The sequence below is a fragment of the Zea mays genome, chromosome 1 (genome assembly GCF_902167145.1).
Source record: "Zea mays cultivar B73 chromosome 1, Zm-B73-REFERENCE-NAM-5.0, whole genome shotgun sequence".
In the NCBI taxonomy this organism is placed as follows: Eukaryota; Viridiplantae; Streptophyta; class Magnoliopsida; order Poales; family Poaceae; genus Zea; species Zea mays.
This window is the reverse complement of record NC_050096.1, coordinates 150675821-150747909: the sequence shown is the minus strand read 5'-3', so window position 1 is coordinate 150747909 and position 72089 is coordinate 150675821. Positions and strand designations below refer to the sequence as shown.

The 72089-nt window shown below is 43.9% G+C and overlaps 3 protein-coding genes and 1 pseudogene across 25 annotated transcripts; 2 read left to right on the top strand and 2 right to left on the bottom strand.

Moving 5' to 3' along the window:
• Nucleotides 1-25683: 25683 nt before the first annotated feature.
• Nucleotides 25684-30326, bottom strand: LOC109939366 (uncharacterized). Of its 22 annotated transcripts, none has more exons than XR_004855333.1 (5): nt 28451-29918; nt 28133-28358; nt 27036-28052; nt 26724-26813; nt 26133-26638 (listed from the first exon to the last, which is right to left on the bottom strand). XR_004855333.1 is itself a non-coding variant. In XM_035964110.1 (4 exons), the coding sequence occupies exons 2-4, from the start codon at nt 27357-27359 to the stop codon at nt 25982-25984; spliced, it is 918 nt and encodes a 305-aa protein (XP_035820003.1). In that variant the 5' UTR covers nt 27360-27366; nt 29803-29890; the 3' UTR covers nt 25684-25981. The 22 variants fall into 22 exon arrangements, 5 of the variants coding, with proteins under 5 accessions (XP_035820003.1, XP_020402075.1, XP_020402076.2 ...); XR_004855336.1 differs by having other exon boundaries at nt 26135-26638; nt 26749-26813; XR_004855337.1 differs by having other exon boundaries at nt 26142-26660; nt 26749-26813.
• On the top strand, nt 30100-40801 carry LOC100273814 (uncharacterized). 2 transcript variants are annotated; one of them, XM_020546492.3, is made up of 2 exons: nt 30100-30464; nt 40369-40796. In XM_020546492.3, exons 1-2 carry the CDS (start codon nt 30124-30126, stop codon nt 40562-40564), a joined length of 537 nt encoding a protein of 178 aa, XP_020402081.2. In that variant the 5' UTR covers nt 30100-30123; the 3' UTR covers nt 40565-40796. The 2 variants fall into 2 exon arrangements, with proteins under 2 accessions (XP_020402081.2, XP_020402080.1); XM_020546491.3 differs by having other exon boundaries at nt 30219-30464; nt 40342-40801.
• LOC111590640 (uncharacterized) lies at nt 36249-36432 on the top strand (annotated as a pseudogene).
• A 15178-nt stretch (nt 40802-55979) lies between the features above and the next one.
• Nucleotides 55980-57534, bottom strand: OBF1 (Ocs element-binding factor 1). Its single transcript, NM_001111969.2, has one exon. It carries the CDS (start codon nt 56870-56872, stop codon nt 56417-56419), a length of 456 nt encoding a protein of 151 aa, NP_001105439.2. The 5' UTR covers nt 56873-57534; the 3' UTR covers nt 55980-56416.
• Nucleotides 57535-72089: the final 14555 nt, after the last annotated feature.

The window sequence follows — 72089 nt, the reverse complement described above, 5'->3', positions numbered from 1 at the left end:
CACCCGTCATGACTGGTATCTTTACAGTTTTGAGTTATCCTGCTATTATTCTTTTTGATTCTGGTGCATCTCATAGTTTTATCAGTACAAAATTTAGTGCCAAGTGTCAATTGCCTTTTCACCCCACCAATGGGGGTATTACGATTTCAACACCAGGAGGCAGGGTTGCCACCTACCAAATCAACAAGAATGTGTCTGTAAAGTTTGGTAGTCTGATAATCAAAACTAACCTCCTCATTTTGGGTTTGGATAGTGTGGATATCATATTGGGAACTGACTGGTTGACCAAACATCAGGCTGTGATGGATATTGCAGCTAGGGCCATTGAAGTGCACTCACCGACCTGTGGTGAAACCACATTGTATTTGCCCGACCAGGGATGCACCCGTTCTTGTGCCTTCGTTATGATAGAGTCCCCAGTGGAAAAGATCCCAGTGGTCTGTGACTACCCAGATGTTTTTCTGGATGAATTGCCGGGAATGCCACCAGACCGAGATATTGAGTTCGCCATTGAATTGCAACCCGGGACTGCTCCTATTTCCAAGAGACCCTATAGGATGCCTCCCGCAGAATTGGCAGAACTGGAAAAGCAACTGCAGGAGTTGTTGGACAAGGGGTTTATTCGCCCAAGTACTTCACCATGGGGATGTCCTGCCTTGTTCGTGAAGAAAAAGGATGAGAGTTTGAGAATGTGTGTTGATTACCGCCCTCTCAATGCGGTGACTATCAAGAACAAATACCCACTGCCCCGCATTGATGTTCTGTTTGATCAGTTAGTGGGAGCCAAAGTGTTCTCCAAGATAGATCTTCGCTCAGGCTACCACCAGACTAAGATCCGAACCAGTGATATTCCCAAGACGGCCTTCTCAACCAGATATGGGCTTTATGAGTTTTTGGTGATGTCTTTTGGGCTGACCAATGCCCCGGCTTATTTCATGTACCTGATGAACTCAGTATTTATGCCAGAGTTGGATAAATTCATGGTCGTTTTCATTGATGATATTCTGGTTTATTCCAAGAACGAAGCCGAGCATACCAAACATTTGCATAATGTACTTCAGAGACTCCGTGACCACCAGCTGTATGCCAAGTTGTCTAAATGTGAATTCTGGCTGAAGGAGATTAAATTCTTGGGTCACACAATTTCTCAGGATGGGATATCAGTTGATCCTGAGAAGGTACAAGAGGTAATGGATTGGAAACCCCCGACTACAGTGAGGCAGATTCGGAGTTTTCTGGGATTGGCAGGGTATTATCGACGATTTATTCTGGATTTCTCCAGAATTGCCAAACCAATGACTGAACTGTTAAAGAAGGGAGCCAAATATGATTGGAGCCAGAAGTGCGAAGATGCTTTTCATACACTAAGGCAGCACTTGACAACAGCCCCAGTGCTAGCTCAACCTGATAACACCAAGCCCTTTGAAGTTTATTGTGATGCTTCTGGTACTGGATTGGGATGTTGAAAGGGAAATGTGCCTTGGGCCATTTCTAAGTATTTTGGTGATTGAGTGCCAACGCAAGTGCTTTTGTGTTAATCTTTGCGATGTGGTGGACAAAGTGCAAATCATGTCAAAAGGTATGTTTCTAGACTTAGTACATTGTTTATGGACTAATGTATTGTGTCTAAGTGCTGGAAACAGGAAAGGTTGAATGGGAAATGAGATGGCTCTGTTCTGCCATAAGTCAGCTCGGTCTGGGTGCACCGGATTGTCCGGTGGTGCACCGGACAGTGTCCGGTGCGCCAGGCCAGCTCGGGCGAACTGGCCGCTCTCGGGAAATTGTCGGCAACGTACGGCTATAATTCACCGGACTGTCCGGTGTGCACCGGACTGTCCGGTGAGCCAACGGTCGGCCGGGCCAATGGTCGGCCGCGCGATCTGCGCGGGACACGTGGCCGAGCCAACGACTAGAAGGGGGCACCGGACTGTCCGGTGTGCACCGGACATGTCCGGTGCGCCAACGGCTCTCAGGCTGCCAACGGACGGCTTTGCCATTTAAGGAAAGAAATCCGCACCGGACAGTGTCCGGTGGTGCACCGGACTGTCCGGTGCGCCAGGCGACAGAAGGCAAGAATTGCCTTCCCATATTGCTCTCAATTGCTCCTAGCTGCCTTGGGGCTATAAAAGGGACCCCTAGGCGCATGGAGGAGAACACCAAGCATTCTCTAAGCATTCCTAAGCACTAAGACATCGATTCCGCGCCTTTGATTCTTTGCGATAGCAATTAGAGCTCTAGTTGAGTTGTGAACTCATTGAGTTGTGTTGTGAGCTCTTGTTGCAACTTGTGTGCGTGGTGTTGCTGTGATTTCTTGTCTTGAGTGTGTTGCTTACCCCTCCCTTACTCCGTGCTTCTTTGTGATCATCTAAGTGTAAGGGCGAGAGGCTCCAAAGTGTGGAGATTCCTCGCAAACGGGATATAGTAAAGCAAGCAAAACACCGTGGTATTCAAGTGGGTCTTTGGACCGCTTGAGAGGGGTTGATTGCAACCCTCGTCCGTTGGGACGCCACAACGTGGAGTAGGCAAGCGTTGGTCTTGGCCGAACCACGGGATAAACCAATGTGCCATCTCTGTGATTGATCTCTTGTGGTTATTGTGTTTTGTTGAGACTCCTCTCTAGCCACTTGGCATTATTGTGCTAACGCTTAACCAAGTTTTTGTGGCTTAAGTTTAAAGTTTTACAGGATCACCTATTCACCCCCCCCCCTCTAGGTGCTCTCAATTGGTATCGGAGCCGTTCTCTTCAAGTAGGGACTAATCGCCCGAAGAGATGGATCCTAAGGGAAAGGGGATGGTGGTCAACAACGAGAAGGAGTCTATCTTCAATGAGTCGAAAGATGACAAGCCTACGGACTCGGGCTCGAGCCACAAAAGAAGAGACGGGAAGAAGAAGAAGACAAGGCGCATCAAGGAGATCATCTACTACGACGACAGCGACGAATCCACTTCTTCCCAAAAGGACGATGACGACTACGAGAAAAAGAAAACGGTCAATTCAAACTTTTCTTTTGATTATTCTCGTATTCCGCAAAGCACAAATGCTCATTTACTCTCCATTCCACTTGGTAAACCTCCTCACTTTGATGGAGAGGACTACGGATTTTGGAGTCACAAAATGCGTAGTCATTTGTTCTCTCTCCATCCAAGCATATGGGAGATAGTCGAGAATGGAATGCATTTTGATAGTAGTGATAGTCCCATGTTTATCAATGAGCAAATTCACAAAAATGCACAAGCTACTACTGTTCTTCTAGCATCATTGTGCAGGGATGAATACCATAAAGTAAGCGGCTTGGATAACGCCAAGAAGATTTGGGACACCCTCAAGATCTCACATGAGGGGAACGACGTCACCATGCTCACCAAGATGGAGTTGGTGGAGGGCGAACTCGGGAGATTCGCTATGATAAGGGGGGAGGAGCCAACCCAAACATACAACCGGCTCAAGACCTTTGTCAACAAGATAAGGAGCTATGGAAGCACGAGATGGACGGATCACGACGTCGTCCGCCTAATGCTAAGGTCCTTTACTGTTCTTGATCCTCATCTTGTAAACAATATTCGTGAGAATCCTAGGTACACCAAGATGACGCCCGAGGAGATACTTGGAAAGTTCGTAAGCGGGCGGATGATGATCAAGGAGGCTAGATACGTGGATGATGCATTAAATGGCCCAATCCAAGAGCCTCAAACTATCGCTCTCAAAGCAACGAGAAGCAAGGTTGCGCAAATTGAGGCGGTCGGGCTTAATGATGAAAAAATGGCCCTCATCATCAAGCGCTTCAAGACGGCGCTAAGGGGTCGCAAGGAGCATCCCAACAAGACCAAGACGAAGGGGAAGCGCTCATGCTTCAAATGTGGTAAGATTGGTCACTTTATCGCTAATTGTCCCGATAATGATAGTGACCAGGAAAAGAAGAGTGGAAAATGGGAAAAGAAGAAGAATTACAAGAAGGCAAAGGGCGAGGCACATATTGGAAAGGAGTGGGATTCGGATTGCTCCACGTCCGACTCCGACAACGAAGGACTCGCCGCCACCGCCTTCAACAAGTCATCCCTTTTTCAAAACGAGCATCACACATGCCTCATGGCTAAGGAGAAGAAAGTAAGTACTCGAAACTCTACTTATGCTTCTTCTAGTGAGGATGAGTCTAGTGATGATGATGAAATAGACTATTCATGCTTATTCAAGGGATTAGATAGATCTAAAATAGATAAGATTAATGAGTTGATTGATGCTTTGAATGACAAGAATAGATTACTAGAAAAACAAGAGGATCTTTTATATGAGGAGCATGATAAATTTGTTAGTGCACAAAATTCTCTTGCTCTAGAAATTAAAAGGAATGAAATGCTCTCTTGTGAATTATCTACTTGTCATGAATCCATCTCTAATTTAAGAAGTGTTAATGATGATTTGAATGCTAAGTTAGAGATCGCTAGTAAATCTAACTCTTGTGTAGAAAATGTTGTAACTTGCACTAGGTGTAAAGATATTAACATTGATGCTTGTAGTGAACACCTAGCTCGCATTTCTAAATTAAATGACGAGGTGGCTAGTCTTAATGCCCAACTTAAGACTAGCAAGAGTGATTTTGATAAACTAAAATTTGCTAGGGATGCCTACATGGTTGGTAGACACCCCTCAATTAAGGATGGGCTTGGCTTCAAGAGGGAAGCCAAGAACTTGACAAGCCATAAGGTTTCCATCTCCGCCAAGGAGAAAGGGAAGGCCCCTATGGCTAGTAGTACTAAAAAGAACCATGCTTTTATGTACAATGATAGAAGACAGTCTTATAGGAGTTGTAATGCTTATGATGCTTTTGACTCTCATGACATGTTTGCTTCTAGTTCTTCCTATATGCATGGTAGAAATGTGTTTAGAAGAAATGATGTTCATCATATGCCTAGGAGAAATGTTGTCAATGTTCCTAGGAGAGTTAATGAACCTTCTACAATATATCATGCTTTAAATGCTTCCTTTGCTATTTGTAGAAAGGATAGAAAGATAGTTGCTAGAAAATTAGGGGCAAAATGCAAGGGAGATAAAACTTGCATTTGGGTCCCTAAGACAATTGTGACTAACCTTGTAGGACCCAACAAGAGTTGGGTACCTAAGACCCAAGCCTAAATTTGCCTTGCAGGTTTATGCATTCGGGGGTTCAAGCTGGATTATCGACAGCGGATGCACAAACCACATGACGGGGGAGAAGAAGATGTTTACCTCCTACGTCAAGAACAAGGATCCCCAAGATTCAATTATATTCGGTGATGGGAATCAAGGCAAGGTGAAAGGCTTAGGCAAAATTGCAATATCAAATGAGCACTCTATATCTAATGTGTTTTTAGTTGAGTCTCTTGGATATAATTTGTTATCTGTGAGTCAATTATGCAATATGGGATATAATTGTCTATTCACAAATGTAGATGTGTCAGTCTTTAGAAGAAGTGATGGTTCACTAGCTTTTAAGGGTGTATTAGATGGCAAACTTTACTTAGTTGATTTTGCAAAAGAGGAGGTCGATCTAGATGCATGCTTAATTGCTAAGACTAGCATGGGTTGGTTGTGGCATCGCCGCTTAGCACATGTGGGGATGAAGAACCTTCACAAGCTTCTAAAGGGAGAACACGTGATAGGTTTAACTAATGTGCAATTCGAAAAAGATAGACCTTGTGCATCTTGTCAAGCAGGTAAACAAGTGGGAGGAGCACATCACACCAAAAATGTGATGACCACATCAAGACCTTTGGAGCTGCTTCACATGGACCTCTTCGGACCCGTCGCCTATCTAAGTATAGGAGGAAGTAAGTATGGTCTTGTTATAGTTGATGATTTTTCCCGCTTCACTTGGGTATTCTTTTTGCAGGATAAATCTGAAACCCAAGGGACCCTCAAGCGCTTCCTAAGGAGAGCTCAAAACGAGTTTGAGCTCAAAGTGAAGAAGATAAGGAGCGACAATGGGTCCGAGTTCAAGAACCTTCAAGTGGAGGAGTATCTTGAGGAGGAAGGGATCAAGCATGAGTTCTCCGCTCCCTACACACCACAGCAAAATGGTGTGGTAGAGAGGAAGAACAGGACGCTTATAGACATGGCGAGGACGATGCTTGGAGAGTTCAAGACCCCTGAGCGATTTTGGTCGGAAGCCGTGAACACGGCTTGCCACGCCATCAACAGGGTCTACCTTCATCGCCTCCTCAAGAAGACGTCGTATGAGCTGCTAACCGGTAACAATCCCAATGTTTCGTATTTTTGAGTTTTTGGGAGTAAATGCTACATTCTAGTGAAGAAGGGTAGGAATTCCAAATTTGCTCCCAAAGCCGTAGAAGGGTTTTTGTTAGGTTATGACTCAAATACAAAGGCGTATAGAGTCTTCAACAAATCATCGGGTTTGGTTGAAGTCTCTAGCGACGTTGTATTTAATGAGACTAATGGCTCTCCAAGAGAGCAAGTTGTCGATTTTGATGATGTAGATGAAGAAGAAGTTCCAACGGCCGCAATACGCACCATGGTGATTGGAGATGTGCGGCCACAGGAACAAGATGAGCATGATCAACCTTCTTCCTCAACAATGGTGCATCCCCCAACTCAAGAAGATGCACAGGTTCATCAAAAGGAGGCGTATGATCAAGGGGGAGCACAAGATGATCAAGTAATGGAGGAAGAAGCGCAACCGGCACCTCCAACCCAAGTTCGAGCGATGATTCAAAGGGATCATCCCGTCGACCAAATATTGGGTGACATTAGCAAGGGAGTAACTACTCGATCTCGATTAGTTAATTTTTGTGAGCATTACTCCTTTGTCTCTTCTATTGAGCCTTTCAGGGTAGAAGAGGCCTTGCTAGATCCGGACTGGGTGTTGGCCATGCAGGAGGAGCTCAACAACTTCAAAAGAAATAAAGTTTGGTCACTGGTGCCTCGTCCCAAGCAAAATGTTGTGGGAACCAAGTGGGTGTTCCGCAACAAACAAGACGAGCACGGGGTGGTGACAAGGAACAAGGCACGACTTGTGGCAAAAGGTTATGCCCAAGTCGCAGGTTTGGACTTTGAGGAGACTTTTGCTCCTGTGGCTAGGCTAGAGTCCATTCGCATTTTGCTAGCATATGCCGCTCACCATTCTTTCAGGTTGTTCCAAATGGATGTGAAGAGCGCTTTCCTCAACGGGCCAATCAAGGAGGAGGTGTACGTGGAGCAACCCCATGGCTTCGAGGATGAACGGTACCCCGACCACGTGTGTAAGCTCTCTAAGGCGCTCTATGGACTTAAGCAAGCCCCAAGAGCATGGTATGAATGCCTTAGAGACTTTTTAATTGCTAATGCTTTCAAGGTTGGGAAAGCCGATCCAACTCTTTTTACTAAGACTTGTGATGGTGATCTTTTTGTGTGCCAAATTTATGTCGATGACATAATATTTGGTTCTACTAATCAAAAGTCTTGTGAAGAGTTTAGCAGGGTAATGACTCAGAAATTCGAGATGTCGATGATGGGCGAGTTAAGCTACTTCCTTGGGTTCCAAGTGAGGCAACTCAAGGATGGAACCTTCATCTCCCAAACGAAGTACACACAAGATTTGATTAAGAGGTTTGGGATGAAGGACGCCAAGCCCGCAAAGACTCCGATGGGAACCGACGGACACACCGACCTCAACAAAGGAGGTAAGTCCGTTGATCAAAAAGCATACCGGTCTATGATAGGGTCCTTACTTTATTTATGTGCAAGTAGACCGAACATTATGCTTAGTGTATGCATGTGTGCTAGATTTCAATCTGATCCAAGGGAGTGCCACTTAGTGGCTGTGAAGCGAATTCTTAGATATTTAGTCGCTACGCCTTGTTTCGGGATATGGTATCCAAAGGGGTCTACCTTTGACTTGATTGGATATTCAGATTCCGACTATGCTGGATGTAAGGTCGATAGGAAGAGTACATCGGGGACGTGCCAATTATTAGGAAGGTCCCTGGTGTCATGGAGTTCTAAGAAACAAACCTCCGTTGCCCTATCCACCGCTGAGGCCGAGTACGTTGCCGCAGGACAGTGTTGCGCGCAACTACTTTGGATGAGGCAAACCCTCAGGGACTTTGGCTACAATCTGAGTAAAGTCCCACTCCTATGTGATAATGAGAGTGCTATCCGCATGGCGGATAATCCTGTTGAACACAGCCGCACAAAGCACATAGACATCCGGCATCACTTTTTGAGAGACCACCAGCAAAAGGGAGATATCGAAGTGTTTCATGTTAGCTCCGAGAACCAGCTAGCCGATATCTTTACCAAGCCTTTAGATGAGCAGACCTTTTGCAAGTTGCGTAGTGAGCTAAATGTCTTAGATTCGCGGAACTTGGATTGATTTATAGCATACATGTGTTTATGCCTTTGATCTTGTTCCTTATGCATTTTGTTGCTTAATTATGGTGCTCAAGTTGTACAAGCACTCCCCGGACCTCACAAGTCCATTGCAAAGTGATGCACATATCTAGGGGGAGATGTGTTACAACTTGAACCTTTGAGACTAACTATGTGCTTGAGTTTGCTTGATTTAGTCTCGAAGGAGGATTGAAAGGGAAAAGGTGGACTTGGACCATGCAAGACTTCCACTGCACTCCGATGAACGAGTAACTTATTCCAAGTTCATCTTAGTACTCTTATTTCATTTTACTCTTAGTTGAAGATTTTGGTGAGGCAATGGGGTTAAAGGGCCAAAATTGATCCCGTTTTGGTGCTTGATGCCAAAGGGGGAGAAAATAAAGGCCAAAGCAATAAATGGATCAGCTACCACTTGAGAATTTTGAAAATAATAGAATAGAGCTTTTGTTTTGTCAAAATACTCTTATTGGCTCTTTTTGTCAAAAGTTGGCTTCTTGTGGGGAGAAGTGTTGATTATGGGAAAAAGGGGGAGTTTTTGAAATCTTGAATCAATTTCTCTTGGAACGACTCTCTTTATGTCTCTACAAGTGTGTTTGACTTAGACATAGGAAATTGAGTTTGATTTGCAAAAACAAACCAAGTGGTGGCAAAGAATGATCCATATATGCCAAATTTGATTCAAAACAAATTTGAGTTTTCATTTGCATTAATATTGCACTTGTTCTAGTTGCGTTATGTTGTGTTGGCATAAATCACCAAAAAGGGGAGATTGAAAGGGAAATGTGCCTTGGGCCATTTCTAAGTATTTTGGTGATTGAGTGCCAACGCAAGTGCTTTTGTGTTAATCTTTGCGATGTGGTGGACAAAGTGCAAATCATGTCAAAAGGTATGTTTCTAGACTTAGTATATTGTTTATGGACTAATGTATTGTGTCTAAGTGCTGGAAACAGGAAAGGTTGAATGGGAAATGAGATGGCTCTGTTCTGCCATAAGTCAGCTCGGTCTGGGTGCACCGGACTGTCCGGTGGTGCACCGGACAGTGTCCGGTGCGCCAGGCCGGCTCGGGCGAACTGGCCGCTCTCGGGAAATCGTCGGCGACGTACGGCTATAATTCACCAGACTGTCCGGTGTGCACCAGACTGTCCGGTGAGCCAACGGTCGGTCGGGCCAACGGTCGGCCGCGCGATCTGCGCGGGACACGTGGCCGAGCCAACGGCTAGAAGGGGGCACCGGACTGTCCGGTGTGCACCGGACATGTCCGGTGTGCCAACGGCTCTCAGGCTGCCAATGGTCGGCTTTGCCATTTAAGGAAAGAAATCTGCACCGAACAGTGTCCGGTGGTGCACCGGACTGTCCGGTGCGCCAGGCGACAGAAGGCAAGAATTGCCTTCCCATATTGCTCTCAACGGCTCCTAGCTGCCTTGGGGCTATAAAAGGGACCCCTAGGCGCATGGAGGAGAACACCAAGCATTCTCTAAGCATTCCTAAGCACTAAGACATCGATTCCACGCCTTTGATTCTTTGCGATAGCAATTAGAGCTCTAGTTGAGTTGTGAACTCATTGAGTTGTGTTGTGAGCTCTTGTTGCGACTTGTGTGCGTGGTGTTGCTGTGATTTCTTGTTTTAGTGTGTTGCTTACCCCTCCCTTACTCTGTGCTTCTTTGTGATCATCTAAGTGTAAGGGCGAGAGGCTCCAAAGTGTGGAGATTCCTCGCAAACGGGATATAGTAAAGCAAGCAAAACACTGTGGTATTCAAGTGGGTCTTTGGACCGCTTGAGAGGGGTTGATTGCAATCCTCGTCCGTTGGGACGCCACAACGTGGAGTAGGCAAGCGTTGGTCTTGGCCGAACCACGGGATAAACCATCGTGCCATCTCTGTGATTGATCTCTTGTGGTTATTGTGTTTTGTTGAGACTCCTCTCTAGCCACTTGGCATTATTGTGCTAACGCTTAACCAAGTTTTTGTGGCTTAAGTTTAAAGTTTTACAGGATCACCTATTCACCCCCCCCCCCTCTAGGTGCTATCAGATGTGTCTTAATGCAAGATAACAGAGTAATTGCTTATGCTTCCCGAGCACTCAGACCCCATGAGAAGAACTACCCTACACATGATTTGGAATTAGCAGTCGTAGTGCATGCTCTCAAGATATGGAGACACTACTTGATGGGAGCTCACTGTAACATCTACACTGATCACAAGAGTCTCAAATACATCTTCACTCAGGCAGATCTGAACATGAGGCAGAGGAGATGGTTGGAGTTAATCAAGGACTATGATTTGGAAGTGCATTACCATCCGGGCAAGGCCAATGTTGTGCAGATGCCTTGAGCAGAAAGGCCCAGTGCAATTGTATGAGCATGGATGCAAGGGTTACCACCCTGTGTGATGAGTTGTGCAAGCTGAACCTGGAAGTTGTTTCTTCAGGTGATTTAAACTATATCTCGGTAGAGCCCACATTACAAGAGCAAATAGTCAGGGCCCAGGTTGAAGACAAGGGTGTTCAGGTTATCAAAGAAATTATCAAGCGGAAGGCAGAGAAATACAAGTTCTTCCGTCAGGACATAGAAAAGAAATTGCACGTGCCGAATGCATCAAAAAGGGTAGACTACCCCTCCAAACAATTTGCGCTAAAATTGATTATTGCTGCTATCCAATTCGAACTATCTATGGAGTATTAGGTGTCAAAATTTGGATATTCGTAGAAGAAGAATAACTAACCATGTCTTCCCATTCCGCCCAGTGATAGAATAAAAAAGACAAGAACCTTGTTTTTCCAAAAATCCCTAAAAAAAGAAGAAAGTATCCCTCTTTCTATAAGATTTAATGAAAATTAAGAAATCTTTTAATATAATTGCTATGCTTAGTGTGTGACTCGTTAGTTTTTTCTTTAGGGTCAAAAATGGAAAAAAACTTAGTAATGATAGAAAATTAACTAATAACCAACCTATTGCTTCGTATTGTCGAGATCCTAACTAAGAAACAGTCACTATGTGAATAAATACATCTATCAAAAATGAGTATGGAGGTCGATTGGTTGTTCCCAAGGACCCTGAGCTCAGAAAGAAGATATTGGATGAAGCTCACCTTTCCAAATTCTCCATGCACCCTGGTAGCAACAAAATGTATCATGATCTCAGATCTTTATATTGGTGGACCAGAATGAAGAGGGAAATTGCCAAGTACATATCCGAGTGTGACACCTGCCAGAGGATTAAAGCTAGTCATTTGAAGGCAGCAGGCCCTTTGCAACCCCTTCACATACCATCTTGGAAATGGGAGGACATTTGCATGGACTTTATCGTAGGATTGCCCAATACCTCCAGGCACCATGATTCCATTTGGGTTATTGTGGACAGATTGACCAAGACTGCTCATTTCTTACCAATGCATACCACCCACAAGACAGAGAAGTATGCAGAAATTTATGTTGATCAAATAGTGCGATTGCATGGTATTCCAAAGACCATTGTATCTAACAGAGGAGCACTGTTTGTGGCACGCTTTTGGGAGCAGCTGCAAGAATCACTTGGGACCCAGGTAATGCGAAGCTCAGCATACCATCCCCAAACAGATGGCCAGACCGAAAGGGTAAACCAGATTTTGGAAGATATGTTAAGGGCATGTGTACTGCACTACGGAAAAGATTGGGACAAGTGTCTTTCCTTGGCAGAGTTTTCTTATAATAACAGTTATCAGTCCAGTCTAAAGATGGCACCTTTTGAAGCCTTACATGGGAGAAGGTGTAGGACCCCGCTGAATTGGTCTCAAGCAGGAGAAAGGGAAATATTTGGGCCAGATTTGGTACTTGAAGTAGAGGAAAAGGTCAGAGTCATTACAAAGAACTTAGAGGCTGCTCAAGCCAGGCAAAAGAGCTATCATGACAAGAGGCGGAAGCCTCTACAGTTCGAGGTGGGAGATCATGTTTATCTTAAGGTATCACCCACCAAGGGTGTCCAGAGATTCGGAATTAAAGGCAAGTTAGCTCCTCGCTACATTGGACCCTATGAGATCAAAGCAAGTTGTGGACCCATAGCCTATCAATTGGAATTACCACCTCACATGTCAGCAGTTCACAACGTATTTCATGTATCTCAGCTGTGGAAATGTGTCCGCCTACCTACCGAAGTGCTACCTGAACTAGACATTGAGATAGAACCAGACTTGTCCTATCAAGAGTACCCCGTCAAGGTATTGGATCAGAAAGAAAGATCAACACGGGCAAGGTCAATCCGAATGTATAAGGTTCAGTGGAGTCACCATTCAGCAGAAGAAGCTACATGGGAGACTGAGGATTTTCTACGCTCTGCTTCCCCGACTTTCTGCCCAAAGGAGTCAGTACGTAACCCCAAAACCCCACCCCCACCTGTCCTTTGAATATAATTATAAGAAGAACTTAGATAACAAGGGTAGTCTAAGTTGTGGATTTAACTTAAAAAGGACTTCCTTCTGAAGTTGCAAAGAGAATGACATTCGAAGAGCAGTTAACCAGAGAAACTTGAGTATAAGAAAGAGTAGCCCACCAACGTGCCTTCATAGCACCCCTCTAGAGGACTCTGCCTAAAATCTCGGGACGAGATTCCTTTAAGGGGGGAGGGCTGTAACACCTCAGGTGTTACCATGGCTAAGAGCACACCTTGGTACTAAGGACTGTGATCACATGTGGTAGAAACTTAAGGAGAACATAAGAACCTTGGAGACCATGTGTTAATCAAGATTGTTAATGACCTAAGAGCATCACTCAAGCTTTTGTGCACTTACTACCTTGGGCAAGAGGAGGGAAAACCCTAGACCTCTCTTGAACCCTATCTTCCAAAACTATGGTTGAGAGGGGGGAGAGAATAAGCAATTGTGCAAACCATGAGTTAATCTTTAACCAAACTTTAAGTAACTTTATAACCAGCAATTGTGGGAAGGAAATGTTGCAAAAAGACCCCTGGAGAAACCCCAAATCCATTCCTTAAGTGGAGAGAGAGCTAGAGCTCTCTAATTCTCTCTAAGTCAAAATCTACACCTACACTAAAGATCAACCGTGTTCACCTTGAAGATGGCACCAAAACCACCTATGTTCTATACCAAAAATGTGGCATACCACCTAGGGCACCCACTAGAAAAAGTTGAGCCCGAGACCATGACGTTTGACATGCCTTGGCATGGTTTTTGTTGCGAGGTGGGCAGAGAGACATACCTGATTTGGCGACCAAAGATCTCCCTACCTAGGCCATATCTGCCATGGCGACTCACGGATGAGAGACAGCCCTAGGTGCCAGGAAAAGACTCGCGCCGGATTTTTGCCAAGATTCGCACGTTTGCGACTTGGGCGAGCTGTGGAACACAGGCAGAAGAAAAGCTCCACGTGTTCGACGCGCTCCGTGCACGCCAGAGCACGCCGCGCGCGCCCCGCTTCGCGCCAAAGGCCAGCCGACGCCATGACCCGCGCCCGCGCCTATAAAGCCCACTCAGGCGTCGACCACACCCTTCCGCGCACGCTCAAACCTCACCGGAGCTCAACTCACCGTCGTTTGCCCGTGCACGGCGTGTCCGCGGCCACCGGAGCCCCTGCCGCCGTAGACCGGCCAGCCCAGCCTTTCCCAACCCCGTCCAACCCTCGGAGACGAGTGAGCACGCCTCGGTGAAGCTCCCCGAGCAAGGAATCGAAGTCTGCTTCGCCGGAGAGGCCAGTCCATGGTCGCCGGAGTTCACAACCCCGGCGGAGTGCGTGGACCGGGTAATCCACTGAACCATTTTCCGATTCCTTGTGCACACAGTCTCTACGTCACCCCGTGGAGCTCACTGTGCCCTTGGATTGAACCAGATCACCGTGATTTGGTCGACACACCCGCCGCCGACGAGGACACCCGCCTGCGCACATGGACCGAGCGATTCCGGCCATCCCCGTCGTCGAGCCGTACATCGCTGTGACCGCCAGAGCCTCCCCGAGCCAACCCTGCCCCTCGCCGGACCTCTCTCGCCGTCGGTAAGCCGTGCCACCCTTTTCTTTCTTGCGGGTACTGTTTAAACCTAGGGAAGGACCGCGGGGGAGAAGGAAAGAAGTCTGGGGGGTTTTGTGAAATGTCAGAGACTCAAATGAATAGTAGCACAGGGGTATAACTGAGAGAGTTAGTTTGGAAATAACCCAGGGTCCTCAGTGTAAACTGCTTTTCCAGAAAACCTTTATTAAATCTGATTTTTAAATTTGAACAGAACTTTAATAATTTATAACTTTTGTTTTATTCATCCAAATTTGGTCAAACCAATTTTGTCAGACTTTAAATAATGTAAACTGCTTAAGAAAAATATAAAACCCTTAAGTACTACAGAAAACTATAAGGTTCTGATTTAATTATTGTTTTGACCAAAAGCTAAATAATAGGGATAAAAATAGTTGCACCATTTGACTAGGGTTAGAAAAATTTGGAGAAGTTTATATCCACCTACTGACCTATTTAAAAATGCTAAACTTCTCTGTCCAACCCATTAAGTTAGTTTTTGCCATTTAATTTACAATATGCTTAAGGTTAAGAAAATAGAAATGGTGATTTAAATAATGAACCAGAGGGCACCCCTATTTTTGTTAGAGTACTTATTCAATATAGTTTACTAGAAAAATCCATTATACCCTAGTTTAGTATAAAATAAGTAGGATCCCTTTTATTTTAGGAAAATAAGGAAAACTTAGAAAAACCCTACAAAAATGACCCCAAGGTGAAAACACCCCAACCCTTGGGATAACTAATGTTTGGTTATTAAAAACTTAGGAAAAATCTGAAATCTGCTGTTTGACATTTTTCAAATAACAATGTAGTAGAAAGTGCCTTTTTGGCATTTAACTTTAGAAAATCATAAGTAAATGACCATCCCTTAGCTTTCTGTGATTTTTGGCACAGAAGCCTATTATTACTGTTAGATGCCAACAAAAATAACCCTTAGGACAGTACTCACCCCTAATTAAGAGATGTAGTGCAAAGTGGCCCATTTTACACAACTTTTGTTATTTTTGTCTGAAGCATAGCCTTTTTATTTTAAACCTCAAATTCCTAAGACAGGCTATAATGACCAATGGCAACCCACTGTAATTTTTACAGAATTTTTGGAAAATATTAAACCATTGTCGTAGTTCAAAATAGAGAAAGGGAAAAATGAATAATAGGAAATTAGTGTCATCCTAAAACCCTTTATAACTTGTCCACTGAAATATATAAAGGCAATACCAATTCCCTATGCCTATCCCTAGCAAAACCTAAACCTAGAAGTGATAAGCATAAACCATTAAAAGCCACGTATGACCCAGAAACCCAAAGATACTCATTAACTTAGTTTTTCTTCTCTTAGCATAATGTTGTTAAATCCTGCATAATCATGACATACATGTTCATTGCATTTCGATAGACTGTAACCTTGCTGACGGAGAGTACGTCCTCGTGCCGGAGCAAGGAGCTGCTCAGGAGGTAGCCCCAGATCCAGCACCCGAGTCTGCACCAGAGGATCTGCCTGCCACAGCCTTGGAAGGCAAGCCCCGGTTTTATGCATAACCGTTTATATATGCTATTTTACTACACTTAATGTTTGTAGGCTTGTACTGTGCACTTAAGTGTAGGAGTTGTTTGAAACCCTAGTTGCATGATCTCAGGAATCCTGTTGAGATGAATACTAGTATGCTAGGTCGAGTAGCTGCTTTATTAATTAGGATCTCGGTAGAAGTCGAGTGATTTTCCTAGCACTCGCGCGAGATCAGGAATTGGTTGTACCCATTTTCATATCCTCATGATACTAGTCTGTGGACAACAATCCATGGGGATTGGTTGTCTACGAGATGGGAAATTGGAATAAGGATTAACGTGCGGATACCTGTGTCAAGCGTTTGAATGTACTAAACATATGCCGAGAAATATGGTAAATCGGTAAGCCTAGTACCTGATTGAACCTGCCTGCAGACATATCCCCTCACACGACCTGAGACGTGGTCTCCCATTCCGGTTATGGTGGGTACAAGTGCGGTCACTGCACGACGGCAGTCGGGGTCAGTGAGGCATTGTACGCCAAGGCGGTGAGCCCTGATCTGTTGCCAGGGAATCGATGGGGATAGTTGATGTGTGTGGGGACGAAGTGCCCCTGCATGTCGTGTGTTTAGGTTTACCTTGCAAGGATAAAAACTCAATTCGAATCGTCTGCTTCTCGCAGCTAATGAGACTGCTTGATCCATTGTACTGCATTGAGCAACAAGTGGAAATATGATGAGTTGATATAAGACGTTGATTGCTAAAAATGTTTGCTACTATGTATGAGTAGATTGTACACATTTAGCCTTAAGAGAGTCACACTTAAATTGACAAAGTTAAAACTTGACTTAGAAACTCAGCTAGTGCTTTTGGCAACCAAACCCCACAGCCAAACAGCTGCATGTCTAGAGGTAGAGGAGTAGACTCCTCACACCGGGTAAGTCTAGCTGAGTATTAGTATACTCAGCCTTGCTTGTGGCATAATTTTACAGGTTCTCTGGAGGACATGGTTGCTGGAGTGACTTGGCCGTCCATCTTGCCACCGGGTTGGACTGTCGAGTGGGACCCTACCTCGGCTGAGGAGGAGCATGAGGAGTGATGGGACAGGCTTCCCCATCTCTCTGTTTATTTAACGTTAGTTTATTTCCGCTGCACTTCGAACAATGAGGACTACTTTTGCAAAACTCCGATGGTGATGTAATAATTTAATACCCTTACATGCATGGTTTTATGCTTTATTGTATTTGCTCTGTGACTCACCATCGAGTGAGATCGTGGTACTTGATCCTGTCAGTGGCCGTGTTGGACTAGATCCGAGGGATTGACGGGTTATTCCCATTTAAGTGTGGTCTAGCCTCTAAGGCAGGGCTTAGGCACTTAAGTTGGAATAATTCGGGCAGTTCCGCCACAGTGTGTACGGAGCGGAGAACTCGTGCTTGACGCCTTCTTCATCAAGATACTCCTCCACTTGCATATTCTTGAACTCGGACACGTTGTCGCTTCTTATCTTTTTCACCTTGAGCTCAAATTCGTTTTGAGCCCTCTTTAGAAAGCGCTTTAGGGTCCCTTGGGTTTCTGATTTGTCCTGCAAAAAGAACACCCAATTGAAGCGAGAAAAATCATCAACAATTACTAAACCATACTTACTTCCCTCGATGCTAAGATAGGCAACGGGTCCAAAGAGGTCCATGTGGAGAAGCTCCAGTGGTCTTGATGTTGTCATCACATTCTTGCTGTGATGTGTGCTTCCCACCTGTTTCCCTGCCTGACAAGCTGCACAAGGTCTATCTTTTTCGAAACATACATTGGTTAGTCCTAACACATGTTCTCCCTTTAGAAGTTTATGAAGGTTCTTCATCCCAACATGTGCTAGATGGTGATGCCACAACCAGCCCATACTAGTCTTAGCTATTAAGCATGCATCTAGATCGGTATTCTCTTTCGAAAAATCAACTAAATAGAGCTTGTCGTCTAATACACCCTTAAATGCTAATGAACCATCACTCCTTCTAAAGACAGAAACATCTATATTGGTAAATAGACAATTATAACCCATGTTACATAATTGACTTACAGACAATAAGTTGTACCCGAGTGATTCAACTAAAAACACATTTGAGATAGAATGCTCGGAGCTATCTTCCCCAATCCTTTAACCTTGCCTTGATTCCCATCTCCAAAGATGATCGAATCCAGGGAATCCTTGTTCTTGACGTAGGAGGTGAACATCTTCTTCTCCCCCGTCATGTGGTTTGTGCATCCGCTGTTGATAATCCAGCTTGAGCCCCCGAATGCATAAACCTGCAAGGTAATTTACACTTGGGTTTTAGGTACCCAACTCTTGTTGGGTCCTACAAGGTTAGTCACAATAGCCTTTGGAACCCAAATACAAGTCTTGTCTCCCTTGCATTTGGATCCCAACTTTCTAGCAACAACTTTTTCATTTTTACATAAAAGCGCAAATGAAGTGTTGCAAGCATGGTAAATGGTGGAAGGTTCATTACATGTTCTCCTAGGCACATGAGGCACAACAATACTTTTTCTAGGACTACTTCTACCATGCACAAAAGTAGAGCTAGAAGCAAATATAGCATGTGAATAAAATGCATCATAACTCCTATTATAGTGAGCATTCCTAGAAAATTTTCTATCATAGATGTAAGCATGACATTTTTGAGAACTACTAACCATAGGAGCCTTCCCTTTCTCCTTGTTGAGAACGGGAGCCTTTTGGCTTGTTAAGTTCTTGGCTTCCTTTCGAAAACCAAGTCCATCCTTAATAGAGGGGTGTCTACCAATTGTGTAGGCATCCCTAGCAAATTTTAACTTATCAAAATCATTTTTGCAAGTCTTAAGTTGAGCATTAAGACTTGCCACTTCATCATTCAAATTTGTAATAGCAATAAGATGTTCATTACATGTATCAACATCAAAGTCCTTACATCTATTACAAATACTAACATGCTCTACACATGAACTAGATTTATTAGATTCCTCTAGCTTAGCATTTAAATCATCATTTAAACTCTTTAAACTAGATACAGTTTCATGGCAAGCAGATAACTCAGAGGATAGCATTTCATTCCTTTTAATTTCTAAAGCAAGAGATTTTTGCACACTAACAAATTTATCATGCTCCTCATATAAAATATTCTCTTGTTTTTCTAACAATTTATCTTTTTCATTTAAAGCATCAATTAACTCATTGATCTTTTCTACTTTAGCCCTATCTAATCCTTTAAATAGACTAGAGTAATCTACTTCATCATCGGAGGAATCCTCATCACTAGAAGTAGAGTACTTAGGGGTATCTCGAACACTTACCTTCTTCTTTTCCCTCTTCCCATGCTTTTCTTATTCCTGGTCATTGTCATTATCGGGGCATTGTGCTATAAAATGACCAGTCTTACCGCATTTGAAACAGGAGCGCTTTCCCTTTGTCTTATTCTTATTGGGGTACTCCTTGCGTACTTTTAGCACGGTCTTGAAGCGCTTGATGATAAGCGACATCTCATCTTCATTGAGGCCCGCGGCCTCCACTTGTGCCACCTAGCTTGGTAGCGTCTCCCTGTTGCTGGTTGCTTTGAGGGCAACAGTTTGAGGCTCGTGGACGGGTAGTGGAGCGTTTAGAGCATCGTCCACATATCGAGCCTCCTTCACCATCATGCGCCCGCTCACAAACTTCCCAAGAATCTCCTCGGGCGTCATCTTGGTGTACTTGGGATTCTCATGAATAAGGTTGACAAGATGGGGGTCAATTACTGTAAATGACCTTAGCATTAGTCGGATGACATCATGGTCTGTCCATCTTGTGCTTCCATAGCTTCTAATCTTGTTGACCAGGGTCTTGAGCCTGTTGTATGTTTGTGTTGGCTCCTCTCCTCTGATCTTCGCGAACCTTCCTAGCTCGCCTTCCACTAACTCCATTTTGGTGATCATGGTGGCATCGTTTCCCTCATGTGATATCTTGAGGGTGTCCCATATTTGCTTGGCGTTGTCCAAGCCGCTCACCTTGTTGTATTCATCCCTGCACAAGGATGCTAGCAAAACAATAGTAACTTATGCATTCTTATGAATTTGCTCAGTACTATCAAAATGCATTCCGCTTTCAACACTCTCCCAAATACTAGGATGGAGAGAAAATAAGTGACTACGCATTTTGTGACTCCAAAAAGAATAGTCTTCTCCATCAAAGTGTGGAGGTTTCCCAAGTGGAATTGATAGCAAATGAGCATTAGAATTAAATGGAATACGAGAATAATCAAATGAATAGTTTTGATTTATCGGTTTCTTCTTTGACTAGGAATCATCATTGTCGTCGTGTGGTGAAGAGGACGAGGCATCACTGTCGTAGTAGATGACTTTCTTGATGCGCCTCTTCTTCTTCCCGTCCTTCTTCTTGTGACTCGAGCCAGAGTCAGTGGGCTTGTCGTCTCTTGGCTCGTTGAAGAGGGACTCCTTCTCCTTATCGTTGACCACCATCCCCTTCCCTTTAGGATCCATCTCTTCGGGCGGTTAGTCCCTTAAGTGAAGAGAACGGCTTTGATACCAATTGAGAGCACCTAGAGGGGGGGTGAATAGGTGATCCTGTAAAATTCAACACTAAAAGCCACAAAACTTAGTTATTAAAGTTAGAACGGCTAAGTAGCTTGAAACGAGCTCTTGTGAACACAGACAATCAAAGAGAAAGCACACAAGAGACACGCGATTTTTATCCCGTGGTTTGGCCAAGTAACTCTTGCCTACTTCCACGTTGTGGCGTCCCAATGGACGAGGGTTGCACCCAACCCCTTTCAAGTGATCCAATGATCAACTTGAATACCACGGTTTTTCCTTTCTTAGTCTTTCTCCCGTTTGTGAGGAATCTCCACAACTTGGAGCCTCTTGCCCTTACAATGATGATCACAAAAGAAGCACAGAAGTAAGGGAGGGGAGAGCAACACACACAAGACTCAAATCCACTGCACAATCACGCACACAAGTCACAACTTGAGCTCAAAACACAACGCACAGAGTTCACAACTCAAATGGAGCTCAAGTCACTATCTCAAAGAATCGAATGCGTGAAGTTGGAGTCTTGGAGTCTTAGAATGTTTCTTGAAAGCTTGGGTCGCTCCTCCATACGCCTAGGGGTCCCTTTTATAGCCCCAAGGCAGCTAGGAGCCATTGGAGGCAAACAAGGAAGGCCATCCTTGCCTTGTGTTGAGTGGCGCACCGGACCGGACAGTCCGGTGCGCCATCGGACAGTCACTGTAGACGGTCCGGTGCCGATCTCCTTCCTTTTCTAGCGCAGACGATCGTTGTAGCCCCGGGGTAGTTGGCGCACCGGACACTGTCCGGTGCACACCGAACAGTCCGGTGCCCCCTGCCGACTGTTGGCGCGGGCCACGCGTCGCCCGCGGATTGCACAGCCGACCGTTGCGCTGGCGACCGTTGGCTCACCGGACAGTCCGGTGCATCACCGGACAGTCCGGTGAATTATAGTCGTACGCCGCAGAACATTTCCCGAGAGCGGCCTTTTCACCGGAGTCCAACCTGGCGCACCGGACAGTCCGGTGTGCCAGACTGAGCTGGACTTCGGCTGCACACATCCAAGTCACTTGCAATTCTTTTCTTTTCTTCTTTGCTCTGTTTCTAACACTTAGACAAATATATTAGTATACAAAAACAAATGTACTAAGTCTAGGAACATACCTCATGCCTTGATTTGCACTTTTTCAATCTTTGACACATTTAGAACTTAGAGAATATGTGTTGGGCACTTAATCACCAAAACATATAGAAATGACCCAAAGGCACATTTCCCTTTCATATATATATATATAGCCGGAATCCTCTCGTCGAGCCCTTTCCAAAATTTGAAACCCCATCCCCAGTCTAGATACGAAACTCCCGGAATTGCTTGCTAAAGTTCGGGGCGGTTCTAACTCCAGCGAGCAATTACTTTTTGATCCGTGAGTCGTCGACGGAATCCGAGGGTACCGCTGCGTTCGTCTCATCGAGAGATTCGTCTCGAGGCCTTCGATTCATCAATCCGACCGACTGTTCATCCTCAATCGGTGAATTTGTTCTTGACTCTGGCGAGGGTCCTCTTCTCCAGCGAGCCCTCCACCATTGTTGTGCATAGAAATTTCTTGTTTCTCTCTCTCCCACGCAGCCCCTCCCTCTCTTCTCCTTATCCTCTCTTCCCCTGGCGGCGGCGCCCCCCTCCCCCTCCTTCCCCCTTCCCACGCGGCCGGCGGCGGCAGAGGCACTGTGCGCCGACGTGCCCGTGCGCGCCCACGCCCTCCCCCACAGTCCCTACGCGCCGCGCCCTCCCCCCTGCGTGCGGCCTCCCTACCGTCCCCTTCCTTGCCATGGTGAAAGAAGGAGGATGGGGGAGAATATGGAATTTTTGCGAAAAACCCTAGGCAAATTCGAAATTGTGCGCAAAAAATTAGTTCAATTTAAAATCGCGATAACTTTTGCGTTTTAAATTTCAATCCGTTCAAGTTGTGTTAGATTCGTATTAAAATTGTCTACATGTTAGAAATATTATTCTATGTTGTTGCACATTTTATTTAATTTATTTGTGCATTTGTTTGACCGATGGTTACTAGAATGACGTATCAATTTAAATCTAATTCAGGATTTTGATTTGGACATTTAAAATTAAACACCAACGTGACTAACCTTAACTAAAATATTCTTTATTAATAATTGTTTAGTTTAATCATGCTATCTAAATATTTAATTTTCGTGTGTCGCATTGGCCCGGGTGCCGTGCGTGTGTTGTGTGCGTGCAGCCGTGCTATTTTGCGTGTCGCGCATTTCGTCTCGTGCCGTTATTTCATCTCGCTTAGAGTCGCTAATGTTATTTAAATTACTTATCTAACTGAAAGCTGTTAGTGTAATAGATTAATTAAAACTAGACGATAGCTCTAGTTGCATTTAAAAAATGTCGAATAATGCGGGTATGTCGAATTAAATGTTTTATTTTATATTTGTATAATGTAAACGCAATAGCTTCTAAATCGTAGCTTCGATCTCATCGTTTCTTTTTCTCATGTGACCGTAAAAGCGAGCGCTATTTTGTATTGCACGTGCTTATAATGTTTTCCCTCGTATGGTGTACTGTGTTTGTGCGACTGGCGAAACCTAACGACAACTACACACCAGGAGAATCTTTATAAAGGTTGTGTAGTGATACCCTGCCAGATCACCTAGGCAGTTATTAATGGGGAGTATCACTCCTCAGGCAGAAAGAGAATCATGACTCGTAGGTAAAGTGTGCAACGTCTGCAGAGTGTTAAAAACTGGTATATCAGTCGTGCTCACAGTTAACAGCAGTCTTGGGATCCTCTTTGATTAGAGATACTCTGGATTCATTTATGTTGATGGTTTAATGATGATGGCTATAATTATGATATTTGATACTTCTCTCTTTGAGGAAGTGCTCTCTTTTGGGAATATCAACTTGGGTTTTATGATAAAACTTGGCTTATATTAATGATAAATACATAACCAACTAAAAACAATTGCTTTGAGCTTAACCCCACATATAGCTAGTCCACTTCATCCAAACGGGACATTTACTGAGTATGTTGATGCGTACTCACCCTTGCTTAAACACCAAACACCAGGTTGTCCCTATTGCAACCATTGCTCAGGAGAAGATGATGGAAATGAGGAGGATTTCCAGGAGTTTTAAGACTTCAAGGAATTCTAATCTAGACTAGCGGCAAACCCCAGTCGGCTGCCTATGAAGGCCTTATCTTACTACGTTTCGTTCAACACTTTGATTTATGTTTAAGTTAATGACTATGTGGATGTTTCGGACATCATGTTGTAATAAAGTTATACTTATTTTCGCTAGTATTTGAGCATTGTGTGATGATGTCCAATTATGTAATCATTGTGTACGTGAATTTCTGATCCTGGCACGTACATGGTTCACATTCGATTTACCTTCTAAAACCGGGTGTGACATAAGTGGTATCAAAGCCTTGCTGACTATAGTACCGCTAACCTAGAGTAGAATGGTCGTTCTAAGGATTAAGGACCCTTATTCTCACCTTGATCATTGGTGTCACTTCAAAAGTCAGTCATCTCGACCAACCCTATGCTTCACTTTGTATATATTATACCTTGATAAAATCTTATTTTATTTTGTTTCCTAATATGTTTATGGTTTACTTTCCAGTCATATTAGCTCTAATCTTATCCTTATGCTTACGATGACTTCTATAGATGGCTTGTCTTAGACACAACATGTAAATCAGCGATTCCTTTTCTGCCCTCTCGCCTTGCGGAGCGTCCGCTTCACCGCACAATGATCATTCAATCGAGTCACTTGGAGAGTCTGCACCACCGTTTGCTTGACGAGCAGGAACGCCTGTGATAGGAGATGGAGCAGTAGGATTCTTCTTCCCCGCAACAGCAGGAGGTGGAGTCTACGAGGCCTCTCTCTCCTGTGCCCCCGCTGGAGGTGCCCCCTACACCACCCTAGGGTGTCCTAGCTGCAGGAGGAGCTGATGGAGGAGATCCTGATGGAGATAACAACGGTGGAATCTCGAGCCACAACACTGCGCTTTCTGTGGAGCAGGAGCCGAAAGGATGGATCGCCCGACCTATCACTCGTAACGTCGCTCGCGGATGTCACTTTCACGACACACTCGACACCTTGTTGTGTCAGGCTATGGCTTGATTCACAGCAATTGAGAACAAGTGACCAACAGTGTCTCAGTCAACTTTGGTTGCGGGCAGTGGTGGATTCAGAAACAAATCAAAAGGGGGCTGAATTATGAATTGGAGAGATGGGAGATGACCACAATATGATTGAATGGAATCATCACAAAGACAATGCGTGAATTGCAAACTATCAGATCACACTAACAAAATCATACGCCAAAATGTTACGAGTTGAGCTGTTGATCAGCTGTTGTGTGTCGCCTAGCTATATGTCGACGTGCATGAGCTTCAGTTGTCGACTAGCAGCCGTTTTAGGATTAATTGCATATAGAAACTAGTAGATGTGGTCATCTTCCAATTTCAGCCATTGTTGCCATGAAAATAGCACAACATAGAGCTTCCTCCCTTTCTCCGGGAGGCCACCCTCAGCCAAGCTCTAGCCAAGCATCCACCCTCAACTCGTCACTAGTCACTCCAGTCTCGCGACCAATCCTGGTCCTACTTTTGATACCTGCACCATCATGGCGACGTGATCTCTCTACCCCAGCTAGTGATGGTATGTCTATCAGTGTCCTTCCTCTCCTCGAGTGGGCCCTCCCTCTCAACCCCAACGCTCCCTCATTTCGTCATTCGTTGGTTCCTAGGGCGACTTGGGGAACATAGGTGCATTTGTGCAAGGGTTCTGCCCCTGCGGTTGCGGTTGAAAGTATCGTCTGACGAGTCCTCCGAAAATGGCGACGAATATATCTCTTCATCCCTCATGGCACCGAGCTACTATCCTGGCTCCGCCCCAGTTGCGGGATCATTGTCGTCGCCGTCATATGATTAATTTATTTAGCTATTTTGTACAGAACCTCTATTATATAATAAATATGTGACATTGGTTTCTTTACCATGAGTCATCATATGTGTGAGACTTCATTCTAGCACACATTTAGGATGCGTTTGGTTGTGGGACAAATGAGGACAGAATAGAATGGCCCCTGGGTTGGGGGATGGAATGATTCCTCGTATTGTTTGGTCGAAGGGATGAGATGATCCTTGTTTTTTGTTTGGTTAGAGGTATAACTGGGGATGGATTGGTCCTGTTCTTTGTTTGGTTCGAGAACAGAGCACAAAAAATGTTTGCAACCATTGCCCCCATATCATGATATGTTACAACTAATATTAAGTCCACAAAACACACATATTATTAATTCCACACAGTACATAATAATGTGTCCTAACATTACACATAATATCAAGTTTAAGGCTTCCACAAAATCTGCATGTTCAAGCAAAATCCGCTGACGTACTTAGACCACATTTCATTGTTTGATGTGGTTCAAGCAAAAGAACCGTCCAAGTATATCTACTAACTGCCCTCACACTCCTAGGTACACATAGATCATAATTCATTGTTCGATGTGGTTCAAGCAAAAGAACCCTCCAAGCCTACCTACCAACTTCCCTCACACTCCCGGGAACTTTTCACTGACGATATTGCGAGCCCAGATTAACTTGTGGTCGAATGGCAACTTGTTGAAGGCTCTAGCAAAGTGAGGGCGCGCCACCAGATAATTGAAATACAGAGATATGTGGGTTTGCTCAAAACTTACAAAGTTTAGCAAATTGTCAAAAAATATGTTACAATAGTTTTCAGGTTTTAGGTTACAATAGTTTTTATTGGACAAACAGATAAATAGAAAATAGGTTACAACATCTGAAGTTAAGAACAGAGCACACACACCTGGAAGGTTTATCAAACTGTCAAAAAGATCATCTGGCACATCAGTGTCCCCTGTGGCAACCTTCTCAATAGCACTGGATAAGGTATCCCCGACACTTTTGAATGCAGCAATCAACCCCTCATCTTCACTATCACGTTTTTTTGCCTTCTTCCTGGTCTTGCTTGTACAAGATGTTATGGCATTATCATCACAAGTGGACATCCTTTTAGTGAAAGCATGTGCCATCACCTCTTCATTATCAACTTCATCATCTTCGCCTAAAGCTGCACTAGAATCCTTTGCAAACTTACCTATGGCCATGGTGTTTCCAAATATTGTTTGCATCTTAGCAAAGTGCTCAAGAGGCTTATTTAAACAATCAACATCATTATTGTGATCCTACAATTGGATTATTATAAATCTGCATTATGTGTACATAAGTTTGAAAGTTGAGATATGTGTAATAGGAAGATGAGAGAGTTACCAAGAAGCAGTAATAAAGGAACAACCTGAGTACAGTGACTTACGTGTACATAAGTCTGAAATCTGAAATCTTACTGTTATGTGCACATAACTGAAATTTGAAATCTTATTGTCAATGATGGCTATGAAATATGAAATCTGCAATATGTGTACTACTACAGGTATATACCAACTAGCACATTGGAGAAAAATAGCAGGTAGCAGATAGCAGATTATATACCAACTACTACATGCATCAGATTATAGAAAACTAAATAGCAGATTATACACATATTGCAGATTGAACACATATTGCAGGTAGAAGAAATAATACCTTAACATAGCCATTATAGTGCTCTTCATCCATAGTAATAGTAAAACTATCTTCATCCCAGCCTGTACCACTCACTTTTCTTATCCTATTTATCTTGGCAAACCTTCTGGACCAAGTTTTCAGATGATTTTTAATCTGCTCGCCATTGAGGGTGATTTGGAACTTTTCATTGATAGCTTTTGCACAACTATTGTAGTGAACTTTCTTAAAACCAGACGATGTCCTTTCGCCAATTGACACCACATTGGACAGGTAGGACAACATGAAAGAGGACATTGCTGATGTCCAGGTAGCATGCCCATTAGTGAAGCCTTGAGCTTCCATTTCTTTCCTACAAGTATCAAGATCATAAAAATCAGCAAACAATACTTTCTTACAATAACATAACAACATTAAAATTAGCAAACAATACTTCCTTACAATGACATAGCAACATTAAAATTAGCAACCAATATACCCTTACAATAACATAGCATCCTTACAAATAGTTCTTACAGATAAAAGACAGTAGCCAATACATCCTTGCAATAACATAACATCCTTACAAATAGTTCTTACAAATATTACAAGATACTAGTTTCCATTGTAGTTCTAATGGTCTATCCACATCTGGTCTGCAATTCCTTTCCTCAAAGCAACCATAGCAGCATGCTCACTTGCTTGGCCAACTAAAGATGTAGCATGGCTATGACTAGACCAATTAGAATCTTGTATAATAAAATCATCACTCCCATCTTGTATGACCCAATTATGAATGATACAACAAGCAACAACAATATCGACCTGTGTTGGAAAAGGGAAGAAAGGAGATATCATCTAAAATCTTGAATATTCTCTTCAATGACCCGAATGCATGCTCAACTGTGACACGAAGAGATGAGTGCCTTAGATTAAACAACTCTTTCTCATTTTGTACGGGATTATTGCCCCATTCGTTTAAATGGTATCTCACACCACGGAAAGGAGGCAAGAATCCCGGTTTTGCTCCATATCCCGCACCAACAAGGTAGAATTTACCTAAAATATAATAATAATATATATATTATGGTCATAATTCCATAAACAGTCATTTACAAGCACATAAGTGAAACTATTACCTTGTGGAACGCGAAGGCCATTCACACGTTCTAAAGCATCTCGTAATACATTAGCATCATGAGTTGTTCCCTCCCAACCAGCCAACACATAAGTGAAGCGTAGATCTAAATCTACAGCCGCCATTACATTTTGAGTCGCATAGGACTTCCTACCACGAAAGGCATGCTCCATATCTCTAGGAACAGTGGCTCTTACATGTGTACCATCAATAGCTCCAATACAATCCTAGTTTAAGGGCCATACAAGCATGAAACATTAGGGGCCGTATGTGCAACATGAATATAGACCTGAAAATAAAATAGTGATGAGTTTCACACCTTAAAGTACGGATCCCATCTGTAGTTCCTTGATATTTTGGTTGGAGTTCCAATGAAGGTGGCCTAATTAGTTCCCCCCGTAGCTCACCAATTGCACGAAGAACTTTACTGAAACAACGACTAACTGTTTCCCCAGATCTACCAAAATTCGTGCCAATCAACCTATTTCTAAGGTTATGCCCAATTGTATTTAGAAACATGGCCACTTGTTGGTCAACACACATATGGATAGTGTCCTAAAGTAAACCACGCTCTCTAAAATGTTTAGTTAGGTGAAAGAAACAAGCCCTTTTCATTCTAATCATGTTTATACATGTTGTGTCATCCCTCCAAATCTTTGTGTTGAGATATTCAATTATAACTCTATCCCTTTCATGCATTGGTGCATAGGTAATCCCTATCCTCCTTGCATTTCGTTTTCTTTTTCTAGAATGAATAATCATAGCCATCATTGACAGTAACTTATGTGCATCAGCAACACAAACTATAACCTTGGTCTTCTTATCCATCTACATGTAAGCATCAAATCCAAAAAGACAACAATCATGTAGAATTGATATATAGGTGTACAATCAAGTGTTCATGCAAACAAAATATAAAGGAACTAATAGCAATTACGATCTGCATATTAATACATTATGATCTACATACACTATTTGCATAGAATTATTTACATTACTCAAGTCTAAAAACAATTCAGTAGCGCAAGAAACACAAATTGACAAGAACTGTCGTACATTTGTAAGTCAAGAACCATAAACGATGAGTATGCCGTAGATTTGTAAGTCAAGAACTGATGCTAAGTTCACTAATAAGGAGATTAATTTATAATAGCAATAGCTTGTGGATGAGTATGTCGTAGATTTGATAAAAAAATAAAGGATGCTACACCACCGACACGGCTACACCAGGCACCAGCTACATGGCTAAACAATAAGAACTGCTGTACAAGTTGACAAGAACTTTTCCTTGATGCTGGCCGGCTGTAGCATGGCTCTCTCCCTCTCTCACCTACACGACTACACCAAGCATCAGGCATCAGAAAGGGGTCGGAGAGCTGTTGTCCATGGAGCCTGATCCTGATGCGTCTGCTGGTCACGAGCCTGTGGGGGAAGAGCTCGCCGCGCCGGGCTCACCACGCGGAAGAGAGCAGAGGGGAAGAAGAGAGCAGAGTGGAAAGGAACTCACCGCGCCTGGCTCTTAAGAGCTCGCCGGCTAGCGGGATAAAGGAGGAAAATGAGAGCAGAGGATAGGCGACTCACCGCACCCTGCTGAGCAGCTCGCCGGTCAGCAGGATTGGAGGAAGAGGAGAGCATAGGGGAAGAGGAGAGTAGAGGGGAAAGAGGACTCACCGCGCTGAGGAGCTCGCCGGCCAGCGGGATGAAGGAGGCGGCGCTAGATCTGATGTGGATGAGAAGGGCTCGTGAGGTGCCTTGTCCCGAGAAGAACGATATTATCCGTCTGATTCAGAGGGACGAACATGGACAATATTCTAGTGATAATATTTTTGTAGGGACGGTCTCATCTGAACCTTGACTCCCAACCAAACAGTCTAGTGTGTGGGATCGTCCTGTTCCATCCCGTCCTGACTCGCAACCAAACACATCCTTAATACGCGGCCGGATTTACCCTTAAATCCTGATGTGACGTCTCTGTTTGTGTTTTTCTGAAAAATGCTATATATTTATTTCATCTTCGTGGTTAAGGAATTTTCAATCTTGTGTAAGGGCGAGTTAAGGTTGTGTGCTTTGTTACCTCTGTTTGTTCTCGAAAGCCTGCAAAGACATGGACAGCTCATGCGGTCATGCCTCTTCTCTTCCGTGGCTCTGTGGTCCGTAGTCAGCGCCAGACGCCCAGAGCCCCCGACAAGCACCGGACACTCGCTCGCGAATAGCCTTGGCGGGCCTTTAAAAGGGCGTCCCCGCAAATACGCCACCCCACACGGATCGAAAACGAATTACCCTCGGTGCCCTCCCTCTCGGCGGCGGCGCAAGTCCCCTTCATCTCCGGCGCGGTGAGCTCCCCTTCTTCGTACCCCAGATTCTTACTTCCTTTCCCGGCGCCTGACCCTACACCGCTACGCGCCTGCTCGCGTTTTGGGAAAAAAAACTTACCCTTTCGGTTGCCTTGGCCATTCGGATCTGGCTCCCCCTCGGCGCCGGCGCGCTGGGTTGGCACGGCGAATCTATGTGTCGGTGTCGATGGTGTGCAAGGCGAGCGTGTTAGGTCGCCGTGCAGATAGCTTGGTTTGGCGGAGGATACGGCGGCCGTCTCTGCTTTTGGTTCCTGGGTTGGATCAAGGGACGCAAGGGTCGTCTGCCAATCTGCCATGGAGTTGGGAATGGTAATACTGATCCAATCCGCGGCAAACAGTTCTGGTGTGTTATTGTTATGCACCGGTATATGTTGGCCTGCGATGCAACAAGGATGCTGGTGGCGAAAAAGAAATGGTGGCTGTTGCAGGGAAAATACCGACTAGTCAAATGTATATGCAAAGAGATTTCTTTTGGCGTGTAACAATGTCCTGTACTCAGTTTTTGTGGTCTGATTAGGGATCCAAAGTCAGCAGGGATGGGCTAGAATGCAAATAGGGTATTTTGAATCAACTGCACTGAGATTGCAGTTGATCCTGATGTTAATAAACTGGATTGGGGGTTCTGGCTGCACTTGACTGTTGCCTCTAGAGTTTAGATGGCGCATAGGCAGTTTCTGGTCTACCATGTTTTCATGTTGATGAGGGTTTGCATTGTTCATATTCATCATTTGGATGCAATTCTGCTCCTTAATCTGGGACCAGGGTGCTTCTAACCTAACACAAGTTTGTCTGATGAGTGTAGTCTTCTTGCTTACTAGGTGTTTGTTTCATGATGTACATAAGCACATCACATATCCTGAATGTAGCAATAGGAAAAATGTACATTTACTGTTGTTCTGTGTACTTCACTTCTCAGTATTTCTGTGTTCATCCAAAACCTGAATGGATTGAGGGTTCTATGCTTTGCATAACATAGGAAATTAACTGCTAGACATGGTTTTAAGGGCATGGCTGTGTTGTATTACCTTCCTAGGTTGGGTTGGGAATCAGGTTGCATTTAAAACTACGTCCAAATGATGCATGCTCTAAACCTATATTCTTGTGACATTTTTTTCTCGAAAAGCGCAGGAGAACTGCACTCCAATATATTATAGCAGAAGGGAAGGGGAAAAGAACCCCGGATACAAGGCACCCTTACAGAAGGGAAGGGAGGCCACACAGAAGCATACATAAAACAATCCATAAGGAAAGGATAAGCCACACACACCCTATGAAGATCTGAATCTGACCCTAAGAAGTGGAGAGCGGGGCAGCCAGGAAGGATAATCCCTTGGCACCAGCCACTTGCCACTTCTCCCTCTCCTCATGTGCAGTCTGTAGGAGAAGAGAGAGGTTAGGAGCCACTCCATCAAAAAACCACTCTATTTCTATGGGTCCAGATCAACCACGCTCCAAGAGAGAGAGGAGGTAATCCAACCCTTTCTTCCTCAAACCCGTGACCTGATCTGAAGCCCTTTCTCACCAGCCCAAAAAACTGATATCTCCTTGTTGAGGTGCTAAACTGTGCAGGCCAAAAAACCTTAAGACGATGTACCAAAAGACTCTAGAGAAAACGCAGGATACCAGCATATGATGATAGTTTTGAAGTCTTGATCAAAGAGAGGGCATCTGACTGGATGATTCATGCCTCTTTTTGCAAGACGGTCTGTAGTCCAACATTTATTTTGAGCTACCAGCCACAAGAAGAACCGACATTTAGAGGGAGCCCAAGACCTCCATATCTGCTTGTGGTGAGCAAAAACACAAGTCATAGAATAGACCACTATAAGCAACTTTCGCAGAGTATTTGCCATTAGGTGCAATAGAGAAAATATGTTTATCCTCAATATCTGGCTGCAAAAATAGAACTGAGAGAGCATTCCAGAGGTGCAGATAGTCCGCTAAGGCTCCCACCGTTAGAGCACCCTTAATATCCCCAATCCACCTCCTATTTAGCAGGCCTTCTTGCACAGTTCTTTTTGCTGGTTATTCTTTTTGGGATTATGCTAAACAGCCTTGGGGCAAAGTCTGACACTTCTTCCATTGATCCATTTGTCCACCCAGAATAAGGTATTAGATCCATTACCAATTACAGTGGTCAGCACAACAGAGAAGAAGGATTTGGCTTTACATGGCACCTTAATTGGAAGATCAGCCCATGGATGGGTAGGGTCAGTTTTCTTCAACCATAGAGCCATCTCATTCGGAGAGCCCAGCACAGCTCTGGGAAACTCGAGATTCCCAAGTCTCCCAAATTCATAGGCATGCAAACCTTTCCCTGAGCAACCATACAATGCCCACCCTTTGCTTCCTTTCTACCTGTCCACAAGAAGCCTCTTCTAATCTTGTCAATAGCGACAATGGCCCATTTAGGAAAATCAATTGGCATAGCAGCTGACATACCAGTGTGAACGTGCTGAACTAATACCCTTCTGCCTGCCCTGTTCATCAGGCCAGTCTTCCAATTTGGGAGCTTATTAGCAATTTTGTCCACCAAGGGTAAGAACTGGTCTTTGTTCAACTTTCGTAAGGAAAGAGGGAGTTCCAAATATTTGCATGGAAAGGAAGCAATTTCACATGGCAAACAATTTTGGACCTCCAGGATGGTGTGCTGGGAGCATCTGATAGGGAAAATATTGGACTTCTGAGCATTGTTGCGAAGGCCAGAGGCATCCTCAAACAACTCAAGGATTTCCAGAGAAATGGAAATGTCTTCCTGAGTAGGGTGCAAAAATAGAGCCACATCATCAACATAAATTGAAATCCTGTGAAGCTTCTTCCTATTAGATAGAAGCTGCAACAATCCAGCTTCCTCGGCCTTGGAAAAAAGAAGACCAAGCACATCCATGACAAGGATGAACAACATTGGGGATAAGGGGTTTCCTTGCCTCAAGCCTCTTCTATGCTGAATCCTGTTGCCTGGACAACCATTGAGAAGAACTTGAGTGAAAGAGGATCCAAGTAAACCACAAATAATATCTCTCCAAAACTGCCCAAAACCCATTTGCTGCATAACTTCAATCAAAAAGGGCCAAGACACATAATCAAAAGCTTTTGTAATGTCTAACTTGAAAAGAAGACTGGCCTTATTCTGCTGATGCAACAATCTTGAAGTCTGCTGGACAAGCATAAAGTTATCCTGGATAAATCTTCCTTTAATAAAAGCCCTCTGGCAAGGGGAGACCAAGCTATTTAACCTTCTAGAAAGCCTGTTGGCAAGGATCTTGGTGACCAATTTAGCAAAACTGTGCACCTGACTAATTGGTCTGAAATCACACATCTGATCAACCCCCTCCTTTGGGATCATGGTAATATATGTAGAGTTGAGCCTACCTAGATTCACAAAGTTTCTATTCCAAATTGTTGTCACTGCATTTAGCACATCCTCTTTGATTGTGTTCCAACACTCTTTGTAGAATCTCCCAGTGAATCCCTCAGGCCTTGGGGCCTTATCAGATGGAAGGCTTCTGATGGTATCCAAAACTTCTTGTTCTAAACTAGGAAGCTCCAACTCAGAAAGATCATGGGCTGGCAGCCCAAGAGCCTCTAGATCAATAGTTCTTTCTCTAGAATCAAACTTCCCAATGAGGTTGGAGTAGAACTGGTCTACCAAAGCAGCTTTCTTAGGTTGGTTAGTATATATGATCATTCCATCACTCAACCTTGTCACCAAATTCTTTTGAGATATCTGGCATGAATGTGAAAAAATTAGTATTTGCATCCCCTTTTAACCATGAAATTCTATATCTTAGTCTTGCCATTGTTCTTCTAAAGGAAGCCAACAATAAGGACTGCTTCTTAAGCTTAAATTTTAACCATAATTTAGCAGGAGATAGAGCCCCACCTTCTTGTCATTCCATCTCTGTAATCTCTTCGCTGTCTCTTTAAGTTTCATGCCTAGGGTCAGGAAAGGGCAACCAACCGGTTGGACAGAAGACCAAGCATCTTGGACAACCTCCTGAAACCCTCCAATTTGGTCCAAAATAAATGTTAGGAGCTATTACATATTCGATTTTCGGGTCTAGCTAGCATACTTCAAGTTGATTTTTCATCTTCAACTCTTATGTTTAAAGCTTTGCAACACGGATCTTCATGACTCAATCTTCTTAGACAATTTCCGACTTTAGCTTATATCCTAGACCCGAAACTTACTCCATTCATCACATTTTATTAGGTCTTATGAGCTTGTTGTTGCTTTACATTTCCATGTAGGTTCTAGGATACATGATATTGAGGAGTAAGTATTGGTGCACATGAGTACATCACACCAGCTGCTGTGGTACAGATGCCGCTTTAGATTGCCTCTAAATTGCACCCTTAGGTTTAGATTATTGCATTGCTTCTGTTACGCTGTATATACATATGCATTTCTATTTCACTTCTCTTTACTCCTATAAAGCACCAGTTTCACCAGTTTCCATGGTTCCACCGCCGTCGTGTATCGTCAATTTAAGTGGGTCGTTACTAGGGATGAAAACGGTCGGTAAACACTAAAACCATTACCGTTTTCATATTTTTTTTATTGGAAACAAAATCGAAAACGGTAACTCCGGAAACGGAAACGATATCGGTATTTCGGAAACATCGGGAACGAAAGTTCGGTGCGGAAAATACACCGGTAACGGTCGAAATCTAAAATACGACCGGTAAATATATCAAACTTCACAATACAACAAAGTTGACAAAAGATCATTAAGACCACAAGTTCACAATTCATGATATAACAAGTTCACAATATAACAAGTTCACAATGTAACAAGTTCACAAGGATCACAAATTTATAATATAAAAAGTTTACAAAGATCACAAGTTCACAATATAACAAGTTCACAGTATAACAAGTTCATAAAGATCACAAGTTCACATACTCAAAGTTCACAATTCACAATATCCACTCGATTTAGCTGACATGGCATGCTTACTCATGAAATGTTTTTCCTCACATAAAGAGTTTTTTCACAGACTCGCAGGAAAACCCTAAAATCTAGTGTGTGGAAAAGACAGACTGTCGGCTCTGTATCATTATATATTACTAATACATAACATGTGCATAGAAAATGGTGGATTCGTTCGAGAGGCCAAATCGTTAATCTCAACTGCCATCCAACACCATCTATCCCCAAAAAAATCTTAAGGCGTCCAAAAAATACAAAAAAAGTAATCCTTATCCAGAGACATACAGGCGATGCGAAAAAATCACATGCTGGAAAATTCCGAAAAAAATTCCGAGACACAATTCCGAAAAAATCCGAGACACAAATCCAGTAATTTCCGACAAAAACCGGTAACCGAAGGAAATGGTTGGTAAAACACCACACTGATTCCGATACCGATTCCGATAGAAAATTCCGAAAACCGATTCCGTTTTCGAAAAATACCGTTACCGGTGAATCCGATCGAAAAATTTCGCAATCGGTTTACGGAATACCGAAAAATTCCGAAACCGTTTTCATCCCTAGTCGTTACCTTCCAGATGGACGTGATAAAATACCTAGGCCCACCACGGAGGTTCCATGGTTCCATCGTCATTGTGTGTTGTCAAGTGATGTGGGTTGTCAACTCCTAGATGGTCAACTCTTAGACGGTCCATGAGAAAACACCCAAGCCTAACACGACACGAAGCCACATGCAGCGCAATGCTCCCGGATAGTACCACCTCGCTAGCTGAAGGAGGACGAGCGGCCGAGCAAGCTATAAAAAAGGGACTGATCTCTTTTTCAACTCGAACTTTCTCGGCCTTTTGGCTAAGATAAAGTGCATTATCTACTTTTGTATGTGGGCCATGTCCACTTTAATTTTAAATTTATTTTTATAGGGAGGGTCCACTTTAATTTATAATTTATTTTTTATGGAGAGGGCCCTCGCGTGTCGTATAGCCATTGCACTATACATTAAATATGTAGTGTTATGTGTTTAAACGGTCTAAATGGTTTGGTACTGTCTAACCTTTTGTGAAGTAAACACAAAGCTTTTGATGTCCTCTTTATCTAAGCTATGTACCTACAAAAGAAGGGATAATTGTTAGTATGTAGTATGTAAATTTTAGCAAGAGTAAATGAGTAAATCCATAAATATATTTGCTCCAACAAAATAACAATAAAATGGCACATCAAAGATCATCCACAAACATAGCCACATAGATAGTGTTTACAAAGTACAAACCATTGTTTTCAGGTCGGGCGACCAGCTGGTCGTTCAGAGGACCGACTAGGTGCCTAATCGCGATTAGGGTGATGATTAGGACACCTAATCGGTCCTGGTCGACCTCTGGTCGTCCCCTAATCGTCCTATATATTTCTGGACATATGTATATATAATATGATATATGTATATATAAGCAATACTGCAATAGGCATTATATGAGTCTGAAAGTCTGAAATTGAAACTGAGTAACAGACTGAAAGGCAATATAGGCATATAGCACTATAGCATAACTGAAACTGAAATATTGAATACAAGGCTACAAGCAGTAATGCAGTACCTACTACCTAGAGCATATCATCATTCAAGCAAAAAGCAGCAGCAGCTTCTCCAACAGATTCAGATTCATCAGAATTCAGACAATAGGAAAGATAGGAAAGGGGGAGAAGGGGGGACCTTGAGATGAGGAGCTCATCTCGTCGCTAGTGTTTTGGAGCCGTTGCCGGTGTTCTAGAGCCGCAGTTTGTGTTCTAGACTCAATAGAGGAGAGGAAAAGTTTCAAGGGATGACAATGAGTGGCGGCGTATTGCCTTTATACTACTGTAGATGGATCGAAAAAATAGAAGCCCAGTAGCCCACTAGAAACCCTAGCCGCCTGAACAATTTCTGGTCGATTTACCATCTAGTCAGACGACTAATCGCCCCTAATCGATGACTAGTCGGATGACTTGGACGACTTGATACTCTAGTCGAGTCGTCCGGCTGATCGGCCACTACTAGGCGACCGACCCGATTAATTGTGATTAGTCGGACGACTTGAAAACAGTGGTACAAACAAAGCACCATAGACATAGCATAGTTCTTAGTTTCTTACAAACAAAGCAATAGTTTATATGGATCAATCGATATGATGCCTGCGAACATGCTTGCATTGAAGCGGTTGATCCCTATTGGAATGGGTTCTGAGAGGAGGTTGTTGGAGACATTGATGAACCTGAGCTCTGGCTGGGAGAAGTCCAGCATCGAGCCCTCAAAGCGGTTGTTGGCGAGCGACAACTCGAGCAGTCGTGTTTAGGTGATGTACCTTGGGATGGGGCTGGAGAACTTGTTGGAGAGGTGTAGCTTGCGGAGGCCGCGCTTGGGTCCGAACGTGCCCTCGGGGATGGTGTCGGACAATCGATATCACGACAGTTAGAGCATCTTGAGCGGCCGCACATGGGTCCGAACTTGCCCTCAGGGATGGTGTCAGACAGTCGGTTTTGCGACAGGTAGAGCATCTTGAGCGAGCGCCGACACATTGGGGAACGTGTCAGTGAGCTTGTTGTTGGAGAGGCTAAGCGCATGCAGGCTTGGGAGCATTGCGAGGGCACCGTGGAGCAGGGGGATCGTCACTGTGGGCGCGCTGGTTGGTCAATGGTATGCAGGAAGGACCGAATGAGCAGGGGGCCGGCGTCGTGGGCGAGCTGGGCGGCCAGCAGCGGCTCCCAGACCTGGATGACGGCAGTTCCGTGACCTGGAGTTTGGAGAAGGGCGGCTACAACAGGGTTCGGGGCATACATTGCCCTAGTTACGGCTCAACCCGCCACATTTTGGCCAAATAAAAAACGGCCTAATAAGCGGGATAAAATTGTTTAGACTGGTGGTTTAAACGGTCGGCTAAAATTGTTAGGAAAACACTGATTCTTTTGAGTTATCAGTGATTAATATTGAAATTGCCTGCCGATGCTAGCCTGTAAAGACTTCTATAAAGTTCCTTGGTGTTGTGTCGTTGTCCAGACCCTAGGCAGTTTGCATGAGCTTCTACGGTCCTACCTGTAAATTAGTTGAGTTTATTTGTAATATAACTTATGTATGTGTATTGTGTATCATAGCCATCTTCCAGTCCTTTACTACGCTGAAGCATAAACTGCTCTTAGTGCAAACTCACTGAAGTCTCAATTGTGCCTCGTAATTTCTGAAGCTTTTGGTTTTACCTTTTGTTAGTACTCTGTTATTATTATCTATTTCACAAATAAGTCAATCTGCTGTCTATTTTTACTGCAGATCATTGGATTTTGTCCACAAATATAAGGACATTTGGTATAATCCACCTGAATAGGCACGATTATAACGCTGTCATATATGTCATCAGCTACCTGAATAGGGATGACTTGTTTTCATTACTGGTGATTTAGTTGTTTGATTGAGGGATACATGTCTTTACCCACCTGCAAAATGTCCTAAAAACCAAACATCAGAAATCATTAGATTTATGATGGAGTATTTTGGAGCATGTCTGACAACCGCTTGGATCAAAGTGAGCTAACATGTTTCTGTTTGTAGTTTTTGTGAGCATGCTCTTTGGTCTTTGTTGGGTCTGCCTGTAACATCTAAGATCTGTATTGAATTGAAAATCAGCATGGTAACATCATAGCTTATTAATGCATTGTTTAGTAGATGACGAGGGTACCAAAGAAGCTAAAAGACAAGTTTTATAGGATGACAATTATACCTTCTATGTTGTACGGTGCAAAATGTTGGTCTACAAAAAGACGACATGTTCAGTAGATAAGTGTTGCAGAAATGTGTATGTTTTTATGGCCATACAAGAAAAGACCAAGTCCGGAATGATGATATACGTGATAGGCTAGGGGTGGCATCAATTGAAGAAAAACTTGTCAAATATGTGTTGAGATGGTTTGGACATGTCCAACGGAGACCTCCAGAGGCACCAGTGTGTAGTAGGATTCTAAGTCGTGATAGCAATGAGAAGAGAGGAAGAGGAACAATGACTTGAAAGGATGGGATATATCCAAAGATTTAGTTTTGATAGGAGTGCATAGAAACTAGCTATCCATGTGCCTGAACCATGACTTGTGGTTTCTATTGGTTTTTTTAACTCTAGCCTACCTCATATTGCTCGGGATAAAATGCTTTGTTGTTATTGTTGTTTGGTAGATGATAAGTCAATGATGAAGCCTGTGATTCTGATATATTATTGTCTGTCTGGTTTGATGTATGCTTGTTAGGTAGTGGATAGTTTCAGCCCTCGCTATTGCAGATGCTAGGATATTGATACTGTTACCTTGATTCTTTGTTGGGTGATAAGGAAATTTGTCCAACTAATTTGCTTTGCAGCATTTTGTGGCTTTGTTTGGATATATGATTGATGGCTACGTTTTTTGGAAGTGAGTGCCAGGTTAGGTGAAGGGTACCTGGTGTACATATAACTTTTGGTCGAAGAAGCAATGTTTGAAACCAATGCTGGAATTGTTTCTCGTATCCATATTTCTGCTGGAATTGTTAATTGGTGTTTTGTGGTGAATAAGGCAATTTAGGATGCAGAATATAGGGACTTGAGTTTTGATGATGATTTTCTGGGGGAGGTTGCTGTCAAACAATAATTCCCCCTACTATTTGTGAATACCCTGTTGGCTGTTGGCTTTGCATAGCTTATTCCTGCATATTTGTCAGCAAACATCATATTATGGCATCAGTATACAATTTCTGCCTTTTCACCTTAGCCTCCTCTTGTAGGGGTGACTAATAATCATATAAATTGAATGGGCCAAACTTTGATGCTGTGTGCACATGTCTGCATTTATTAAGAGTACCATTGTACCGTAGTGAAGATATGCTGTCTGCCTGTTGCACCCACGTATCTGCGTACAGAATCTCCATTGTTTTTTCACTTCAGGCACTTGACGTCTGACTTCAACACCAGGCAAATGGCAGGTGGCAGGGTTGCACATGCTACCCTCAAGGGCCCCAGCGTGGTGAAGGAGATCTTCATTGGACTGACCCTGGGTCTGATCGCTGGAGGTATGTGGAAGATGCACCACTGGAACGAGCAGAGGAAAACTAGATCCTTCTACGACATGCTTGACAAGGGCCAGATCAGCGTCGTCGTCGAGGAGTAGTTCCCACGTGTCACCTCAGAAGTTTTTTTTTCCAGTTGTTTTTGAAAACTCACTCTGGAGGGCACGACAAAGTGAATGCTGTGGAGATTTGGCTTGAAAATAAGCATAACCATTTGAGAACACCAGCTTCTGTTGAATTGTCTTTTCTTGTCATGACTATTTGAGCATGTCCGTGTCGTAACCAAACATCTGATCTACTTTACAATATGTTTTATGTGATCTTTGCGATTAACTGTGCTCGACTTTATGTTGTGATTTATGTGATTGGATCACGGTTACCTAACAGGCTATTTGCAAACCTGTGTTTTGACGTAGCTTTCAGTGGGTGATGCACTAATAATCTTTACATGTTGCACGCTCAACCGGTGCTCTTTCTTTTGATAATAACGTCAGTGATTCGGTCATGATTAGTTTTTAAGGTTTTCCTGTGCCTTTCACTGTCATTTTCGCATTCGTAATGGATGTAGTGAGTAGTGACTCCATCGTCTGATGCAAGTTCAATTTTGCTTCGGTCACATTGCAGGTGTTTAATAGTTGCTTGTTAATCTCTTTTTAAATATATAAACTTCCTAATTTTTAAGTAAAAATGAACTATAAAAATTATTATTGTTCTAACAAAGATATAGAGTATCAAGAGTATCAGAGAAAGAATACATATGAGAGCAGCGATTGAGTTTTAACCTTATACATAGAATATGTCTACCAAGTTATGGATAGAGATGGCAACGGGTACGTATAATGCTTATCCATATTTGTACCTACAAGATAAAACCATAACCTTTTAAAAACTCGTACCTACCCGCGGTTATTAAATTGTATCCATACCCGTACTCACATGGGCAAAAAATTTGTTGGGTAACCCACACCTGTAGCTGTACATTTGGGCCGGGTTTAATGGGCTGACACGAAGCACGGAAAAAAGCACGACCCAAACACGACACGTCACAATTATTTCGGGTCGTGCTTGGGCTGAGGCCCACGGGAGGGTACGAGCCTGGCCCGTTTAAACAGGCACGAAATGGCTGTTAACAGGCACGAAATGACCCGAATCGAAGCCTACAGTCACCACTCGACTGCCAATCACACGACCACCAATCCCTTCCCTTGTCCACGGCCTGCACGAAAAGTTGTATTCATTGTCCACGGCCCGTAGGCGAAGGCGAGGCCCATTTAGCTTTATGTCTTGCCTAGCCAGAAACCCTAAAACGCCACCAATCCCTTCCCTTATCCGCTGTCCGCCTGTCCGGTTCTCCCTGACCCTGAGCCGCTCCCGTAGTCCCGTCCCAAGTGGCCAGGTCCAGCTCCAGGAGCTCCAGGCCTCCAGCGCGCGTCGCCGCCACTTTACGCCCGTGCCCAGCGCCCCAGGTAGCTTACGCCCGTGCCTAGCGCCGCCACCTTACGCCCGTGCCCAGCGCTCTAGGCCCCTAGGTAGCTTACGCTCCAGGCCTCCAGGCTCCAGACCTCCAGTGCCCAGGATACATATTTGATTATATGTTTCCAATTTTAGGCTTTTGTGTATTTCGGGCTCGATTCTGTATTCTGGGCTCAATTATGTATCCTGGGCTCGATTTTGTTTTTCGGGCCCAAATGTGTATTTCGGGCCAAATTTGTTTTTCGGGCCTTTTCTATTTTCGAGCCGCCCGATTAAAGCCCAGCACGTTTAACTGAATACGGGCTGGGCCGTTGGCCAGGCCGACCCGAAATTAAACGTGACGGGCTTTTTCGGGCTTGGGCCGGGCCGGGCGGCCCGAATGTACACATATACCCACACTCGATTAGATATCCGCTAAACGCACATTAAATAGCATAAATCTAATAAATATATGACATATTTAAAATCATAAAATATCAAATGTGAGTAAATAAAAAAAAGAAAAATTAATGAATAATGTAGAAACATGTAAGTTGATCTTATTTTTAGCTAATATATATTTATACGTGCTTATTTAAGTAGGGTATGTGTATGACTTAGGCGGGTATAAATTACCCATGGGTACACTGTTATGGGTAGTATATACTCATACTCGTACCCGTGTACCCGATGGACACATAATTGTACCTATTTGAAAGGGAATTAGGCTTATACCTTTTTCCTAATTGATTTTGGTGGTTGAATTGCCAAACACAAATAATTGGACTAACTAGTTTGCTCTAGTCTATAAGTTTTACAGGTGTCAAAGGTTCACAATAAGCCAATAAAAAGACCAAGAAAGGTTTCAAACAAAGAGAGCAAAAGACAACCCAAAGGCACCCTGGTCTGGCGCACCGGACAGTGTCCGGTGCACCAGGGCACTCGACACTGAACTCGCCACCTTCGGAAAAATGGGAGGCCGCTCCGCTATAATTCACCGGACTGTCCGGTGCTTCACCGGACAGTGTCTGGTGTCACACCGGACTGTCCGGTGTGCCAGCGGAGCAACGGCTACTTCGCGCGCAACGGTCGACTGCAACGCATTTAATGCGCGCCTGCGCGCGCAGAGGACAGAGCACGCGCAGTTGGCGCACCGGACAGTCTACAGGACCTATCCGGTGCATCACCGGACAGCCCAGAGGCCCCACCTGTCAGATCTCCAACGGTCGAACCCCAACGGTCTGCTGACGTGGCTGGCGCACCGGACAGTGTCCGGTGGCGCACCAGACTGTCTGGTGCGCCATGCGACAGCAGCCTTCCAACGACCATATTTTGGTGGTTGGGGCTATAAATACCCCAACCACCCCACATTCAATGACATCCAAGTTTTCCACCTTCAACACATTACAAGAGCTATAGCATTCAATTCTAGACACTCCAAAGAGATCAAATCCTCTCTCAAGTCCAAAGACAACTCCAATCAATAGTGACTAGTGAGAGAGTGAATTTGTGTTCATTTGAGCTCTTGCGCTTGGATTGCTTCTTTTCTTTCTCATTCTTTCTTGCGATCAAACTCAATTGTAACCAATGCAAGAGACACCAATTGTGTGGTGGTCCTTGCGGGAACTTTGTGTTCCGTTTGTTTGAGAAGAGAAGCTCACTCGGTCTAAGTGACCGTTTGAGAGAGGGAAAGGGTTGAAAGAGACCCGGTATTTGTGACCACCTCAACGGGGTGTAGGTTTGCAAGAACCGAACCTCGGTAAAACAAATCATCGTGTCTCACTCTTTATTTGCCCGCGATTTGTTTTCACTCTCTCTCTCTCGAACTCGTTCATATTTCTAACGCTAACCCGGCTTGTAGTTGTGCTTAAGTTTATAAATTTCAGATTCACCCTATTCACCCCCCTCTCTAGGCGACTTTCAATTGGTATCAGAGCCTGGTGCTTCATTAGAGCCTAACTGCTCGAAGTGATGTCGGGAGCATCCACCAAGAGGGAGACCGGGACCGGCGAGAAGCCCGCCACAAGCCATGGGAAGGCTCCATCCGGGGAGTCCGCCAACAAGTTGAAGGGATCCCCTTTACACAACAAGTCGGGTCGGAGCGGTGACAAGAAGAAGAAGATGAGGAAGGTGGTCTACTACGAGACCGACTCTTCGTCGCCATCCACCTCCGGCTCCGACACGCCGTCCGTAACTTCTAAGCGCCATGAGCACAAGAAGTTTAGTAAGATTCCCCTACGTTACCCTCGCATTTTCAAATGTACTCCTTTACTTTCCGTCCCATTAGGCAAACCACCTATGTTTGATGGTGAAGATTATAATATGTGGAGTGATAAAATGAGGCATCATCTAACCTCACTCCACACTAGCATTTGGGATGTTGTTGAGATTGGAGTACAGGTACCATCACCGGGGATGAAGACTATGATTCGGACGAGGTCGCCCAAATCCGACACTTCAACTCTCAAGCCACCACTATACTCCATGCCTCTCTAAGTCGAGAGGAGTACAACAAGGTGCAAGGATTAAAGAGCACCAAGGAGATTTGGGACGTAATCAAGACCGCGCACGAAGGAGATGAGGTGACCAAAATCACCAAGCGGGAGACGATCGAGGGGGAGCTTGGTCGGTTCCGTCTCAACCAAGGCGAGGACCCCCAAGCCATGTACAACCGCTTGAAGACCTTGGTGAACCAAGTGTGCAACCTCGGGAGCACAAAATGGGATGACCATGAAATGGTCAAGGTTATTCTTAGATCACTTGTTTTTCTTAACCCTACACAAGTGCAATTAATTCGTGGTAATCCTAGATATACACTAATGTCTCCCGAGGAAGTGATAGGAAATTTTGTGAGCTTTGAGTTGATGATCAAAGGCTCAAAGAAAATCATCGAGCCAGATGGCCCCTCCACGCCCGAAGCACAACCGGTCGCATTCAAGGCAACAGAGGAGAAAAAGGAGGAGTCTACATCAAGTAGACAACCCATCGACGCCTCCAAGCTCGACAACGAGGAAATGGTGCTCATCATCAAGAGTTTCCACCAAATCCTCAAGCAAAGGAGGGGGAAGGATTACAAGCCCCGCTCCAAGAAAGTTTGCTACAAGTGTGGTAAGCCCGGTCACTTTATTGCAAAATGTCCACTATCTAGTGACAGTGACAGGGATAACGACAAGAAGGGCAAGAAGAGAGAAAAGAAGAGGTACTACAAGAAGAAGGGCGGCGATGCCCATGTGTGCCACGAGTGGGACTCCGACGAGAGCTCCTCCGACTCCTCCTCCGACGAGGACGCCGCCAACATCGCCGTCACCAAGGGCCTCCTCTTCCCCAACGTCAGCCACAACTGCCTCATGGCAAAGGACGGCAAAAAGAAGAAGGTAAAATCAAAATCCTCCACTAAATATGCATCCTCTAGTGAGGAAGATAATGCTAGTGATGAGGAGGATAATTTGCGCACCCTTTTTGCCAACCTAAACATGCAACAAAAAGAAAAATTAAATGAATTAATTAGTGTTATTCATGAGAAGGATGAACTCTTGGACTCTCAAGAGGACTTCCTTATTAAAGAAAATAAGAAGCATGTTAAGGTTAAAAAATGCTTACGCTCTCAAAGTAGAAAAATGTGAAAAACTATCTAGTGAGCTAAGCACTTGCCATGATGTTATTACCAACCTTAGAAATGAGAATGCTAGTTTAATTGCTAAGGTTGATTCAAATGTTTGTGATGCTTCAATTCCCAATCTTAGAGATGATAATGTTAACTTGCTTGATAAGATTGAAGAATTAAATGATTCTCTTGCTAGCTTTAGGATTGAAAATGAAAAATTGATTGCTAAGGCTAAAGAATTAGATATTTGCAATACTACCATTTCTAACCTTAGAAGTGAAAATGACACATTACATGCTAAGGTTGTTGAATTAAAATCTTGCAAACCCTCTACATCTACCGTTGAGCATGTTTCCATTTGCACTAGATGTAGAGAAATTAATGTTGATGCTATCCATGATCACCTAGCTTTAATTAAGAAACACAATGATCACATAGCTCAACTTAATGCTAATATTAATGAGCATGACTTAGAAAATGAAAAATTTAAATTTGCTAGAAGCATGCTCTATAGTGGGATACGCCCTAACATCAAGGATGACATTGGCTTCCAAAAGGGGGACAATGTCAAACTTAATGCCCCTCCTAAAAGATTGTCTAACTTTGTAAAGGGCAAGGCTCCCATGCCTCAGGATAACGAGGGTTACATTTTGTACCCTGCTGGTTATCTCGAGAGCAAAATTAGGAGAATTCATTCTAGAAAGTCTCACTCTGGCCCTAATCATGCTTTTATGTATAAGGGTGAGACATCGAGCTCTAGGCAATCAGCCCGTGCAAAATTGCCTAAGAAGAAAACTCCTATTGCATCAAATGATTCTAAAATTTCACTTAAAACTTTTGATGCATCTTATGTTTTAACTAACAAATCCGGCAAGGTAGTTGCCAAGTATGCTGGGGGCAAGCACAAGGGGTCAAAGACTTGTGTTTGGGTACCCAAAGTTCTTGTATCTAATGTCAAAGGACCCAAAACCATTTGGGTACCTAAAATCAAGAACTAAACTTGTTTTGTAGGTTTATGCATCCGGGGGCTCAAGTTGGATCGTCGATAGCGGGTGCACAAACCATATGACAGGGGAGAAGAAGATGTTCTCCTCCTATGAGAAAAACCAAGATCCCCAACGAGCTATCACATTCGGGGATGGAAACCAAGGTTTGGTCAAAGGATTGGGTAAAATTGCTATATCTCCTGACCACTCCATTTCAAATGTTTTTCTTGTAGATTCTTTAGATTACAACTTGCTTTCAGTTTTGCAATTATGTAAAATGGGTTACAACTGTCTTTTTACGGATATAGGTGTTACTGTCTTTAGAAGAAGTGATGATTCAATAGCATTTAAGAGAGTGTTAGAGGGTCAGCTATACTTAGTAGATTTTGATAGAGCTGAACTCGACACTTGCTTAATTGCTAAGACTAACATGGGCTGGCTCTGGCATCACCGACTAGCACATGTTGGAATGAAGAATCTTCACAAGCTTCTAAAGGGAGAACACATTTTGGGACTAACAAATGTTCATTTTGAGAAAGACAGGGTTTGTAGCGCATGTCAGGCAGGGAAGCAAGTTGGTGTTCATCATCCACACAAGAACATCATGACGGCTGACAGGCCACTCGAGCTTCTACATATGGACCTATTCGGTCCGATAGCTTACATAAGCATCGGCGGGAGTAAGTACTGTCTAATTATTGTGGATGATTATTCTCGCTTCACTTGGGTGTTCTTTTTGCAGGAAAAATCTCATACCCAAGAGACCTTAAAGGGATTCTTGAGACGGGCTCAAAACGAGTTCAGTTTAAGGATCAAAAAGATTAGAAGCGACAACGGGACCGAGTTCAAGAACTCTCAAATTGAAGGCTTCCTTGAGGAGGAGGGCATCAAGCATGAGTTCTCTTCTCCCTACACGCCACAACAAAATGGTGTAGTGGAGAGGAAGAATCGAACTCTATTGGACATGGCAAGAACCATGTTTGATGAGTACAAGACTTCGGATCGGTTTTGGGCCGAGGCGGTCAACACCGCTTGCTACGCCATCAACCGGTTGTATCTACACCGAATCCTCAAGAAGACATCATACGAACTCCTCACCGGTAAAAAGCCCAATGTTTCATATTTTAGAGTCTTTGGTAGCAAATGCTTTATTCTTGTTAAAAGAGGTCGAAAATCCAAATTTGCTCCTAAGGCTGTAGAAGGCTTTTTACTAGGATATGATTCAAACACAAGGACATATAGAGTCTTTAACAAGTCCTCTGGGCTAGTTGAAGTTTCTTGTGACATTGTGTTTGATGAGACTAACGGCTCTCAAGTAGAGCAAGTTGATCTTGATGAGATAGGTGATGAAGAGGCTCCGTGCGTCGCGCTAAGGAACAAGTTCATTGGAGATGTGTGTCCTAAGGAATCCGAAGAGTCTCCAAATGCACAAGATCAACCATCTTCCTCAATGCAAGCATCTCCACCAACTCAAGATGAGGATGAGGCTCAAAATGATGAACAAGAAGATCAAGGAGTTGAGCCACCTCAAGAGGAGAGCAATGATCAAGGGGGAGATGCCCATGATCAAGATGAGGAAGATGAACAAGTTCCAAGACCGCCAGGAAATCCAACGAGATCACCCCGTGAACACCATCATCGGCGATATTCAAAAGGGGGTAACTACTCGATCTCGTGTTGCTCATTTTTGTGAACATTACTCTTTTGTTTCCTCTATTGAGCCACACAGGGTAGAGGAAGCACTACAAGATTCGGATTGGGTGGTGGCGATGCAAGAGGAGCTCAACAACTTCACTAGGAACGGGGTATGGCATTTAGTTCCACGTCCTAACCAAAATGTTGTAGGAACCAAGTGGGTCTTCCGCAACAAACAAGATGAGCATGGTGTGGTGACAAGAAACAAAGCCCGACTTGTAGCCAAGGGATACTCACAAGTCGAAGGTTTAGATTTCGGTGAAACCTATGCACCTGTAGCTAGGCTTGAGTCAATTCGCATATTACTTTCCTATGCTACTTACCATGGCTTCAAGCTTTATCAAATGGACGTGAAGAGTGCCTTCCTCAATGGACCAATCAAGGAGGAGGTCTATGTTGAGCAACCTCCCGGCTTTGAAGATAGTGAATACCTAACTACGTGTGTAAACTCTCTAAGGCGCTTTATGGGCTCAAGCAAGCCCCAAGAGCATGGTATGAATGCCTAAGAGATTTTCTTATCACTAATGGCTTCAAAGTCGGAAAAGGCGATCCTACTTTATTTACTAAAACTCTTAACAATGATTTGTTCGTATGCCAAATTTATGTTGATGATATTATATTTGGGTCTACTAACGAATCTACATGTGAGGAATTCAGTAGGATCATGACACAGAAATTCGAGATGTCTATGATGGGGGAGTTGAAGTACTTCTTGGGATTTCAAGTGAAGCAACTCCAAGAGGGCACCTTCATTAGCCAAACGAAGTATATTCAAGACATTCTAAACAAGTTTTGGATGAAGGACGCCAAACCCATCAAGACACCCATTGGAACCAATGGGCATCTCAACCTCGACACGGGAGGTAAATCCGTCGATCAAAAGGTATACCGGTCGATGATAGGCTCTTTACTTTATTTATGTGCATCTCGACCGGACATTATGCTTTCCGTATGCATGTGTGCAAGATTCCAAGCCGGCCCTAAGGAAGCTCACCTTACGGCCGTAAAACGAATCTTGAGATATTTAGTTCATACTCCTAAGTTTGGTCTTTGGTACCCTTGGGGTTCCACATTTGATTTGATTGGTTATTCGGATGCCGATTGGGGCGGGGTGTAAAATTAATAGAAAGAGCACATCGAGGACTTGCCAGTTCTTGGGAAGGTCCCTGGTGTCTTGGGCTTCAAAGAAGCAAAACTCCGTAGCTCTTTCTACCACCGAAGCCGAGTATATTGCCGCAGGCCATTGTTGCGCACAATTACTTTGGATAAGGCAAACCCTTAGGGACTACGGTTACAAATTAACCAAAGTTCCTCTTCTATGTGATAATGAGAGTGCAATCCGCATGGCGGATAATCCCGTTGAGCATAGACGCACTAAACACATAGCCATTCGGTATCATTTCTTAAGGGATCACCAACAAAAGGGAGATATCGAGATTGCATATATTAACACTAAGGAACAATTAGCCGATATCTTTACCAAGCCACTAGATGAACAAACTTTTAACAAACTTAGGCATGAGCTAAATATTCTTGATTCTAGGAATTTCTTTTGATATCTTGCATACATAGCTCATAAGTATACCTTTGATCATATCTCTTTTATATGCTATGACTAATGTGTTTTCAAGTGAATTTCAAACCAAGTCATAGATTGAAAGGGATTTGGAGTCTTTGGCGAAGACAAAGGCTTCCACTCCACTCCATCAAATTACCGCCGTCGCTCCGAGCCACTCTCCAACTTTGGTATAATCTTCACTCATATTATGTTCGCCAAAGGGGGAGAAAGTAGTTATGAGGGCTTATATTTCACTCAAGTATCCGTTTTTGGCGATTCATGCCAAAGGGGGAGAAAGTATTAGCCCAAAGCAAAAGGACCGCACCACCACCACACCAATTTTCAAAATTTGAAGTTGAGAAAAGGTTTTGAAATAATAAATTTTTCAATTGGTATCTTATTTTTGATAGAATTTCAAATTGGTACATCCTCTTCAAAAAACATGTCTAAAACCCTCTTGAACACTAAGAGGAGAATTTTATTGAGGGGGGGTTTTGTTTAGTCAAAGAAAAAGCATTTGAAACAGGGGGAGAAAATTTCAAATCTTGAAAATGCTTTTCAAAATCTTATTCATTTACCTTTGACTATTTGCAAAAGGACTTTGAAAAGAATTTACAAAAGAATTTGCAAAAACAAAACATGTGGTGCAAGCGTGGTCCAAAATGATGAAAATATAAAGAAACAATCCATGCATATCTTATGAATTTATATTGGCTCAATTCTAAGTAACCTTTGCACTTACAATTATGCAAACTAGTTCAATAATGCACTTCTATATTTGCTTTGGTTTGTGTTGGCATCAAGCACCAAAAAGGGGGAGATTGAAAGGGAATTAGGCTTACACCTTTTTCCTAATTGATTTTGGTGGTTGAATTGTCAAACACAAATAATTGGACTAACTAGTTTGCTCTAGTCTATAAGTTTTACAGGTGCCAAAGGTTCACAATAAGCCAATAAAAAGACCAAGAAAGGGTTCAAACAAAGAGAGCAAAAGACAACCCAAAGGCACCCTGGTCTGGCGCACCGGACTGTCCGGTGTGCCACCGGACAGTGTCCGGTGCACCAGGGCACTCGACGCTGAACTCGCCACCTTCGGGAAAATGGGAGGCCGCTCCGCTATAATTCATCGGAATGTCCGGTGAAGCACCGGACAGTGTCCGGTGTCACACCGGACTGTCCGATGTGCCAACGGAGCAACGACTACTTCGCGCGCAACGGTCGACTGCAACGCATTTAATGCGCGCCTACGCGCACAGAGGACAGAGCACGCGCAGTTGGCGCACCGGACAGTCTACAGGACCTGTCCGGTGCACCACCGAACAGCCCAGAGGCCCCACCTATCAGAGCTCCAACGGTCGAACACCAACGGTCTGCTGACGTGGCTGGCGCACCGGACAGTGTCCGGTGGTGCACCAGACTGTCCGGTGCGCCATGCGATAACAGCCTTCCAACGGCCATATTTTGGTGGCTGGAGCTATAAATACCCCAACCACCCCACATTCAATGGCATCCAAGTTTTCCACCTTCAACATATTACAAGAGCTATAGCATTCAATTCTAGACACTGCAAAGAGATCAAATCATCTCCCAAGTCCAAAGACAACTCCAATCAATAGTGACTAGTGAGAGAGTGATATTTGTGTTCATTTGAGCTCTTGCACTTGGATTGCTTCTTTTCTTTCTCATTCTTTCTTGCGATCAAACTCAATTGTAACCAAGGCAAAAGACACCAATTGTGTGGTGGTCCTTGCGGGAACTTTGTGTTCCGTTTGATTGAGAAGAGAAGCTCACTCGGTCTAAGTGACCGTTTGAGAGAGGGAAAGGGTTGAAAGAGACCCGGTCTTTGTGACCACCTCAACGGGGAGTAGGTTTGCAAGAACCGAACCTTGGTAAAACAAATCATCGTGTCTCACTCTTTATTTGCCCGCGATTTGTTTTCACCCTCTCTCTCAGACTCGTTCATATTTCTAACGCTAACCCGGCTTGTAGTTGTGCTTAAGTTTATAAATTTCAGATTCGCCCTATTCACCCCCCTCTCTAGGCGACTTTCACTATTAACATACACGTGGGTAAAGAAGTCGTCCCATACCTGCCCTTATATCGGGTAAAACCCGCCGAATATATGGATTTCAGGTACCTATTGCCATCTCTAGTTATGGCATTAGAACCTATGAGAGCAGGGTGCGAGTCTGAGCACCATAGAATCTCTAAGAAGTCATGACATTACAACCTAAAACACAGATTTTGGACTTTTCATAGCAGTTTAAATAGGACTGGACAAAATACTCATAGCTCATGGTCAGCTCGGCTCGACTCGGTTCGTTTCAATTTTGTCACGAGCTGAGCTAGCATCACAACTCGGTTTGTTAACGACCCAGCTCGAGTCGAGCTCGAGCCAGCTCGTTAACTCGAACGAGCAATCATTTGTTAGCAAAACAAAGTCTACACTTATGGATGAACTAATAAGTGATGACATGTATTAATTTGATGTTGGATTGACGTGGTATGTGAAATTGTGAGTATTATTACTCTTTTCTAGTGTTAAATTGGTCTAGAATTAACAAGTAATTGATTATGTTATTATATATAAGTGTATTTTGTTTTTTTGGCTTGTGAGCTAAACGAGCCAGCTCGGGCTCGCAAACGAGTCAAGAAGAGCTGATTCTCTAGCTTGGTTCCTTAACGAGCCAGTTCGAGCTCGATCGAGCTAAGCTGAGCTAAATCGATATCTAGTCGTAGGTTCAAACAACAACATGTAATATCTTACATTCTCTTACTGATCATATATTGATATATGTAGATGATGATTTACAAAGCTCAGACCCTAACACCAGATAACCTCAAAACCCTCTTAATGACGAGTTTGGGGTGATAAGATTGACTACCTCCAACTACATCATTGGCTAGATAGAATTAATTTCGTTTTGACTGGTTCAGATGAAACCCCTTAAAATACTAATGTATATACTATTTAGGAGCACTACCTACCATCAGTGCCGATATCCTATCATAATCTTGCACAATGGCAGGTTCTCTACCATGTAATCGTACAATATACGCTGGTGTGCACCGGTGTAATCATATGAGTCGGACCGAAGTCCGAGTCCGATTTAATGACGAGGTGATGTTCGAGTTTGAGTCGGTACCACAAGGCTGGATCGACCCAAAATCACTAGAGTGTAGATTAGATCATCTGAGCTTGGATGAGGGGACGTCGGGGCCGCTAGAAAATCCGGACTAGCCAGAGATTTCCGAGCAAATTAGCGATGAATCTGAGGATGCTAAAGAAAAATTCCTTTCCTTTGTGTGAAACTCATGATTGTCATTAGAGCTCTAATGATTAGCGTGACTTCCCCTACCTGGTGCCAACTGTTAAGGATTGTTCGATAATAAATTTATTGTAGTAGGTCATGAGACAGAGAATTGAAGAATGAATTTATGGGGTATGTCTCAAGACAGAGAACTGAAGCAAAATGCATATGAGACTTAGAGATTGACACAGGTCCGAGCTATTTGTGTGAGATAACACCCTACGTCCTATTTATGGTGGTGTCTATTGCTTATGCAATATGATAAGATATTGAAAGTCGCCTAGAGGGGGGGTGAATAGGCAAATCTGAAATTTATAAACTTTAAAAACAACTACAAGCTGGGGTTAGCGTTAGAAATATAATCGAGTCTGAAAGAGAGGGCGAAAACAAATCACAAGCGAATAAGAGAGAATGACACAATGATTTGTTTTACCGAGGTTCGGTTCTTGCAAACCTACTCCCCGTTGAGGTGGTCACAAAGACCGGGTCTCTTTCAACCCTTTCCCTCTCTCAAACGGTCACTTAGACCGAGTGAGCTTCCTTCCTTGATTTCCCGGGTCACTTAGACCCCGCAAGGACCACCACACAATTGGTGTCTCTTGCTTCGCTTACAAAGCTTTGAGAGTAAGAATGAGAGAAAAAGAAAGCCAACCAAGCAACAAGAACAACAAAAGAACACAAGTCGATCTTCTCACAAGTCCTAAAAATTAGAGTTGAATTGTGGACTTTGATTTGATCGGAGGCTTTGATTTGTGTCTTGGAGTGTTGTGTATTGCTCTTGTATTGAATGAGGAGTAATAAATGCTTGGATACCTTGAAGAGTGGTGGTTGGGGGTATTTATAGCCCCAACCACCAAAATGGTCGTTGGGGAACTCTGTTGTCGAAGGGCGCACTGGACAGTCCGGTGCGCCACCGGACACTGTCCGGTGCGCCAGCCACGTCACCCAACCGTTAGGGTTCGACCGTTGGAGCTTCTGACATGTGGGCCACCGGACAGTCCGGTGGTGCACCAGACAGGTCCTGTTCACTGTCCGGTGCGCCTTCTAGCGCCTGATCTAACTTCTGCGCGCGCAGTTGCACTGTTCACTGTAGACTTTTGCAGACGACCGTTGACGCAGTTAGCCGTTGCTCCGCTGGCACACCGGACAGTCCGGTGCTACACCGGACAGTCCGGTGAATTATAGCGGAGTGGCTCCCAGAATTCCCGAAGGTGGCAAGTTTGGAGTTGATCTCCCTGGTGCACCGGACACTGTCCGGTGGCACACCGGACAGTCCGGTGCGCCAGACCAGGGCTGCCTTCGGTTGTCTTTTGCTCTTTTTATTTGAACCCTTTCTTAGACTTTTTATTGGTTTGTGTTGAACCTTTGGCACCTGTAGAACTTATAATCTAGAGCAAACTAGTTAGTCCAATTATTTGTGTTGGGCATTTCAACCACCAAAATCATTTAGGAAAAGGTGTAAGCTTATTTCCCTTTCAATAAGATAACCTGACCTCTGGTAATTAGGCCTAGCTGAGTCCATGGCTTATCAACTGAATTTACCATATCTATATGGGTATCAATTTTATCTTCTAATCTGGTAGGGTATTTTCTATCTTTATCTCTTTGGAACTTTCTCACGGGTGAGATCTTTTTCTGACTATGTGGGCCAAATCTCTGGGTATGGGATCGAGTCCATGGCTTATCTCATAGAGTTGTACGTAGAACCCCTGCTATATATGTTAAACATGCCCCATGGGATAAGGTGCCTTAGGGATATAAAATACTTTATTCCTAGAGGTCCTATGATGCTTGGGGCCCTAGGCCTTATACTTGTTTGGATCGGCTTCTGGTTATATTTTAGTTGTCAGAATCCTATTCTAGCTGCCAAATGTTTTGCTTATCAGTCTGCTTTTGTAACAATTGTTAGTGAAGATCGTCCAAATCAACATGAATGTATAATTTGTGAAGTCATCGCGACGGGAGGAATCCACCGCTTTTGCTTCCTAATAACTCCATCTTCGCCCATAAGCCTTGTGATATCCAGATGTTTAGAAAAGTTTTTTCAGAAAAAAACGGTACTAGATAGGTCTAATGTGTGTTGGACTTGAAAGGCCTCTGGTTGACTATATAATGTTACCTAGTCATGGTTTTCGGGCTGAGGAGGTCCTAGGACTCGAGAGGAATGTCCTGTCATGATGGTCTCCAAAATCAGCTTTATAAGATCCTATGGATAGTCTTTCTCGATCGCTGACAATTATAGATATAATATAATTTAATGTTGTAGATTTTAGGGTACGTTATTCTATAATTTGAAATGGAGGAAATATGACAGTTTTAAACAAGATAGTTGGTTTTTTAATAGGGGAAAGCTATGCGTAGATTAGTCCGGCTGGTGCACGACCAGCACAAAGTTACCATTGATGAATGTGATCTTGAACTGTGGTCTACATAGCTGAGTTGGACATGAGTTCTACGTTCTGGTCGTATGTATTACTACTCTTTTTAATATGTAGTGTTATTTTTATAAACTAGCGAATGAAATAAAGAGCAACATGCATGCCGATGCAATAATGCATCTTGTCATATGTATTTTGTATTTTTCCGATGGAAGAAAATGTTCTTTTACTGCTTCGATGCCAAGGAATACATCGGCGAGCAACACAGGAGAGAGAGCTGTCAGCAGACAGGTTCCCATGGAGAGCTTTGCAACAGATGATATGCCCTTTGATTTGATCGCTTTGTAGATGTGTTACTTTGCACTCAAGTTGTTTCGATGCCTTTCTCCATGCTTTGAGGTCTGGTATGAACTCACAACTTTTGTCACTCATATGAAATCTTTTAACTTTTGTGATTTCAGAGTTAACAAATATTCGGGTGAAAGTTGTCACCTCACCAGGCTCTGAAATTTTTCCGACTGAACTCCTTGACAAAAATGTTTTCATGGAGTTACTTTCTAGCTGATGTTAACCATATACAAGAAATGAAACATCACCAGATCTGAATAAACGCTTGACTATAGGAGCTTACATAACACTTATTATTCATATAACTGATAACATTACAAGACAGAAAGTACAACTAGACACATGATTAAGCCTTATAACATAAGATGAGCATCATCTCATACACACTGACAGACAGAACATAAGAGAAGAGAAGAGTACAGAACAGCGACAATTATTGGAGAAACCAGGAGGTAGATTTAACACAGCAGCAGATAGTAGAGGCCCTGTAATTCTCAAAGCAGCCAGGTAGGTAGTAGATGTGAATGTTGTTGAGAGGCAGCCAATTCTTCTTGTCTTGTTGCCAACCAGCCCCAGCTGACAGCCTCAGATGTATGGTGGTGTGGTTGGTGGAGGCAATCATCAGTAGTGGAGCATGTGCGGGGCGCCGATGGGCATGGCGGCAGCCGGGTAGGGCAGCTGCCAGGGACGCAGCAGCGGGTCGTCCGCCGGCATCTCCTCCTGGATGTCCATGGCGACGCCGCTGAACTCCTCGACGAGGCGGAGCACCTCGTTGACGGAGCGGAGGCGGTCGCCGAGCTCGGCGGCGCGGGCCCGGAGCACGGTGTTCTCCTGCTCGACGCGGGTGTACTGGGACGCGATGTCGGCGGCGCGGGCCCCCACGCGCGCGTTGTCGGCCTGCAGGCGCGCCACCTCCTGCACCAGCTCGTCCAGGTGCTGCTGCTTCCGGAGCCGAGACCGCCGCGCCGACTCGCGGTTGGACAGCCGGCGCTTCTCGCGCCTGTGCGTGTCCGCCGCCGAGTCGCCGTCCGACCCGGACGTCCTCCCCGCCGTCGGAGACAGCGACGACGACGACATCAAGACAGGGTCCTTTTCTTTTCTTTTTCCCGCAGGGAACCGGCCGGCCTAGCTTACCTCGAAAAGATCCTCTACCGCTGCCGCTAGTGCTGTTATTTGGCGATTGTTGAGGGAAGCAAGAAAGGAGGGAGAAGGTTGAGGGGACGGAGAGAGGGCACGGGGGAATGGCGGATCCGGGGGAGGGCAAGTTATGAGATCACATAAAACCAGTAGAGGAAGACAACCGAGAAGGAGTGGAGGAAGCAGGAGCGGCGCAGGTGAGTGGCGATCTTCATAAAGCTCAGAGATTTGGCATCAAGATGCTGCCGCTGCTGCTTCTCAGCCAAACCATGGCCAGCGAGAACGAAACCTCCCTCCAGCGCAAGGAACCCCGGAGAACCCCAACACAGAGGTTTGTTTGGATCTCCGGCCAAGCAGTTCCTGGACAGGCTAACTGGGAAGTGGTAGAGCTTCGGTCGGAGGAGTCTGGTCTGCTCGACCTCTGGAGGAGAAGCGAGCTGAAATCTCAGGAGCTCGCTTGCTTGCAAGCTCGTGCTGGCTGGGAAAGAAGGTGAGCCACTCAATCGGAGGCGGAAGAGAGGGAAGGGGGAGGGGATCAGGTGAGCCTGGGAGGCTTATTTAATGCCGGGCCGAGGTCGTTTCGGTAAACTCGCACAGAGGGGCGTTATGGTAATTCTCCTTGTCGTGGGGTGTGGGGGTGTGGTTTCAGAAATCAGAATTGGTTGCTGACGGAAATGATGATTGGAGAAAGGTGAAGGGAATCTTTACTAGTCTGGTCATGGGTGGCTGTCAATGGCCCTTGTGGGACTCCGTGGGTTGTTTCTGTTCGTCCATCATGCGGCCGAATTGCTAGGGGTACCGTGGTGCGGTGTGCAGCTAAGCGATTGGGACGTCCAGGTTAGGCTATTCTCACAAGTGAGGATGTATTATATCACTAACTTTAAATTTTATTTTATCTGTTGTATATCTATAATATTAAAATAATGCTTGAAACGTTTATTTACATCTATTATTAACAAGGATAGTTTTATAGAGGGTTTGGTGGTTTAGACGACGTGGCCGATTGATTTGGACCGTAATAGAGTATCTTATGCTTGTTACGATGTGACGTGTTATATATTTTCACAAGAGATTTTTTTTATGAACTTGGACATTGGAAATGTACTAGAGTTGTAGCTTATGATTGATATATCTCAGAATTTTCATGTTGGCATACAGAATTGAAGCCATAGAGCGCTCTTTGTCTCTATGAATTATAGCTACAACAATTAAAATAACTGGCTTTAATCCGAAGAGAACAGCCTGCTATTTCGGCCACTGCTCCAACTAAAATTTTACGTTAGGTCACATCTCTTTCAATATATATATTTTTCCTTTATCTTCCATCCAAGATCACATAAAAAAAAGAGTGGGGCAGATGAGATAGTGAACCCCAGCCATCTTCGGTACGAGCCAGCCATTCTGCACCTCTCAGCCATCTTATTGATCTAAAACTGTCGAGGCAACACAAGAATTAGTTCCCCTCGAACTCGAATTGTTTATCTTAACCACAAGTGATCACTTTTAATACTGTCACGGACCACATGTATCGACTGTAGGCTAAATAATGTGCCAGTTCCCAGCAATGCCCCTGGGAGGAATCTGTTCTCCGCGCTTTTCCGAAAGCCCAGCTGGAAACCAACTAACCCGACCCCGGGGTAAGGCGAAGGATATTTTTCAGGCAGCTGGTCTTCGTTTCGTTTCTCTTTCAGGCGAAGCTACCTCTGCGAATGGGTGGTCATGGCAATTGGGGTTGGGGTTGGAAGCGTGGGGTAAGTGCGATTAGTGGAGGCCTAAACAAAATGGTCAGCTCCTTTTCTTTTCTGAAACAATTTTAAAAAACGTTTAGCTATAGAACATTACTATATTATTGATACTATTTGGATTTACCACTAAAATTGGGGGAAAAGGACTCGCCGATGAGAACAAATTATTATTAGCTTTTTGGTAGTACCCTCTCTGTCCTCGACAACGGGCACATATTATTACGCTCCCCGTTTCTGTATAAATCAATTTTTGGAGTTATCTCAAGTTAATTTTTTTAGTTTAACTAATTTATAAAAAAAAAGAATACCAAAATTTATAACACTTTGTAATATCATTAGACACATGATAAATTATTTTTTATAATATGTTTATTTAGTGTTATAAATATTTATATTTGCTATAAATTTACATAGATATAAAAAGCGATGTAGGTTCATTAGACATCATCCCTTACCAACGCTTTATAAAAAGCGGTGTAGTGTAGGTTCATTGTATCTTGAAGGCACTTGGACTGTTATCAGTACCCGCCTACCCTACCATTGGACGGAGAGCTCCAAGCCAACAACTTGTAGGAATATACACTTAAACAAGTGCTTAACTTTTGCTCGGTAAGAACCAATCTTGCCGCATAATTTAAAAACGGTTTCTTTGTACTGGTGTGTATCGTTTAATTTGGCGTGCGCAAGAAAGTCATCATGTTTTCTTTATGAAACCAAAAATATTTTCAAATAACCATGGTTCGCTTCTGTGTCTGATGACACGTGCTACCACATGAGATAGCTATGGCTAGCAATATTTTTCGGCAACAGTAGTCACACCAGAATACAATTTAAATCATATCTATATTATTTGATTACCATATGTAAGTATAAGAAAGCATATCCACTATCCTAGTAATTGTTTCAATTGACCTTTTTCGATGGATAGCAGCCACATTATTCTCATCACACTCTAACCATACCCAGAATAATTTTTCTTACTAATTACCAATCTCTATATTTAAGCTTCCCGCTCCGCCTCCGCCAGTGAGGGCATCGGGCAAAAATATCTAAAAAATGAAAAATATCTAAAAAATGGGGTGCGGAGGATCCAAATCCTACTCATTTGGTATAAAACGTTTGGCTTCTACGACCACAACGGTTATTTAAAAGAAATATTATAAATATATACATATATTAATAATTTAAAAATAAAAAAAATCATATTTAATAAATATCCAATTTAATCAAAGATCTATAATAGAAACAGTAGTAAGGTACGTACGGGTAACTAATGCTCGTATAAGAAGAAATAAAACATCACACTCGCCCTATCCCAGATATACATATTTATTCATATCATATCAAAACGAGTTCAAGAAATGGTAGGATCTCCATTGAACTCATGACCGTCTGGAAAATAATATGAGGGCGGCGAATGGGTCCAAACCACACTAGACCACAAACAAATACTTGAGCTGGAATTTTCTCCTTTTTATTCGTCGTTCTTGGAGATGAAATGGGCTAGGGAAAAGGAGACAAACATTGCCTCCTCAATTATTGTCGCCAGGGTCTTATATATGTTTGGGCCTAACGTCGTGGGGTCCACCTCGCTTGAATGTGATGCCTCCATGATTGCCTACGAGAATGCAAGTTTGTTGTGCACTTTTGTGTAGAAGAACAGGGCTTCCAACTCCGCATGCGTCGAAATATTTTTTTTTTGTTAGGGCAGTTTTAAGCCAGAAAGAATAGGATGTTTATATCCTTATCGAGTCAAGTAAAAGTTATACATAGAAATAATATTTCTGATAGATGGTTTCTTCAAAGTTAAATTTTATTTCTCTCGACCTAAGTCTGTATTACATCGATTGTTTAAATATATTTATTAAAAGGGAAATGTGCATTGGACCATTTCTATAATGTTTTGGTGATTAAGTGTCCACCACATATTCTTTAAGTCCTAATGTGCCAAAGATTGAAAAAGTGCAAATCAAGGCATGAGGTATGTTTTTAGACTTAGTATATTTGTTTTTAAATACTAATGAAGTTATCTAAGTGCTAGAAACAGTGAGAAAAGAAGAAGAAAAGATACAAAAAGACTTGGCTCGGTGCAGCCAAAACTCAGCTCAGTCTGGCACACCGGACAGTGTCCGGTGCGCCAGGCTGGTCTCCCGTGAAAAGGCCGCTCCCGGGAAAAGATCGACGGAGTACGACTATAATTCACCGGACTGTCCAGTGGTGCACCGGATTGTCCGGTGAGCCAACGGTCGCCAGCGCAACGGTCGGTCGCGCAATCCGCGGGCGACGCGTGGCCCGCACCAACAGTCGGCAGGGGGCACCGGACTGTCCGGTTGTAACGCCCCGAATTTTGCAGTTGAATTTTTTCTTTTCTTTACTCGCCAAAATTCGGGCGTTACCTTTTGTTTTCCTTTTTCCCTCGCTAAACCTTGACCTTTTCCAAAGTTCTAGCGGGATTCGGTTTGGATTTCCCGTGTAAGAAAAACCCTAAATACTTTATGTTGTTTGATGCACCATGCCGAACCTTGCATTTCTTTTGGTTGCTTTGAAAGCGCAAATGCATTCATGTAGAAAGATCGGATTTCGAAAATGAGGAGAAGATCTTTTCTTTCTTTTTTCTCTCTCTTTCTCTCTCCTCTTTTTCTCTCTCTCCCGCGCCGTGGGCCGACCCCGGCCGGCCCAGCCGCCCCTGGCGCCCCCTCTTGGGCCTGAAAAGGCCCAACCGCCCCCCCCACCTCCCCTTTTTCCCCAATTCTCTCTCCCTCCCTCTCATTTTCTCTCATTTTCTCTCATTTTCTCTCCCCCACCCTAAGCCGCCGCCGCCCCTACCCGCCCCCTGCCCTAGCGCCGGCCGCCGCCCTCGCCGTCGGCCGCCCCTCGCCGGTGAGCCCCCCCCTCCTCCCTCTCTCTCCCTCCTCCCTCCCTCTCCCCTCCCCCTCCTCTCTCCTCGGCAGCCCGGCCGCCTGGCCGCCCTGGCCTGGCCGCCTTGGCCGCGCCCCCAGCCGCCGCTGCCGCGCCGCCCTGGCCCCAGCCGGCCACGGCCGCCCCTGGCCGCGCGCCCCAGCCCCCGCCTGGCCGCGCCTCAGCCCGCCCGGCCGCGCCCTGCCCCTGGCCGCGCGCCCCTGGCCGCGCGCCCCGGCCGCCCGCCTGGCCGCCCCCGGCCGCCTGGCCCTTGGCCGCGCCCCCTGCGCAGGGCCGGTTCAACCGCCCCCCCCTTCTGTTTTTTTTAATTTATTTTTTATTTTTTTATTTTATTTTATTTACTTTCTGTGATCCTAGTTACTTTATTTTAGGTAGGTTAATCATTGTTCATGTTATTGAAATAGGAAGTTTAATTTAAAATTCCGTTATGCTAGTTGGTTCATGTAGTTAATTGTTTATCTCGTGCAATGTTGATCAACTTAAAATGATTAGGTTCCCACTAGTGCATATAACAGAATTCTTTTGTTAGGAACCTATTGAAACTAGAGTGCATAATTTAACTAATCATTAGTGCATAAACTTTAACCCCCCCTGCGAGACCCTTTCCCCGTTTCTTTCTAACCATAATGAATGCGATATGGAATGTCATACTTGATGCATATTCGCTTTATTTGTTCCCTTGTATGGTGTACTGTTCTTTTGTATTAAATATGTGGATGGATGTATGTATGTTTGCGCTCGCATAGAGAACGATCCGGTCGAAGAGCCCGAGGAATTCGCAGGAGAAGCCCCTGAGCAGCAGTCGGTTGGTGGAGGCAAGTGTCCCTTGACCTATCTATGTCCTATTCATTATTTAATTCACCTCCTGCTTTACACATTTATGCCTAAGGATTGACTAGCTTTTGTTATCCATGTCCTTGTTTACCTATCTGGGTTGGATTATTACTGCTTAGTTTTATGCTATTGCTTAACTCTAATCAATGAACATGATGAGATTATCTATGATACGCTGTTTTCCCTCTTCTTATTATGATGTTATACTTGTGGCCTTTAAGGGGGCTCGAGCGGTTTCTCGAGTGCCTCTCCGTAAGGACCTGTTCTATGGATGACCGCCCGGGAAAACAGTGCAACCATGAGGGTGGAATGGGGTGCCCTTAGCTGAATAATTAGAGGATCCGGGGTGTAGTTAACTTAGCCGTCGTGCCGTCAATGGGGCTCGGTGTATGCGGCTCGCTCTGCCAAGTTTGGGTTCGCCCCTTGGGGAGGAGTGCGGTGCATTTAGGAAACCTAACGGGTGGCTACAGCCCCGGGGAATCTTTGTAAAGGCTACGTAGTGATGCCCTGCTAGGCCACCTAGGTAGTGGTCAATGGGGAGTAGCTCTCTCCGGGCAGAATGGGAATCACGGCTTGTGGGTAAAGTGCACAACCTCTGCAGAGTGTTTGAAAAACTGATATATCAGCCGTGCTCACGGTTATGAGCGGCCAAGGGAGCTCCAGTGATTAGTGGTACTTGATCAGAGATACTTTGGTACAGGTGGTTATGAGATTGTTGATTCTGGTTATGACTATGATGCTGGTAAGTGGTACTCTTTCCGTTTGGAAAGGAGTACGTTTGGGTTAATAACTTGGGTTAATGCTAAAACTTGGCTTTCTACTAGTAAGTAATAATCTGACCAACTAAAAGCAACTGCTTGACTTATCCCCACATACAGCTAGTCCACTACAGCCAAACAGGATACTTGCTGAGTATGTTGATGTGTACTCACCCTTGCTCTACACACCAAACCCCCCAGGTTGTCAGCATTGCAACCACTGCTCAGGCGAAGATGAAGCTGTGGAAGGAGACTTCCAGGAGTTCCAAGACTACGACGAGTTCTAGGTGTGGGTTAGCGGCAACCCCCAGTCGGCTGCCTGTGAAGGCCGCGGTTATCTACGTTTCTTTTCCGCACTTTGATTTATTGTAAGAACTATATGGACGTCTCAGACGTATAATGTAATAGACTATTTCCCTTATTAATACTATTTTGAGCACTGTGTGATGATGTCCATATTATGTAACTGCTGTGTACGTGAATAACTGATCCTGGCACGTACATGGTTCGCATTCGGTTTGCCTTCTAAAACCGGGTGTGACACCGGTGTGCACCGGACTGTGTCCGGTGCGCCATCGGGCCCGAAACTGCAACGGTCGACTGCGCCTTTTTTGGAAGGCAATCGCGCACCGGACAGCTACAGTGACTGTCCGGTGGTGCACCGGACTGTCCAGTGCACCACATGACAGAAGGCAAGATTAGCCTTCCAAGATTGTCTTCAACGGCTCCTAGCTGCCTTGGGGTTATAAAAGGGACCCCTAGGCGCATAGAGGAGTCAACCAAGCATTCACTAAGCATTCTAAGACTCTCACACTCAGTCTCTGCCCACTTGATCGATTGTGTTAGTGATTTGAGCTCCGTTCTAGTTGTGAACTCTTTGTGCTTTATTTCGAGCTCAAGTCTTGGCTTGTGTGCGTGTGTGTGCTGCGGATTTGTGTGCGTTGCTCTTCCCAACCTTACTCTGTGCCTTCTTTGTGATATCTATTGTAAGGGCGAGAGACTCCAAGTTGTGGCGATTCCTCGCAAACGGGAAAATACTCTAAGGAAAATACCGTGGTATTCAAGTTGATCATCAGATCACTTGAAAGGGGTTGAGTATAACCCTCGTGCATTGGGACGCCACAACGTGGAAGTAGGCAAGTGTTACTTGGCCGAACCACGAGATAAAAATCATGTGTCTTGTGATTGCTTTCTCTGTGATTGTTTTGTCCACAAGAACTCGCTTCTCTACTACTTAGTAGCACTAACACTTCTATAACTAAGTTTTATGGCTATTTAGTGTTGAATTTTACAGGATCACCTATTCACCCCCCTCTAGGTACTCTCAATTGGTATCAGAGTTGTACTCTTCATCTAAGGGACTAATCGCCCAAAGAGATGGATCCTAAGGGAAAGGGGATGGTGGTCAATGACAAGAAAAAGGAGTCCTTCCTCAACGAGCCTAGAGACGATAAGCCAACCGACTCAGGCTCGAGTCACAAGAAAAGAGACGGGAAGAAGAAGAGGCGCATCAAGAAGATCATCTACTACGACAGTGATGCCTTGTCTTCTTCACCACACGACGACGACGATGACTCTTCGTCAAAGAAGAAACTATTCATTCGATTATTCTCATATTCCATTCAATTCTAATGCTCATTTGCTATCAATTCCACTTGGAAAACCTCCACACTTTGATGGAGAAGACTACTCTTTTTGGAGTCACAAAATGTGTAGTCACTTATTTTCTCTCCATCCTAGTATTTGGGAGATTGTTGAAAACAGAATGCATTTTGATAGTACTGACAATCCCGTTTTCATAAATGAGCAAATTCATAAAAATGCACAAGCTACTACTGTCTTGCTAGCTTCACTTTGCAGGGATGAATATAATAAGGTGAGTGGCTTGGACAACGCTAAGCAAATATGGGACACCCTCAAGATATCTCATGAGGGAAACGACGCTACTACTGTCATGCTTGATGAGTACAAGACACCGGATCGGTTTTGGGCCGAGGCAATTAACACCGCTTGCTACGCCATCAACCGGTTATATCTACACCGAATCCTCAAGAAGACATCTTACGAACTCCTAACCGGTAAAAAGCCCAATATTTCATATTTTAGAGTTTTTGGTAGCAAATGCTTTATTCTTGTTAAAAGAGGTAGAAAATCTAAATTTGCTCCTAAAACTGTAGAAGGCTTTTTACTAGGATATGACTCAAACACAAGGGCATATAGAGTCTTTAACAAGTCCTCAGGACTTGTTGAAGTTTCTTGTGACGTTGTGTTTGATGAGACTAACGACTCTCAAGTAGAGCAAGTTGATCTTGATGAGATAGGTGAAGAGGCTCCGTGCATCGCGCTAAGGAACATGTCCATTGGGGATGTGTGTCCTAAGGAATCCGAAGAGCCTCCAAATGCACAAGATCAACCATCCTCCTCCACGCAAGCATCTCCACCAACCCAAAATGAGGACGAGGCTCAAGTTGATGAAGTAGAAGATCAAGCAAATGAGCCACCTCAAGATGACGGCAATGATCAAGGGGGAGATGCAAATGATCAAGACAAGGAGGATGAAGAACAAAGGCCGCCACACCCAAGAGTCCATCAAGCAATCCAACGAGATCACCCCGTCGACACCATCCTCGGCGACATTAATAAGGGGGTAACCACTAGATCTCGTGTTGCACATTTTTGTGAGCATTACTCTTTTGTTTCCTCTATTGAGCCACACAGGGTAGAGGAAGCACTTCAAGATTCGGATTGGGTGGTGGCAATGCAAGAGGAGCTCAACAACTTCACTAGGAATGAGGTATGGCATCTAGTTCCACGTCCTAACCAAAATGTTGTAGGAACCAAGTGGGTTTTCCGCAACAAGCAAGATGAGCATGGTGTGGTGACAAGGAACAAAGCTCGACTTGTGGCCAAAGGATACTCCCAAGTCGAAGGTTTGGATTTCGGTGAAACCTATGCACCCGTAGCTAGGCTTGAGTCAATTCGCATATTATTGGCCTATGCTACTTACCATGGCTTTAAGCTTTATCAAATGGACGTGAAAAGTGCCTTCCTCAATGTACCAATCAAGGAAGAGGTCTATGTTGAGCAACCTCCCGGCTTTAAAGATAGTGAGTACCCTAACCATGTGTATAAACTCTCTAAGGCGCTTTATGGGCTCAAGCAAGCCCCAAGAGCATGGTATGAATGCCTTAGAGATTTCCTTATCACTAATGGCTTCAAAGTCGGAAAGGCCGATCCTACTTTATTTACTAAAACTCTTGAAAATGACTTGATCGTATGCCAAATTTATGTTGATGATATTATATTTGGGTCTACTAACGAGTCTACATGTGAAGAATTTAGTAGGATCATGACACAAAAGTTCGAGATGTCTATGATGGGGGAGTTGACGTATTTCTTAGGATTTCAAGTGAAGCAACTCCAAGAAGGCACCTTCCTAAGCCAAATGAAGTATACTCAAGATATTCTAAGCAAGTTTGGAATGAAGGATGCCAAACCCATCAAGACACCCATGGGAACCAATGGGCATCTCGACCTCGACGAGGGAGGTAAATCCGTCGATCAAAAGGTATACCGATCGATGATAGGTTCTTTGCTATATTTATGTGCATCTCGACCGGATATTATGCTTTCCGTATGCATGTGTGCAAGATTTCAAGCCGACCCTAAGGAAGCTCACCTTACGGCCGTAAAACGAATCTTGAGATATTTAGTTTATACTCCTAAGTTTGGGCTTTGGTATCCTAGGGGATCCACTTTTGATTTGATTGGTTATTCCGATGCCGATTGGGCGGGGTGTAAAATCAATAGAAAGAGCACATCGGGGACTTGCCAGTTCTTGGGAAGATCCTTGGTGTCTTAGGCTTCAAAGAAGCAAAATTCGGTTGCTCTTTCTATCGCCGAAGCCGAGTATATTGCCGCAGGACATTGTTGCGCGCAACTACTTTGGATGAGGCAAACCCTTAGGGACTATGGTTACAAATTAACCAAAGTTCCTCTTCTATGTGATAATGAGAGTGCAATCCGCATGGCGGATAATCCCGTTGAGCATAGCCGCACTAAGCACATAGGCATTCGGTATCACTTTTTAAGGGATCACCAACAAAAGGGAGATATCGAGATTTCTTACATTAATACTAAAGATCAATTAGCCGATATCTTTACCAAGCCTCTTGATGAACAAACTTTTAACAAACTTAGGCATGAGCTAAATATTCTTGATTCTAGGAATTTCTTTTGTTAAATTGCACACATAGCTCTTCTATATACCTTTGATCATGTCTCTTTCATATGCTATGACTAATATGTTTTCAAGTCTATTTCAAACCAAGTCATAAGGTGTATTGAAAGGGAAATTGGAGTCTTCGGCGAAGACAAAAGGCTTCCACTACGCAACTCATCCTTCGCCGCCGCTCCACGCATCTCTCCATCTTTTGGGGGAGAGTCCAAAGCAAAAGGACTTCGCCTTTGGTATAGTCTTCACTCATTTATTTATGACCAAAGGGGGAGAGAGTAATTCTAAGAGCTCTAATGATTCCGTTTTTGGCGATTCATGCCAAAGGGGGAGAGAGTATGAGACCAAAGCAAAAGGACCGCACCACCACCAATTTTAAATAATTTAGTTTTTCAAAGAGTATTCTCAAATTGGTATCTTACTTGTAATATAATTTCAAATTGGTATAACCTCTTCAAAATTAATATCAAAACCCTCTTGAACACTAAGAGGAGGATTTCATTAAGGGGGAGTTTTGTTTAGTCAAAGGAAAAGCATTTGAAACAGGGGGAGAAAATTTAAAATCTTGAAAATGCTTTGCAAAATCTTATTCATTTACCTTTGACTATTTGCAAAAGAACTTTGAAAAGGATTTACAAAAGAATTTGCAAAAACAAAACATGTGGTGCAAGCGTGGTTCAAAATGTTAAAAAAACAAAGAAACAATCCATGCATATCTTGTAAGTATTTATATTGGCTCAATTCCAAGCAACCTTTGCACTTACATTATGCAAGCTAGTTCAATTATGTACTTCCATATTTGCTTTGGTTTGTGTTGGCATCAACCACCAAAAAGGGGGAGATTGAAAGGGAATTAGGCTTACACCTAGTTCCTAAATAATTTTGGTGGTTGAATTGCCCAACACAAATAATTGGACTAACTAGTTTGCTCTAGTGTATAAGTTATACAGGTGCCAAAGGTTCACACTTAGCCAATAAAAAGACAAAGTATTGGGTTCAAACAAAAGAGCAAAGGGACAACCGAAGGCACCTCTGGTCTGGCGCATCGGACTGTCCGGTGTGCCACCGGACAGTGTCCGGTGCACCAGAGGACTCCCAGTCAAACTCGCCACCCTCGGGAAAATCCAGAGGCGCTCCGCTATAATTCACCGGACTGTCCGGTGTACACCGGACAGTGTCCGGTGCTCCAAGGAATGGCGCCTCAGGAACTCGCCAGCTTCGGGAATTCACAACGGCTAGTCCGCTATAATTCACCGGACATGTCCGGTGTACACCGGACTGTCCGGTGTGCCATCGAAGCAACGGATACTTCGGCGCCAACGGCTACCTGTAGCGCATTGAATGCGCGCCAGCGCGCGCAGAAGTCAGGCACGCCCATACTGGCGCACCGGATACTCTACAGTACATGTCCGGTGTGCCACCAGACATCCAGGCGGGCCCAGAAGACAGAGCTCCAACGGTCGGAACCCAACGGCTTTGGTGACGTGGCTGGCGCACCGGACATGTCCGGTGTGCACCGGACTGTCCGGTGCACCATACGACAGTCAGCCCCACCAAACGGCTAGTTTGGTGGTTGGATCTATAAATACCCCCAACCACCCACCATTCATGGTATCCAAGTTTTCATACTTCCAACCACTTACAAGAGCTAGGCATTCAATTCTAGACACACTCAAGAGATCAAATCCTCTCCCAAATTCCACACAAAGTTTTAGTGACTAGCGAGAGAGATTTTCTTGTGTTCTTTCGAGCTCTTGCGCTTGGATTGCTTTCTTCCTTCTTGATTCTTTCTTGCGATCAAACTCACTTGTAATTGAGGCAAGAGACACCAATCTTGTGGTGGTCCTTGTAGGAACTTTGTGTTCCAAGTGATTGAGAAGAGAAAGCTCACTCGGTCCGAGGGACTGTTTGAGAGAGGGAAAGGGTTGAATGAGACCCGGTCTTTGTGACCACCTCAACGGGGAGTAGGTTTGCGAGAACCGAACCTCGGTAAAACAAATCCACGTGTCACACTCTTTATTTGCTTGCGATTTGTTTTGCACCCTCTCACGGACTCGATTATACTTCTAACGCTAACACGGCTTGTAGTTGTGATTATTTTTGAGAATTTCAGTTTCGCCCTATTCACCCCCCTCTAGGCGACTATCAATCTCTCTTTATGCCCAAACAAGTGAGTTTGACTTAGAGATAGGAAAATGAATTTTATTTGCAAAAACAAACCAAGTGGTGGCAAAGAGCGATCCAAATATGCCAAATAATAGTCAAAAACAATTTGGTCCTCAATTGCATTGATGTTGCACTTCTTTTGGTTGCTTTTGGTTGTGTTGGCATAAATCACCAAAAAGGGGGAGATTGAAAGGGAAATGTGCCTTGGGCCATTTCTATAATGTTTTGGTGATTAAGTGCCCAACACATATTCTTTAAGTCCTAATGTGCCAAAGATTGAAAAAGTGCAAATCAAGGCATGAGGTATGTTTCTAGACTTAGTACATTTGTTTTTGAATACTAATGAAGTTATCTAAGTGCTAGAAACAGTGAGAAAAGAAGAAGAAAAGAAACAAAAAAGACTTGGCTCGGTGCAGCCAAAACTCAGCTCAGTCTGGCACACCGGACTGTCCGGTGGTGCACCGGACAGTGTCCGGTGCGCCAGGCTGGTCTCCGGTGAAAAGGCCGCTCTCGGGAAAAGATCGGCGGAGTACGGCTATAATTCACCAGACTGTCCGGTGGTGCATCGAATTGTCCGGTGAGCCAACAGTCGCCAGCGCAACGGTCGGCCGCGCAATCCACGGGCGACGCGTGGCCCGCACCAACGGTCGGCAGGGGGCACCGGACTGTCCGGTGTGCCATCGGGCCCGAAGCTGCAACGGTCGACTGTGCCTTTTTTGGAAGGCAATCGCGCACCGGACAGCTACAGTGACAGTCTGGTGGTGCACCGGACTGTCCGGTGCACCACACGACAGAAGGCAAGATTAGCCTTCCAAGATTGTCTTCAACGGCTCTTAGCTGCCTTTGGGCTATAAAAGGGACCCCTAGGCGCATGGAGGAGTCAACCAAACATTCACTAAGCATTCTAAGACTCCCACACTCCGTCTCTGCGCACTTGATCGATTGTGTTAGTGATTTGAGCTCCGTTCTAGTTGTGAACTCTTTGTGCTTTATTTCGAGCTCAAGTCTTGGCTTGTGTGCGTGTGTGTGCTGCGGATTTGTGTGTGTTGCTCTTCCCAACCTTACTTTGTACCTTCTTTGTGATATCTATTGTATAGGCGAGAGACTCCAAGTTGTGGAGATTCCTCGCAAACGGAAAAATACTCTAAGGAAAATACCGTGGTATTCAAGTTGATCATCAGATCACTTGAAAGGGGTTGAGTGCAACCCTCGTCCATTAGGACGCCACAACGTGAAAGTAGGCAAGTGTTACTTGGCCGAACCACGAGATAAAAATCGCGTGTCTTGTGATTGCTTTCTCTGTGATTGTTTTCTCCACAAGAACTCGCTTCTCAACTACTTAGTAGCACTAACACTTCTATAACTAAGTTTTGTGGCTATTTAGTGTTGAATTTTACAGGATCACCTATTCATCCCCTCTAGGTACTCTCATTTATGAGTATTAAAATAGTTTAATTAAAAAAATTGTTTATACAGATGAGGACTAAACTTCAAGATGAGCTTATTGAATCTAATTAGTCCATATGATAATATAATAAACATTTGCTAATCATAAATTAATTAAGCTTAATAAATTTGTCTCACCGTTTAGGCTTTATATGTGTGATAAGTTTTGTAATTAGAACATATTTAATACTCATAATTGATATTCAAACATCTAATATGATATGGACTAAACATTAATCAGGAAACTAAACAACACCTTAATTAAATTTCTTCTCTATCCTATCATGTACCGATCACATCTATTTGCATATTTATATTTGCGTTGTTGTGTAGATATATTTTTATGAAGAAACCAATTTTCTATTCTATATTAAAAAATAATACCGCATTAGCATTTTGTTTAACTAGCACACCAATTACTAGTTTCTAGGGTGAGACTATCCTTATAGTATACTCCCTCTATGCTAAAGATTTTAGAATAAAGTAACAGAGAATAAAACCACATATACTCTTACTTGATTTTCTAATCCGGCACTATCATTAGCGCAACAAAATCAAAATCATGGCTTAAGGTCTGCTTGGATGAGATAGAGCCTTACACTACCAGAATCGAGTGATTTGCCGAGTGCCTGAAGCCAGGGGCGAAGCCAGGATCCAAAGACAGAGGGGGCAGGCTTAGCCTCCAAGCGACCAAACCAGCAAGGACACAATATAAAAATGGCAAAGGAACCAACCACAATGTATATATTGATATATAATCTTCATTAAAAATAGTATAATAAAACATCATCTATTTGTCAAACAAATTAAATTTACATCTCAGTTATTTTGAATTTAGCTCTACGTGTATTAGCTAGATTATAGGCCTTGATAATATCATCAGAACTAATAATTGTCGCTAATTCCCTTTCAATATAAACGACCAAATAATCTCGTAAATAGGCATCTCCCATTTTGCTTCGAAGACGTGTCTTCACAAATTTCATAGCTGAAAAGGCTCTCTCTGTGGTCGCAGTTGACACACGGAGAGTCAAGAGTAATCTCAATAATTTATC

What these genes read in the sequence shown, in the direction of transcription:
- LOC109939366 (XM_035964109.1), bottom strand. Translation starts at nt 27,428, where the DNA reads ATGTTGTTATGTTATTGTAAGAAAGTATTGTTTGCTGATTTTTATGAT. An exon ending in ACTATAATGGCTATGTTAAG is followed by an intron (nt 26,639 to 27,035) that starts GTATTATTTCTT and finishes ATCCAATTGTAG; the next exon opens with GATCACAATAATGATGTTGA.
- LOC100273814 (XM_020546492.3), top strand. Translation starts at nt 30,124, where the DNA reads ATGCTATATATTTATTTCATCTTCGTGGTTAAGGAATTTTCAATCTTG. An exon ending in TCCCCTTCATCTCCGGCGCG is followed by an intron (nt 30,465 to 40,368) that starts GTGAGCTCCCCT and finishes CTTCAACACCAG; the next exon opens with GCAAATGGCAGGTGGCAGGG.
- OBF1 (NM_001111969.2), bottom strand. Translation starts at nt 56,872, where the DNA reads ATGTCGTCGTCGTCGCTGTCTCCGACGGCGGGGAGGACGTCCGGGTCG.